The 58,104-nt window shown below is 46.2% G+C and overlaps 2 protein-coding genes across 3 annotated transcripts; one reads left to right on the top strand and one right to left on the bottom strand.

Annotated features, from left to right (window-relative positions):
• The first annotated feature begins 11,263 nt into the window (after positions 1-11,263).
• Positions 11,264-23,943, top strand: PTGR1 (prostaglandin reductase 1). 2 transcript variants are annotated; one of them, XM_009958087.2, is made up of 10 exons: positions 11,264-11,283; positions 12,554-12,660; positions 14,557-14,602; positions 15,336-15,395; positions 16,600-16,767; positions 18,073-18,190; positions 19,055-19,210; positions 20,784-20,889; positions 21,928-22,046; positions 23,527-23,943. In XM_009958087.2, exons 1-10 carry the CDS (start codon positions 11,264-11,266, stop codon positions 23,635-23,637), a joined length of 1,011 nt encoding a protein of 336 aa, XP_009956389.1. In that variant the 3' UTR covers positions 23,638-23,943. The 2 variants fall into 2 exon arrangements, with proteins under 2 accessions (XP_009956389.1, XP_086335873.1); XM_086479747.1 differs by lacking the exons at positions 11,264-11,283; positions 19,055-19,210 and adding an exon at positions 11,821-11,893 and having other exon boundaries at positions 12,524-12,660.
• An 8,186-nt stretch (positions 23,944-32,129) lies between these two features.
• Positions 32,130-41,895, bottom strand: LOC104351888 (thioredoxin). Its single transcript, XM_086479591.1, has 5 exons — positions 41,762-41,895; positions 36,295-36,399; positions 35,586-35,645; positions 34,722-34,787; positions 32,130-32,349 (listed from the first exon to the last, which is right to left on the bottom strand). Exons 1-5 carry the CDS (start codon positions 41,783-41,785, stop codon positions 32,287-32,289), a joined length of 318 nt encoding a protein of 105 aa, XP_086335717.1. The 5' UTR covers positions 41,786-41,895; the 3' UTR covers positions 32,130-32,286.
• Between the last annotated feature and the right edge of the window lie 16,209 nt (positions 41,896-58,104).

Raw genomic sequence — 58,104 nt, 5'->3', positions numbered from 1 at the left:
AATTGATTATATTGGACCCTTAAAGAAATCTGAGCGAAAACAGTATGTGTTAGTGGGGGTGTAAGTAGTATCAGGAATAACCCAAGCTTATGCCACTGCTTGGGCCATGGGGGAAGTTACGATAATGGCACTTAAGATACGGTTCAGCTTCCTACCAATCCCTAAATCTATACAATCTGATAATGGAAGCCACTTTACTGCCAGGCTGGTTCAAGATTGGGCAAAAGCTGAAGGGATTGCATGGGAACTGCTTCGTATATTTACTTCTATGTGGAATCACACAGATCAGGGACTTTGTATCGCACTCTCCCCCTCCTCAGAGCAAGGTCTGAGATTTCTTGCTATTCTGGTGAATTTATCCTTTGTTTTGGAGCTTCCAACTAAAAATGCGTCTGTATGGGGGCATCAGAGGGACACTTGGGAACACCGGGAAGGAAATAAAATTCATATTGTCATTTGGAAAGAGAAACCTTTGGTCGATGGAATCTGAGACCTCTGGTCTCCAGTCCCTGAATCTATTCATATATGACTGGGCCAGATTGGAGTACCTGTGCCACATGCAACGTGACTGGACCCCATTTCAGTCTCACAGTCAATTTGACTAAATTGGCTTGGCCAGAATTTTTAATTAAGCTGGAAAAGTGGACCGTCTCAGTTACTGGAAAAGCTTTTTTTAGGAAAAGCGAGAAAGACGACAATGTGTAGGTTATCCCTTTGATCCCACATTTCCCCCATCCAGATACCAGACTATTATGAAACTCCTTATGCTGGAACAGTTAGCCTGGATTGGTGTATTCAGCTACCCTGGACTGCAGGACCATATGTACCTAACTTTAAAAATACCATGTGGATCTGGTCCTTGAGTAGGCCTCAGTTTAAACCCTTTTCTGATAACAGGAATCCTCCTAAAAGCTCTTCTGCCTTATTTAAGTGTAAACAGCTGTGCGTCCACCACGAAAGATCAGACCGGACCTGCGAGGCATCTCTGGATCCCAGGAGTGGTAATATTCCTTCCTTCCTTCCTTCCTTCCTTCCTTCCTTCCTTCCTTCCTTCCTTCCTTCCTTCCTTCCTTCCTTCCTTCCTTCCTTCCTGCCTGCCTGCCTGCCTTCCTGCCTTCCTTCATGCCTGCCTGCCTCCCTCCCTCCCTCCCTCCCTTCCTCTCTCTTTTTTTTTTCTGTCTCCATATTATTGATAGATTTAGGGAAAGCCATACCTTTATCCGACCTGTGAAATATTACTATTATCCGAACTGTGAAATATTACTAATAGTGTGTTATTGCTGCCCAGCTACTGCCCAAAGAGGGTTATTAACTCGCTACCTTTGCCGAGCAAAGGGTCTCTGCCGTGCAAAGGCAAACCCCCTTTAAAAGGGAGGATGCAAAAGATTCGCCTACCCCGAAACCCACCAAGTGGGATGGGACACTCAAGGATTCACCATGACAGCTCTCAGTCTTGCACATTTGGAGAGATGCTGATCTTCATAAAGCACCAGAGGAAAGGGGGAGTGTGGAGAAGTTCAGGGATTTTCCTTTCAAGCCTGCAGATTTAATGTTTTAAGGTGCAGTGGTTGATTTAACTATTGCTCTAACTCTCACAAGTTTTTTATGCTGGGCTGGATGTAAATTTCAGAGAGGGATTGCATTTTAGTCTGATTTTATAGGGAAGGAAGGTCTGTGTTGTGCAAACTGTACGTGTATGCATTTCATTTGAAGTGAATGTTGTCTGTGGGGGTGTAACTCTCAAACCACGTTTGACACACAGGAAAAGGATTGAAGGAGAAACCCTGCGGGCACCTTGATAGTGCAGCATATGCTTCATTAGATGAATGTTTTCTGAGGGAGCAAGCAAGCATATAGAGGGAAGAAAGGAGGAAAGCAGAAAGGAAAGAAAGAAAGATCATAGAAGCATAGAATAGTTTGGGTTGGAAGGGACCTTTAAAGGTCATCTAGCCCCCCTACAGTGAGCAGGGACATCTTCAGCTAGGTCAGGTTGCTCAGAGCCCCATTCAACCTGACATTAAATGTTTCCAGGGATGGGACATCTACCACTTCTCTGGGCAACATGTTCCACTGTTTCATCCTCAATGAAAAAAAATTTCTTCTTTATACCTAGTATGAATCTACCCTTTTTTATTTTAAATCTATTACCCCTTGTCCTATTGCTAGAGGCCCTGCTAAAAATTTTGTCCCCATCTTTCTTATAAGCTCCCTTTAAGTACTGAAAAGCTGAAGTAAGGTCTCCATGCAGCCTTCTCTTCTCAGGCTGAACAACCCCAACTCTCTGAGCCTGTCCTCATAGGGGAGGGGCTCCGGCCCCCTGATCATTTTTGTGGCCCTCCTCTGGACTGGCTCCAACAAGTCCATGTCTGTGTTGTGCTGAGGACCCCAGTGCTGGACACAGTACTGCAGGTGGGGTCTCAGCAGAGAAGAGGGATAGAATCACCTCCCTCGACCTGCTGGCCACGCTTCTTTTGATGCAGCCCAGGATGCCATTGGCCTTCTGGGCTGTGAGCGCACATTGGTGGCTCATGTCCAGCTTTTCATCCATCAGCACGCCCAGGCCTTTCTCGGCAGGGCTGCTTTTAATCCCTTCATCCTCCAGCTTGTGTTGATACTGAGGGTTGCCCTGACCCAGGGGCAGGACCTTGCACTTGGCTTCATGAGGTGCACACCGGCCCACTTCTTGAGCTTGTCCAGGTCCCTCTGGATGGCATCCCATCCCTCAGGCGTGTCTGCCGCACCACTCAGCTTGGTGTTGTCTGCAGACTTGCTGAGGGTGCACTTGATCCCACTGTCTGTGTCATTGAAGATATTTAGCAGCACTGGTCCCAGCATAGAACCCTGAGGTCACCGATCTCCATCTGCCATTGAGCAGTTGACCACTACCCTCTGGATGTGATCATCCAACCAATTCCACCAAACAGCCCACCCATCAAATCATTGTTTCTACAATTTAGAAAGATGTTGTGGGGGCCATGTCAAAGGCCTTACAGAAGTCCAGGTAGATGATATCTGTGTCTCTTCTGTGTCTCCTGCTGTAGTCACTCCACCACAGAAGGCCACTAGGTTGGTCAGGCAGGACTTGCCCTTGGTGAAGCCATGCTGGCTGTCTCGAATCCCCCCGCTGTCCTCCATGTCCTTAGCATGGCACCTAGGAGGATCTGTTCCATGATCTTCCCAGACACAGAGGTGAGGCTGACAGGTTCTTAGTTCCCAGGGTCCTCCTTTCTGCACTTTTTACAAACGGGTGCAGTGTTTCCCTTTTTCCAGTCACCAGGGACTTCACCTGACTGCCATGACTTTTCCAATATCATGGAGAGTGGCTTGGTGACTACATCAGCCAATTCCCTCAGGACTCTGGGATCCATCTCATTATGTCCCACAAACTTACATATGTTCAGGTTCCTCGGTGGTCATGAACCTGATCTTCTCTTACAGTGGGAGGGCCTTGGCTCCCCCAGTCCCTGCCTTGAGGTCCATCCACTTGAGAGGTGTGGGAAAAGAGGTTGCCAGTGAAGACTGAGGCGAAACAAGTCATTGAGTACCTCAGCCTTCTCCTTGTCTGTTGTTCCCAGCTGGCCAGTCGTGTTCATTGGAGGGGTACACTTTGTTTGACCTTTCTTTTCTGGCTGACATACCTGTAGAATCACTGCTCATTATTCTTTGCCTCCCTTGCCAAGTTCAGCTCCAGCTGCACCTTGGCCTTCCTGGCCCCATCCCTACACAACTGGGCAGCGTTCCTATGCTCTTCCCAAGGTACCTGTCCCTGCTCCCACTGCCTGTGCATTTCCTTCTTGCTCTTTAGTTTGACCAGCAGGTCTCAACTAATTCATGCTGGTCTCTCGCCTTGCTTTCCTGATTTCTTAACCTGCGGATTGAGAGCTCTTGCCATCAATGGAAAGTGTCCTTAAAGCTCTGCCACCTCTGTTCTGCACCCTTGTCCCTGAGGGCAGTTTCCCAGGGGGTCCCACTGACTCAGTGCTTGAACAGCTGGAATTTTGCTTTCCAAAAATTCAGGGTCCTGACTTTTCACTTCACCTGACCTGTACCCCTCAGGACTGTGAACTCCACCAGTGCATGATCACTGCAGCCCAGGCTGCCTCCAGTCTTGATGTCACTACTTAGCTCACTTGTGTTGGTGACCAACAGGTCCAGGATCACATCCCCTCTGGTAGCGCTAGATGGACACTCCAGTTTATAGATCACAGGACATGTCTCAGACATCATATGAGTGACCAGTGGTGATCAGTGGCCAGGCAAATAGGGGGGAGGGCTCTGTGTCACTGCTGGATGGCTTTTCTGTTACAGCCCTGGGAGACCTAGGTGGCATTTTGCATGGATGCACCCATTTTCACTCACTGTGGAATATAACAGTAAAGTACTATGCCAAACTGATGTGCACTGTGGGAGTGGGGAGGTCCTCAGCCCCTTTTGCCAAAGGCTATCTGCTGTCCAAAGCAATGATACAGGTGCTGATCACTGCTCCCGTGCTTCCACTCTTCCACTGCCGTTCCTTAGACTCTCATTGACTTCCCTCCTTTTTTTTTTCCCTCTCTTGTCCTTTTCCTTTATCCGTCTCAGTCTCCTTAATACTACAGGTATATTGGAGTGATAACAGATAACAGGTATGTTTTGGATATGCTAGGTGGGCTGGAGCAGTGAGTTTCCCTCTTGAGGGAGAAGCTGCTTGTGTCTGTTATGAGCAGGAACTCATTCAAGGATGAATTTGTGCTTGTAATATTGCAGAAATTCAGGAGGGGGCCTCAGAGGGATTGCTGGTGCTTGAAAGTATGTTTGTAACCTCTTTTCTGGGCACACAGGGCTGCCTTACACAACGCTGCAAGAGGTGCTTAACCCTTGAGGAGGTAAGTAGTGAGAAATGAGGGAAGGAGCAGTCAATGGACAGGCTTAGTAAGTCCTGAAGCTCTTGCAGTAACTTTACAACATCAAATACCAGCCTGAGATTTCTTATCTCTTTCCCCTAAAACAGAATTGCTTGCTTCGTATAGTCAGAAGTTTAGGGTTTAACTTAAATGTTCTAGAAATTTAAGGTTAATGGAACTTTAAACACCCCACCCCCACCCCCGTTTTCTTTGGCAGCTGTAAAATCAAGGAAATGAAACATTTCTCTCTGTAGTGCAGCAACAGGCATGTCCCTGCAAATGTAAGCAGTGAAACTGCTGCAGTATGTCTCAACAGCTTTGACGAAATCTTGCATTTACTGATGTTGCAGCATATGTTTGGAGTATATCAACATTTAAGCAAGGGGGAAGTAGAAAGAGTGCTTGAAAGAAGCTGAGGAGTGCACCGCAGTGACCAGGAAATCACACAGCTGGCCCTTCAAGAAGCTTCAGCTTGGTTTGTCAGCCCAGGTTGCCAGCAGTCTCCTGTCTTCCTTCGTGTTCGTCAGCTTCTTGCTTGTTCTTTCTTCTCAGATGTAGTTCTTAAGATTCTCATATTATGTGCAATTACTGAGAGCTGAAGGGCAGCTGACCTGTTTCAGTGCAGGTCTTGGCTTCCATTTCCCCCGGCCATGCAAACTTGCTCTGTAGGACTGTTGAACATCTGTTGGAATTACAGCCTTTTAATGAAGGGCAGGGTGGCACAGGTTTTTTTTACCAAGTGACAACTGCGCACCTCCAATCTTCGACCTCCTTGCAGGGCTTGATAGCATATAGAAGTGAAGTTGCAGCTTTGTTGTTTCATAATGCAGCATCATGCTTGCTCAGATATTTGCAGCATGGTTTCTGCCAAAACTAGCATGGGAGTGGTTTGCCTTAACCTTGTTTTTCACCGCAGGAAAAAAAAAAATCTGAGAAAACATTGTAATAGCTAAGACAGAGGGGAGGAACAGGTAATTTTTGCTAAGACTTGCAAACATGTAATGATTTCAGGCTGTATTCACTCCCAGGTGATTGGTAATCCTGTAATGTATGGGGAAACCCAAGGTAGCCTCTGGGTTATTGGTGTCAAGAGGATGGGGCCAGGCTCTTCTCAGTGGTGCCCAGTGACAGCACAAGGGGCAATGGGCACAAGCTGGAGCACAGGATGTTCCGCTTGAACATGAGGAGGAACTTCTTCACTCTGAGGGTGGCAGAGCACTGGAACAGGCTGCCCAGGGAGGTTGTGGAGTCTCCTTCTCTGGAGATACTGAAAACCCGCCTGGACTCAGTGCTGTGTGACCTGCTGTAGGCGAACCTGCTTTGGTGGGGGAGTTGGACCAGGTGATCTCCAGAGGTCCCTTACAACTCCTGCCATTCTGTGGTTCTGTGATTATTACTCCCTTGGCAGTCTCTACTGCCAAGAAGTCCTTTTAAGTGTTTTTGTTGATTTGTTTTTTAAAGTATTTAGAAAGTCCTTCATGCTGGTCCTTGGCAGATTGCTTTGAAATGCTGCAGGAGACTGTGTAAATTGGATCTGGAGGAAGGGACTAGATGAGATGATGATTTCCTGAACAACTTTGCTGTTGTGGTGATTGGTGGTTTTTATCTCAGCACCTACTTACAAACTAATTATGTCTGAGAGATATAATTTACTCAGTTTTTAATCATACCCTTTTCTTCCAGAGTAGCTGGGAGCATAGCTGTTACTGCTTCAGAATGGAGATAAAAGAAAACAAGTACCACAACTGTATCTGCAGATTAGTTGTGACTGGCAGCAAGATGAACGGTTAAACTAACCCCAAATTTAGATTGAACTTACTTATAACTGGCAGGCTTCTAAGATGGTTTTGTCCTCAAGGTTAGATTTGGGCAAGCCCAGGCTAGGAAACCATGCCACACAAGATATGAATGTTAGTTGGGGTTACTTAAGGAAACGAAACTTTGCTGTTTTGACTTGTGATCCCTTGAGAGCTTTACTACTGTTCTACTTTAATGTGAAGATTCCCAGATTTCAGGTATCACCACCAGGTCCTCAGCCTCCAGTCAAACTATCTGTTTTCTCAGACTTGTGTTGTCCCGAAAAGCGGGATCGTTTGCCTGATATGCAAAGCAAATATGCAGACAGGGTCAGGGTCTTTATTTGCAGGTTTGCACAAAGCTGGAAGCTGGGTGGTATTCCACACAGCTAGCTTAGCTGGGTGCAGGAGCCATAGTCTGTTTATCTTGATACACACTTAGAAAAACCTGTCCAAGTTTACACTCTGAGTTTGATTGGTTCTGCCATTGTCCATCTCTGTTTCAAGTCACAGCACTCTGATAATTTACAGTGCACGCTCAGAGTGGAGTGGGCTAGAGTGAGTGGGGGGTTTCAGTTGAGTTGGTGGTTGCGATCTCCCCCTGCCGCATTTACTTTTTCTCCAGTTACCACAGATTTTGCTGACTTTGTGCTTCTTTGATAATCATCCATATCTACAGCCTTCTGAGGCAGGATGTTCCCTTCTTATCAGTCTTTCAATTTTTCCTCAAGGATGCTGTTGATATCAAACATGTATAAAAATCGATTGTATGTATAAAAATCAATTGTATACATTATTAGTGCTGCTAAGATATCTTGTAAAGTCTCAAGTCATGTAGACCAGAGATGTTCATTAACCGATGGTCTGTTCATGGTTAAAAGCAAAGATAACATGTTATTGTTTAAGGATGTCTGCTAGATAGGATTTACTCCAACTTTTTGTTAACAGTCTTTGAATCGTGAGCAAAGTATAGTTTGAGCCAAAGTCCTTAACTCAAGGACATTGGAGGGTGCACCTGTTGCAGAAATCACCAGATTTAGGATTTTAGGGTACTGCTTAGAAATCCCCTTACTTTTCCCATCTTGATTTGAATATCAAGAATTCTAATTAGTGAATATTAATAGGAGAAACTAATGATTATTTTGGGAAAATAAGTCTCAAATGGAATAAATGATCAAATATAAAATAAAATCTGTATTGCCAATGCTGCTAAGACACCCCTGAAAATTCCCAGACCTAAGGTATTCATTAACCAATAATCCAGTGGTTAGAAACAAGGATAATATGTTGTAGTCCAAGACGTCTGCCAGACAGGATTTATGATGGTACCCATTGTGTATAATCTTTGAATCATGACCAAAGTAGGTACGAGCCAAGAGCCTACGAGCCAGGGACATGTTCCCTGACGTAACGTGGTCAATTCGAGGAGTGGTTGAGACCTCCGACTCATGGACCACCTACCTGAATTACACCACCTACTCAAAAGAGAACAACAGAAGACTGCGACTGAGGCTGCACGCTAATTTGCATCAGAAGCGAGAGAAGAAGAACCAATCATCGAGAGGATGAAAATGGATATGTATTGTATAGACTGAATATGTGTGAATTTAATGTATAAATATTTGTTGATTGCAATGTGCAGGCGGACATCTTTGGGAGGGATCCCATGTCCCCGGTGCGCACGGTGCGCATCGTTAATAAAGGACGTCTCTACTTAACTAACTTTGTGTAGATAAGTTTTTCTTACCACTGCAGAATTGCAACGCACCTTTTGAGTCTAGGGTCTGTGGGTGGTCACAGAGCGGCCCTTGACTCAATTCAAGAACCTACTGCGCATAACGGGATGAAGGTGGAGAGATGATAATGAGTTACGGGAATAAACATGTTTATGCATGAGAACCTGTTTGTTATGTATTATGCATTATGCATCCAATATAATCAGTAGCTGTTACAGCTTAGGTGTGTGTTGCTGGTGAGAGAACTCCACTGCACACCCGGCCGTCACTACAGAATGCCTGCTTCTTAATACTACGTTGGTGTTAAGAAGCTTTATTCCTGGTTTTGGTGACTTGGTCGTTGGTGAGGCAGGTGTTGTTTATACAAAGTAACCAGACCTACCAATAGGACCAGTTAGCACTGCTGTTTATTCTTTAGGGTTCTTTACTATGCTTAAGAAATGTAGTCCTTACCAGTTCTTGTGATTTTATATCTAAACATACAAAATAACCTTGGTTTGTTAACCTGGAAATTGGTTTGTGAATCTATTCATCAAGCATGTATCTTGTCTTCAGTTTTCTGTTTGTTTGGTTTGGGACTTTTTGTTTTACACACTACAGAAAACATCCCTAACCTTAAGGTGGCTATAATAATGTGATTTCAGTAGAAGGTGAGAAAATTTGTCCTGTTCCCAAAGTTAAGCCTAAATGTAATAACAATTCAGTGAAATTAATCTTTCAGTATTGTTTGTAGGAAGGATCATTGCTCTGCTGAAAAATCTGTGTATCACAAAAAGGAGAAATTTTTGATAGGAATGTGAAGATTAGTGTGAATGGGAGGTCTGATTGTGGAAACACCAGAAGGAAGAGTAGAAGAGAGAAAGAAATGGCCAATACTGATGGCACCTAGATTTGCAGATCAGCAGGATTACAGCACATCTTTGTGCAGCTTCTTAGAGGACCAGGTAAGGAAAACAAAGGGCAGCCTAAAACAAGGGACGTGTTCCTGTGCTCAGACTATAGTGAAGAATTAAGCTATTAAGAGATGATGGTGGGAGTGTAAGAACCGGCCGGAGCCTTGAGGCCTGAGGTGGGACAGGATGGGAGACAAAGCACTTCTGAATCGCTGTTAGATCCCCGGGGGTGCAAATGGCCCATCAGCGCATGGCTGCCAACCTAGCCAGCGTGCGTTGTCCCCGGGGCATTCCTGGCTGGAGCGCTTGAGTGCCCGTGTCTGAACGCAGGACACAGTGCTGGGACAAACACCTCTTCGTACTTGTGGGTGTAAGCGAGTGAGCATGATCAGTTTTGTGTTACACTGAACTTGCCTTTTGCTCCTCTAAGCCGCTTTGCTGAGTTCAGTTTGTTGTTGCTGCAGTGTTGCAACATCTTGTCGCTGAAAAGTACAGATAAGCCCCACTGACACCAAAGCAAATGCAGCAGTAGAAGGAAATGCAGGGGGAGTGACACCTGCCTTTTTTTTTTTTTTTTAAGGAAAATACATTTGCAGGACAGATGGCAATTGCTGCAGTTAAATTTTCTGTGACCTCGGTTCTTATGTTAGCGAAATACCGGATCAACACTAAGACCAATCTGTAGGTATTAGAAAGCAAGGCATTCTTTATTGCAGTGCTGGGCGCACATGCGAATCATATCGCAAAGGGGAACGTGCTTTTTCGTTGCACGGTTACAGCCTTTATAGACCTTTCTCATTATACATTCATTATCTTTCCCCGAAAAGGCAATGTTATTCTAATGATTTCCCAGAATTATTTTACGCTACCTCCTTCCCACTTGCGTTTACTCTATCAAGCAGAACTAAATGGGTCGGTGGTCTTTCGAAGGTCTCTAGTGGTTGTCCGTAGTTTTCCTCACGATGTCCTCTAGTTGAATCCCCCTACTTGAGCACAAGCCAGGGCCCCTTTTCTGATGCAACATCTCAGTCATGTAGATGTTTGCTAGGCGTTTCCCTGACGTCTCCTTGATGCCTCTTTAATGTCTCCTTAACGTCTGGTATGTATAAATAGCTTTGTCTCCTTGGCAACTCCTGCAGTTCCTGCAGTTTCCGTACATTCCTCTTTCATCAGCAAACAGGCTATGCAGAGTTTCACAACCCAAAGTTTCACATAGTTTCACAGCCCCTAATTCAAATGCTAGCAAAACCAAAATTCATGTAAAAGTAGGAAATTTCACTTCATCACTTGTGATTGTATGTGGGATGTGAGGTATGCTAGTTTTGGCTGCTCACTTAGTGAATGCAGGCTGCTTTGACAGCGAGCTTGGTGATACTTCTTTCATTTTGTGAGAGACCTATATGTTGTAATATAGGTTGATCTCCCCAGCACGCATTCCTAATGCAGGAACCCTTCACCAGTACTGTGTTTATTTCTCATCGAGGAGCCAGGAATATCTCTGGTTCATCACAGCAAATTGCTGAGTGCTGATGAGTTTCTGGGTCTGGTGGCTTTTGCTTTTACCTAGATAATGGAGTGCTTGCCCTGTTCTTCCTGGTCTTTGCTTGTGCGCCTTTAAAAAGTTTTGTTTATTTTCTCAGGTCTCTGTTCCTAATTAGTACTTTTGTTTTCACTTGTTTTCTAATTAAACGTGCTGCTACTTATCAGTCTCTTTAGTTTCCGCCCTTCATATTCTACTTGAATATTTTCACAAGAAAAATAAAAGCTTAAGACAGCCAGCTGAAGACAGAGAAGTTCCCTCCCATGCCACACGCCTCTTTGCAACACAGTTGAGACAAAATGCCAAAGCTTGCAACTATTTCTTAAGGTGGCTCTGCAATGCACAGAGATCCTAGCATGAGAAGCATTACCACACAAGCTCTGGTCCTTTGGTGCCCACACTGGGAACAGTGAAGATGTCAGAGCACACCCGTGGGTACAGATGTCCTTTGAGAGCCTGCAGGTATCTGACTATGTAAGTGTGATGATAGTGCTCCCTTGTGATAGCGGTGTACGTATAGATCATTCACTGTGTTAAAATGGGGGATTGAGTAATGAATTTTATATTAATTTTTAATTAGATATTATTTCCTCACTGGCAGAACTCAACAGCCAAGTTTTAGGGCTCGACTGGTAAAATGTGGTTTGAAGAAACTCCTGCTCTGGGGGATAGTCTCAGTGTCCAGACTGCAGTGTTTTGTGTTTTCTAGGACGACGGGCTTTGTGTATTTAGCTTGGCATAGTGCAGAACATTCCTGTGCAACTGGCTGGGCACTGAATCGGGGCACTCTGTAATGATGATCTCGAATCTTAATAGGAGAAACGTGAATCATGTTGGATAAGCCCTGTGCTAGGTTTACTGAGGATTTACACTTCCTCATGGGGAAGCAGACTGAGGGCGGTACCTACTCTGTTGATAAAAGCAGATGTCTTCACTTTTTAGGAGGTGTATGTGACTAAAGGAGTCCAGCCACCGACTGAATCGGGTGCAGACGGTTATTGACTGGCCTCAGCAAAAGACACCGTTTCCCACCCACCTGCTCTAAGTATAAACTTCTCTTTCTTTGCCCATGTTGTTGCGCTTGCTTATAGGAAGGAAAAAGGGGCTGTGAGGGTAAAATGAATGCAAGTCATTTGTTTGTTTCAATCTCGTATGGAAAACATTGGTGACAATGTGTTCCCAGTTCCAAGTCCTGAGCTTGGCAACTGGAGCAGCGTTTTCTTTCAACATGTGGGGTGTGACAGAAAGAGGTCTTTCTTACCTTTGTATTTCTCACTTGTACTTTGGTTCAAGTCTATAAAAGTTTAGGTTCAGTACTCACCCCATGTAATCAGGGTCAAAGAGTGAGTTTCAGTGTTCTGGGTTTTTTTTTTTTTTTTCCTTCCTAGATTTTTTTCCTCCTTAAACTAACTCCTGAATTTCTTTAGAGTTGGAGCCCTACATCTTGCCGGCACTGACTTCCCACACCAGGGCTTGCTGCGAACAGGCAGGAAGGTCTGGGTTGCTCAGGCAATGAGGGGGCTTTTCAGTCATTTTCTTGGTCCAGCATTATTGCCACAGGATGCAAGCAGATGCTGTCTTGCGTGACAGCATGTTTTCAAGATAGTGTTCGGCTTTGTAAAGTCTAAACCAGCTCCCATGAGCAGCCTGTCACTGTTGGGCATCTCTTTGACAGGTGCTCTTTGCTGTGCTGTTTGTTGTGCAGGATGGTGACTGCCAAGGTGTGGGTTCTGAAGAAGCATTTTGAGGGTTTCCCCAAAACCAGTGACTTTGACCTGAAAAAGATAGAGCTGCCAAACCTAAAGAATGGAGGTAAGTGGAGTGCCACCTGTTTTTACATTTTTTTGGAGGTTGTCTGATTGCTGACAGATGGCTGTGCATCTGTAGAGCTGTTCGTATGTTTCTCTGTCTTGGATTTTGAAAAATGGGTTCGCATGGCTTGTGGCAAGCCATACACATTAGCAGAGAAGGGCTGTTGCTCAAGAACACATATGCTGATGGGTTTACTGGGTTTTAAGACATACTGCCTTCTGATAATACCTTTAAACACAGTGCCTGAGATCTTCTAACTCCAGCATGCTGCAGCTACCTCATGGCTTTCACAGTCTCACATGGCCTAGTTGCACGTGGTGCCTGATGGCAAAGCCATGTGAATGTGTTTGCAAAAAAAGCTTACTGGAGAAAATTGCTGAACTGATACACCCTCAAAACCAACAGCCACAAGGAAACCGAATTTGTTTAGAAAGAAAGAAGTGAACCAAGACACAGAGCAAACAAGGTAACTGTAGTAAAACCCAAACATACTTGGCTGGTGAAAAGTTTTTGTCTACTTTAATTTGAAAAATACTTTGGAAAAAGCTGAAGAAGACAGTACCCACTGGGAGTAGGTTTTCATTGGAATTTTTCATGCTGACAGGGAAGGTGTTGAGGATGGTGCTGGGGGAGAACAGAGTGAATGGGGTGGGAGTGAGCCTGCAGCTGCAGGGCCTTGGGCGTGGTCTTTCATTTTAAGAAGCAACAAGGCAAGAATTTTGTCTGCATTCAACCTCTGGGGTTTTTTTACCGGTGCTTATCTGTTATATTTGACCTGTTGTGACAGCAAAAGAGAGTGAATGAAAAGAGAAAAAAATGCACAGGTTTTATTTCTGTATTTCTCTGAGGGAATATGATAATGTATTACACAGAAGAGCAGTTGATAAAAGAATGAACCTTGATTTTTGGCTTCACATGGACATCCATACCATGGTGTCTTGAACCTCACCCCATCACTTGCCCTTTACAAAATTTACTCCAGTTTAGAAGGAGTGCCAAAGAAATTGCACTAAAGTACTAGTTACGTTTGCAACTTAAAGATTTGAAGGGTGATTTCTTCTTACATATGCTTTCAAATGTTTTCATAGATGTGTGCTTCTATAGCATTCAGACACACTTAAAATTTTCATGCCTGTGGGTGTTTAAGAATGTGGAGTCATTTCTTCCTTCCTGTTTTAATTCCTACGGCAAGAAGAGGAATAACTTCATACTAGAATAACACTTTTAAAGGACATGGCCTTTCTCGTGGTGTTACATGGCCTTGACTATTCTTCCTGCTCACTCTGAGTAATGCAAAAATATTTATATCTGAATATATTTCTAGCTTATACTAGCTAGACCACTGCAGCACAGACAATGAAAAATATTATTAAGTGGAAATGAACAGCTAAAATTGCTGTGTGAATGAGAATTTAAATTAAAATTTGTTTAACAGTATATTTCACAAGAACTAGTGGCATCAGAGACAGTAAGGTGGATTAGGCTACCTAGAAAAGATAGCCAAGTGTTTCTGTTTAAGGCAGCTAAGTAGTTTGCATTTGAGCTGTGCCGAGGTTTACCACCCTCTGCTGGTTGAATCGTGGGAAGGCATTTTATTTATGGGTCGAAAGTGAGAGCCTTCTATAGAGGAGTTAGATAAAGAAAAAAAATGTTGAAAAAAAGCTAGCCTCCTAAAGAGACACTACAGAAAGTGTCTTTCGTAACAGCGCAGTGATAATCCAGACAAAGCTAATGAATGTAGTAGTTGTTTCTGGTAGTTTTTCCCTAAAGTATGATGGGATATGGGGTTTTTGAGCTGTCAGGAATTCCTATCACTTTTGTTGAAAGACTGACTTGTGGCAACCATGATTTACTGCACTGCTAATGCCCAGTAATTTGCTTTATCTTTTGTTGCAGAGTTGCTGCTTGAATCAGTGTTTCTCAGTGTTGATCCTTACATGAGGTATATCTTTTTCTTCTTTTTAAATTGCTGGCTAACATACCTTTTGATCTCCCACTTAAAGCTCAAAAGAGGATGTACTTGGAGCACCCCATGTTGCTGGAGTCCCAGATGGCTTTGCCTGCTTTTTATAAATTGTGTGTAAATTACAATACTCCCAATATAGAGATGTGACAGATTTAGGCAGATGTTAGGATAATGATGCTGCAGCGCTATACTTTTCTTGGGCTCTGCTGTTGTTCCTTGTCAAGTCTCTTCCACTGGAATGCAATGGGCTCAAATGAGACTGCAGCCCTATTGCAGTAGCCGCTTCATTTATCTTAGCAACCTTTTACTTAAGGATACATATTCTAAGTAGGTAATTGCTCATATGCCCATGTTAATAGGCAATAGTTGAAGCACAAGGAGACTGGGTAGTTTGAAGAAGCCTGGTGGACCCTAGTGTCAGAGATAGTTTTTTGGTCTCAGCCACCTTGTAGTGCTGGACCACGCTGGGAAGATTAATGGTATTGTGTCCCCAACACTCCAGCCCAGTATTCAGTCAAGATGGGATGCTCAAGTAGCTGGCTATGGAAAAGATACCCAGTTAGGAAAAGATACCCAGTTATGTCATTACAGTGAGAAGCTTTTTGCAATCTGTTTGACATCACTGCTTATGCTCTCTGTCTGGGTCAGACAGTGTATCTGGAACATCATTCAAGTTGCTTACAGTAAGCCATCTCTGCCTGTGTTACAGACCTTACAGTCAAAGGGACATGAAGGAAGGCGACATAATGATAGGTACACAGGTTGCCAGGTAAGATCTTCAGTTCTCGTTATCCATATACATGGCAGATCTCGAAGGAATGTACTGACATTTGAGACATCTGCAGCCTGCATTACTAACTCTTGACTTGAGTCTCTACATACTTCTGCAACCGTATTCTTATCTGTAATTGGTTGGAATGTGTTTTTCTCTAAGAACCTCTTTTGCCTTCTTGGAGAGCATTTAGGCCTCTGATACAATCTATGTGTTATTTTTGGCAATAATGTTTTCAGACGAAATTTTTACAAGCAGAGGTAATAAAGGACTGATCATTGTACTTTCTGTCAACTGCACATTTTAAAATCTTAAGTGCTAGTAATTGCATGCCCAAAACCATGCATGCTGTCTACTCCAGGTGAGGATACCTCAGTGTCACCTAAGGTACGGCTCTAGCCAAAGGGTTATCTGACCTTAAATCCACCCTTTCCCAAACTTGTGGTAATTTAGCTACACAGATGTTTCCCTTTGTCAGCTTGTTGCTGCTGTGCTGCCTCTAAATTGCTGTCCAGGAACTCTTGTGTTTCTCTGCAGGAGTAGAGGGCTGGGATAAATTAACAACCAAGTCTGCTGAACAGAAGGCCAGTTGCTTCCAATATTTCAAACCTTCCTACCCTTTCCCAGCATAGTTTTCATCTTGGGCTAAGAAAGTTGAATTTTCATTTGGCATAGAGACACTGCAAGTATGAACTTCTCTGGTTTTAGATACTGCTTTCTATCAGGTTTTGTTAGACCATGAGGTTCCATCTTCAGGATCTTCAACCTTTAAATGAGGTGCAGGTTGTCTAAGAAGGGATCTGCTTGTTACTGCCTGTCTGTGACTTCTTGCTTTTCCACCCTTTAATCCTGGCATCCTCTTTCCTGCCTTCTAACACAGAAGCCTAATCTGAATTCATACCAGGCTGATGCTAGTCAAACAAAAAATTCGTCATCTAGGTGGGAACATTGGATTTTTTGTGGACAGGGCTGAGTCTAGAATTGTCTTGCCTGGTATCACCCTGCTGATGAGAGATTGTAGACATTTCAGGAAAGACATCAGAAGCCTACAACGTCAGCAGGTATGGGCTAAATGTCTTGATGTGAAATACTTCTTTTTTCTTGCATCACAGGGCAAAAGAAATATAGGAGGGAAGAGCCAGTGATGGCCTGTCTCTGACAGAGTATTCTTTTCTTTTTTTTTTTTTTTCCTTTTAAACAGGATTGTAGAGAGCAAGAACCCTGCTTTCACAGTGGGGGCCTTTGTTGTGGCTGGAAGTGGCTGGAGAACTCATTTCATCTCTGATGGGAGAGACCTACGATGTCTTCCTTCCAGTTGGCCAGAATCACTCCCCAAATCTCTGGCTCTTGGGACAGTTGGCATGCCAGGGTGAGTTTTGAGATGCAAAGGCAACTATCCCCTGGATTTTGCTGTGCAGGATATTTCTGCCTATCTGTACGGCCTTTTCCCCTCCTCTTGTTCTACCAACATGTTGTCCACTCACTCTGGTAAAAAACACATGCGTTTCTGGATGCCCTTACCCTGTAGAGGGTCTGAAGTTTGACCTATCTTCTAGAGCAGAGATTTGCCTTGGAAATTATGGTTCCTGTCCTTGAGGAGTTGTAATAAGGTAGGAAGAGGATCCAGGAGGGGCTGGAAAGAATCCAGGTCAATCTGAATTAAAGTCAGTGGAAGAAATTCACTGGCACCTGGACTAGTCTGCTTTTGCTGATTGGGCTCTTCTGCTATCACCATATTTCCAGAATTTCCCTCCAAAATGTCAAAAGACAGCTGTCATATTATGCCACAAAATAGAGGTCCTTTTAATCACATTGCAGCAGACAGAGCTGCTCGCTACTGCAGTCTCTTGAGTCATCTTCTCACATTTCTTTGCTCTTTTCTCTGTATTTTTTATGGGAGATCAGGACTTTGGAAGGCTTTCAGAATGATTGTGTGTGATGCAGGACTTCTCAGGTTTCATTTTGACATCAGGCAAGATGCATGTTTTTCGAGAGCTGCTAGATGGATTCTGTTCACCCTTTCAGTTTGGACAAAGTGGGAAGCTTTAAGCTTGAATTTAGAAGAAAAGTTTGTTGGGATTCTGGGCCAGTTGATCACGTTGCTTCAGGAAGCTTGCAGAGCCTGATGCCATTCAGTATTTATATGATCAGTGAAGCATGCTTGTGCTAAACTTTAGTGGTTCCTACAGATTACTGTTCACTCTCAGGAGCAATGTGCCCATCAGTTCGCAAGGTTTTGCCACAGTTTTTTCTTTTTCTGTGAGCTTTGATTTGTGGTATCATTTAATCTTTGCCTCAATATGGTAGATACCAGCTGGCTACTGACCTCTGTCTAGCTTAGATTTACTTTCTTTTCCAGTGTGTTAACTGAGTTATCACCTTGCAGAATTATCTCTGTGTTTCTCATCTCATCTAGTGAGCACAAGGAAAGCTGTTTTCACCTAAGGCAGATTTCTGCCACAGCATCCTGTTTCCCAGTAGTGTATCTGTTTTTTTCTGGGATGGCTGTAAAAAAGCCAAATTAAGAAGTCTGGATAAGTTTCTGTGTTTCATAAAGAATGAGGAAAACTGAATCTTGTTCTGGTTGTGACAGTATTTTGGTTAAATATGGTCAAGTCACATCTCTGCGTCTGGCGTCTGTTATTTCTCACTAAGCATTCTTTCTTCTTCACAGCCTCACTGCGTATTTTGGTCTGCTGGAGGTCTGCAAGATGAAGCCAGGAGAGACGGTGCTGGTTAATGCTGCAGCTGGTGCTGTAGGCTCTGTGGTGGGGCAGCTCGCTAAAATTGGGGTGAGTGGCTTGAACTGCTCATACTTGCTCCTCAGAAGGCTCACCTGAGAGACAGGGAAACAAGGCCATGAATGATCAGGAGGGCAGGCATCACTGATGCCATGCCTGCAGTAAGGTCTTGAGACGGGGCAAGCTGATGAAGATGTAGCAGAGCTAGTTGAAAGTTTCCTAGAGCCCAGGAACTCGTATGGTGATGACAGCCTGACTTCAAGGGTGAGCCCTCCATCCAGCACTCTGTGAGTGTCTGCGGAGTTAAAAAGGACAAGGACTCTGGTATGATGCTGAACCAAAGACCTTTATTAAAATCATAGTGCTACTTTTATATCTAAAAAAGCTCTCCATGCGCTATCAACGCCGTGCTGATAGGGTAAAGCCTTGTATCCATGTGGTGAGTGCTGCTCTTTGATTGGCAGCGTGCTACTCTTCGCCTGTCAAGCCATCCGTTAGCTCAGTCCTATTTTTTGTCTCCTTCTTCCTGTTTCTTTCATCTCCTTGTTCCTCTTCTGCCAACTGCCAAACCGCTTCAGGTCACAAAAAATCAGAGTTGAGGTCATCCACATATACTTGCCTAAAACCGTCTAGCTATATTTGCCTAATGCCATATATGCTTGCCTAAGGCCAATCAAATATACTGCCTCCAGCAGTACTGCCCCAGCTGCTACTCTCAAACCAGCTGCGGTGAATCCACCTATCAAACCAGCTAGCATCGATCTGTCTGTGAGCAGGATCGAACCAGCTCAGGTCGTACCACCTACCATCTGGCTCAACCCAGCTGGGATCACACCAGTCTGGCTGCTTAACTCCACAAGTGTCAGCCTGTGTTGTGAGGTGATATTTAGAAATGTTTTTCTCCTTGCCTTGCAGGGTTGCAAAGTGGTTGGCTGTGCTGGCTCAGATTACAAGGTTGCCTATCTGAAAAAAATAGGCTTTGATGAAGCCTTTAATTACAAGACTGTTACATCTCTGTATGAAGCCCTGCATAAAGCCTCTCCTGATGGTTATGACTGTTTCTTCGACAATGTGAGTTCACAGAGGGCCTTGCCCTGAGCAGGCTGTTGCTTTCTTTGAACTATTAGCAGGAACTCAATATTGTATACATCTAATTGAAGGCTACACCAGGAACTCAGTATGGAGTTTAATCTAATTAAGAAATGATCTCCATAAGAGCTTATTGCTTTCCTATTCCCTTCCCACACTTTTTTCTGACTTGGGCAGCAACAGAACAAAGACAGCCAAAGCTGGATTGTTGGCAGTGTTTGTGGATGGAGAGAGAGAAGCTTATCATCACTGTCTGGAAAGTATGGCACATTTTGGGGAGGTAAGGGTCATAGTGAACATTGAACTGATGCTGAACAGAGCTCCGGTCCATTCCTGGCCCCACCTTGGACCGTAAGCAGTTCTCTGCCATTGCTGGAAAGGGAGCAAGCATGGACAGCCCCACAGTACTTGGTCCAGGTGGCTACTTGGGTACCTGTAAAGAAAACGGCTGCAAGGCCCACCCCACTTGCAAAATTGCTGGAGTGGCCTGTAGAGGGTTTCTGACCTCTCCCAAGTACAGCTGGAGTTAACAGAGGCTGTGGTCTGTTCTCGATGGGCTATTTGAATGTGACCATCTTGTTTTGGAGGCTAAGAGGGTTTAACAATACAGATGCAATCAAACCATGTCAGTTTGCCTTCAAGCCAGAGAACAAGCCCTGGCTTTTTAAATTTCTTAATACAGCTAATGTATGCATTGTACCTGATAATATAATACCTGGCACAGGGGTATTAGCTGAGATACTGGCCTAAAACTCCCTGGGTAGCTATCTGGTTTTAAAGGGCAGCCACCATCACCCCTTTAGCATGTCTTTCTCTCCACAATCTCTCCACCGATCCAGGGATGATGGCACTGTCATTCTGTGTGGATTGCAATGCACCCACCTTGCTCCAGCAATCTGTGTGAATGTATGGTGCCAGGGCCAAGTGCTTGCCCATGTGGCAGGAGCTCCTGATTGTTCTGCCTTACTTTTCCAAATATCAAGCCCTGTGCTGCTAAGGTCTTAAATAGGTTTTGTGGTCACATCTGTTCCCTTCCCTCTCATTTACAACTTCTGTGCAGAGCTCTCCCCAGCAGTAAATTTTCTTCACAGCTTTTCTCCATTAAAAGCTTCTGAGCATAGCACATCCCTATTTGGGAGAAGAGAGTCATTAACTAAAAACTTATCATCACCATGATGTGAAGAGGTAAAAGTGCAGACTGGTGTGGGGGAAAAGCAGAGGTGGTGCTTCTTTGTGCTCCCAGACATGTCCCTTAGGAGGAGGGATCTAAGGGCAAGTCCTGCCCAACGCTTCCAAACCAAGCTTTGTGAAGCAGATTTGGAATTAGAACTGATTCCCTGTGTCCATAACTAATTTTTAGAAGTGTGAGATCTAGTCCTTACAGGTGTTGACTAAGTAAGGGTTTCTGCAGCCACCAAGTCTTTGCAGCAGTGGAACTCACCTCTCCACTCCTTGACTGAACCTGTTGGTGCAACAGTGCAAGGCTGGCAGGCTTAGGCAGTCAGTGCCAAACACTGGATTGTCACTAATACTGCACATGCTCTGGTTCTTGTAGGTGGGTGGAGAATTTGCCAGTATTGTTATCAACCAGATGAAGAAATATGGAAGGATTGCAGTCTGTGGAGCCATCTCTCAGTACAATGACTCCATGCCTAAGAAAGGTTTGGGCCTGCTTTCTTGTGTCTAAATGTATTTCCTGTTTGGTGATGGCAGAGAGAAAAAAGTAATGGGAGTTTCTTGAGATTTTATTGATATGCCATTTGAGTGTATGTATGTGTGTACATTTGGGTAACTAACTGCTGCTCTGGGACAGTGGGAGTATGACCACGCTCCTTGTGTGTGCATGCACTCATCCTCCTTTGTGCATGCTTATGTTGGATGGAGAACACCAGCTGATTAGAAATGAGGGAGACACTAAACTACTTAAAATAGGACTCCTCAGGGCTTTAAGCAGATACAGATTAGTATAAAGTAGGTGTGGTGGTGGCATGATGCCATTTACACAGTACGTACGTCTAGATGAGAGAATGGATTTCCCTCAGGTTTTTAGATGAGGCAGCTCCGTGTTGTTTGGTTGTTTTTTTCCCCATAAAATTTCAGCTACTGGTGAAACTGATGGGAAATGTGGCTGAAATGAATATTCACTTTCAATAGCGTTAAGTTTTCCAAATTAGCCTTCTAGAAGAAACGGGTCTGAATTCTGTTTGACAACTGACTGGCTTTGGACTTGCAGATCACTTTAAAAATGGGACAGGCTTTTCAGAGTGAGGAGACTGTCATACATTTTTATGATTGCAGGAACTGGTTTTTAAGGTGTAGAACTTTTTTGAGATTTAGGAAGACTATGAGAACCTGGCAATCTATCAAACAAGCTGTCAAAACAGTGTTTCCAGGATTCAGCTGAAGCCCTGCAGGTGAAGTGGAGGCCACTTTACTTCTGAATGAAACTGTTTTCAGAAGTGTTGGGTGATTAGCCCCACAGCTTTATGGATCAGGCCTTTGTTTCCTGGGGTGGCTGCCTGTCCATGAATCCTTGGTCTTTTGTCCTGAAAATTCTGTTTGGAAGAAATAGCCGCTGCTTCTGGCTAGAACAAAGTGATTTAGTGGTCTTTGCTGGCTAAAAGCTCTCTTTATGTGTTGGGTCTTGTTTTAAATGAAAGTGATATTGCAGGTAGTTTGCCAGTTCCTTTCTCTTGCAGGGCCTTATGTTCAGATTCCAATGGTCTCCAAAGAGCTTCAAATGGAAGGGTTCCTTGTGACCCGCTGGAATAACCGCTGGGAAGAGGGTCTGAATGCACTCCTGAAATGGGTTGTGGAGGTAAGGAAGGATGGGGTAGTCTTCTGTAAGGGTTACTCACACCATCGCTTCCCTCTTTGCAAGAGGTCTCTTGTCAAGCTGTTGACAAGCTGGTGTCCCAGTGTGATACTTTTCTTCCACCTACCTTAATCCTTGAGCCTTTTCAGGACACTCAAACAACAGCGAACATGCCTGATCCCTTCTGCTTTGTTGAGACCTGTGATATTAGCTTGTGGACTTAGATACATTTCAGAATACAAGCAGACTTTGAAAAAGGATGCCTACAGAGTATTTCAAAACACTTCCCTGGCAATGAAGAGTTTTATATTTAGAGTGATTCCTCCATTTCTTATTCAGAAGTCTGCTTTCATTTGTGTTATCAGCAAGGATTTCCATTGTAGTGTTGTGCTGAGATTACTGGCAAGAATGGATGTTTTCATGAAATTGAGAGCTGGGCTTTAAAGAGACATAATAGGTAACTTCTTAAATTTTATTTTTCTAAATGGAGGCTGAGTTTAACACTTGATTCATGGCTGTGAAAAGCTTGTGAGTGTGAACACTAAAGGCTAAGAGGCTTTAGCTTTTACAAACACGAGGATTTGGGATGGCTTAGTTTTTGATCATTTGGATTTGCAATTCCATACTTCCTTATGGGCAGAAGCAGGTCTGACTTCGGGGAAGTAATCCCCTACCTGTCCATTGTTTGCGGACCAAGTAGCACTAAATCTGTCCTGTTTTTCTAGCTGTGACTTTTGCTGTTCTGACTTTAGTAGAAGATCTTGCAACAAAAGCAGATCCTCACAAAAGCCCTACCTAGTTTTGCAAAGTTACCCCAGTGCTTGCCAGCTTGCATGTTTCAGATGAAACATACAAGCTAGAGGAAATTTGGTTGCCATTTAGTCTCCTGAAGATCATAGCATCATAGAACCATTTAGGTTAGAAAACACCTTTAAGATCATCGAGTCCAACTGTTAATCTAGTACTGCTAAGGCCACCACTAAACCATGTCCCTAAGTGCCACACCTACGAAGCTTTTAAGTGCCTCCAGGGATGGTGACTCAACCACTTCTCTGGGCAGCCTGTTCCAGTGCTTGACAACCCTTTCAGTGAAGAAATTTTTCCTAATATCCAATCTAAACCTCCCCTGGTGCAACTTGAGGCTGTTTCCTCTTGTTCTATTGCTCGTTACTTGGGAGAAGAGACTGACCCCCCGACCTCACTACAGCCTCTTTTCGGGTAGTTGTAGAGAGTGATAAAGTCTCCCCTCCAGACTGAACAACTCCAGTTCTCTCAGCTGCTCCTTCTGTTCTCCAGGCCCTTCACCAGCTTCATTGCCCTTTTCTGGACACGCTCCAGCACTTCAATGTCTTTCTTGTAGTGAGGGGCCCAAAATTGCACACAGTGTTCAAGGTGTGGCCTCACCAGTGCCAAGTAGAGGGGCAAGATAGTGAAAACTAGGCAGCTGGTGAATGAAAATGATTTCCTTTCTTCCTTTTGACAGGGAAAAGTGCAGTACCATGAACAAGTCACTGAAGGATTTGAGAACATGCCAACAGCTTTCATTGGAATGTTAAGGGGAGAAAATCTTGGAAAAGCTGTTGTAAAAGTCTGAAGGTCACATTCCTGGGAGACTGGCATAGGAGAATGTCATTAAGTGCTTTTAACTCACTGATCGAAAGGCAAGTTTCAGGCTTTTTGCTGGATGCTTGGTGATAAAAACTTCTGTTAATAATTGGGCTAATAACTGTAAGTATATGCCAATGGCTTTGCTTTTGAAGAACTGGAGAGCTGCTTTCTAAAGCTACACCAAAAAAACCCCCCAAAAGCCTTAAAACTGCTGAACCTCATCAGAACAGATTTAATAGTATCTTGAACCTTTCTATAAGTTGGCTTGTAGAAAGACAAAGCAATTCCAAGAGCTTTGCCAGCTGATGGCACATTTGGTGACTAACATTTACCCATTGATTTGGCCCAGAACTTGGCAAAAGGTATTTTTTTAACCATTGTGATGGAACAAAGAACAGGCTAACAGCACCTTGGGGTTCCTAGCTTCCTCGCTGGCTGGCTGTGTTTGGTTTTTTTTTTAACTTTCATTAGGAAATGTAGATACCTCAGTTACTCTCAGATTATGGAAAGAAAAAATAAATCTGTTAATGGATACTTTGCTTGTGTTATAGTTCTGTTTGTGGAATGCCCTCTTCTTCACTTTGTTGTGGTTAATATGGAGTGGCTAAAATATTCCAAGCACTTACTTATCCCAGCAGATCTCACAGTACAGGTGACAAGGATAGGTCACTTATTTCCTTGAGTAATTTGGCCATTGGTGTCCAAGCTTAGAGTTGACCTTGCTCTCCTGGAAGATGAGATCAATATGCTGGCCCAGCCATGCTAAAGTGGTGTCCAGGACCCACATAGTGCTGAACAAAGGAGACATTCATGTTAGCAACAATAAATATTTTATATGTATTGAAAAAAACAGAACAAGAACATCTTAGTACAGGATACAGACAGGTATTGAAGGTGATAGTAATCCATCTTCAGCCACTGTGGAGGACTTCTTGTTTAATTTTTAGGTCTGTGAAGAGGGATCCTAAGCAGCCTTAATGTTTTTTGCAGTGCCAGGATTAGATACTCTGTCTGTCAACAAGAAGAGGTCACTTACTTAAGATGTAGATCAACTGATACTTGCTGAGAGTAATGAACACAACACATGTCCTGAAACACAGGTTGACTGGGTGCTGGGGAAATAAATGCACTTGGCACAAGTAGGGGAGAGGTTCTGGCTGCTTTATAGGGTTTTCTGAGGAGAACGTATTGCTGGTTTGGGTTAGCTCCAGCGCTGTGGTTTTCAGCTGGCCTCTGAGAAATATTTGTGGATTAATACTACTGCACAGCTTGGAAGATGGTAAAGCAGAAAAGGGAGTTCATGTCACCAGGCTTCAGACACCATATAGAGGCCTGCTGTCACTTGGTGGCTTTTTATTGAGAAATTTTCAGAGGGCTTGCAAGTCCTAAAACTGAGTTGTGTTAAGTTCAGTGAATTCTTGATCTCTTGTTTCAAGTAAAGTTGTGATTTGGGAATGAACTAAAAATTGCCACATGGAGTTCCATGAAGAAAGATTTGGCAGTCAGAATAATCCTAGCTCAGCCTGCTCTGTCATAAAATACTGACCTGTACATTCCCATCACTATCTCTGTGTAGATTTCATGCTTCATAAATTGCAGCTGATTTTCAAGGCTGTTTTACCCCCAAAACATAATTTTTTTTTGTAAAACCAAAACACCCTGAACTTTACTGGAGAACATAGCTATTTCTTGCTGAAAATAAAAGTTTTCTGTTACATACTGGGAATGGTGCCAGAACATGAATAATGACAATAATGGCACTGTCTGGAGGCCTTGCACTGATTTCTCACTGTGAGCTTCACAAAGCTTATGGAGAGATACCTGACTTTTTCCACAGTTTATGAAATAAAAAGGGAGCATTAAAGCCACAGATTTTTTTTTTCCTTGACATTTATGGGAATGCACATGTCAGTGGCACAAGGTAGGCTGAAGTTCACAAAAACTCGTATAATATATTCTCCCTTCTAGTGAAGCAAACTAACCTTATGAGTACAATCAGTGTAACAAAGTTGAACAAGGCAAAAATGCCCAGCAGAGAGCAGAAGCACAGCGATGTGTTGCTGGGATAGGCCCTTTCTGCCAATACATGACTGCATGTGCTTTTAGGCGGAGTGTTGCCAGTGCTCTGGCAGTCCAGCCTGTCCTCTGGACAGTTGCAGGTGGCCTGTGAGCAGCAAACGCTGACTGCCATCACCCTTCCCCTAACATTATCACGCTGCCGCTGAGCTTAAAGGCTTTCTGTGAAAGGGGTCGAGCTCTCGGTGGTCCCACTGGCTGTCAGAAGGTGTGCAAGGGATTGCCTTGGCACTTTTAAATCCTCTGTTGCGTGCATCTGCAAAGGTAAAAGGGTAGCAGCTCTGCCCAGGGTGTAGTGCCCATTCCTCAGTGGCCCTGCAGCTGGGGCTGTGGTGACAGTCACCTCTGGTCTTTCTGTGCTGGTTTTCTTCAGTCCACATGGCCATGTCTGTGCCTCTACCCAAGTTACACTTAGCAAGTAGGCTTGACAGTGGGATTTCTGAGGCTGTTTAGGATCCCAGTTCACTGAGAATATAATACGTCAGAGCAAGAGGAAGAGTTTATTTAATAACTTCAAATGTAAACAGCTGCAGACTTCATCATCTGTTGGCTAAATAGCTCTTCATTTATACATATCACTATTTCTAGAGTAGTGGTTTAGCCACTTAATGCTCTATGCTTGCTTGTGCAAAATGAAACAGTCTCTAGAAGTGTTCCAGTCTAATAAATATTGCACCTTTTGTGCCCTGTTCCTAAGCAAATTCAAGCTAGGGCTGGTAGCAATGACCTGCCTGAGCTCAGGACACAGCAGGGACCAGCCTTGAGGAGTTCACCACAGCCTGCCACACCAAGGGTGGCCTCAGGAAGCCCTGGGAATTACTGCAAAAAGTTGTGTGTTGCTGAAACCCAGAAGCTATTCCTGGAGTGCATTGCTGCCTACTGAGCTTCTCTCCTGGTACTCCAGCATGGGTGCACACAGGAGGGGTCACAACAACACAGCACAGCCAGTGTGTATTCTCGTGTGAGCCCTGTTCCCCAGCTCAATCAAATCCAGCCTTAAACCCCCCAGCATCTCTGATGCAGCCTGTACTGCAGCGAGCAAGATGCACCTCAGAGCCTTTGCTCCCACCACCCCTGACTGTAGCTGTTCATCTCTCACACCCCCACGCAGCTAGACAGCAGCAGCTCCAAACAGGCCCCTCACAGCTTAGCTTGCTGCTGGCAAATATATACAGTGTGGGGAGACACCTCCTGTACCCCTCCTCAGCCCCTCATCACTAGCTGGCACAGGCTCTGCTTCCTAGTAAGCTGGAAGCCTTTGGGGCCATCCTGCTAAGCAGTGCTAAAACTGACCACTGCCTTTCCCTTATCAGCAGGCTTCACAGTTCCAAGGACTCTTCATGGTGCCAGTCCTGCTCTTCCCTCAGAGGACCTAGAAACAGATGCAAAGAAAGGTGAAAAACAGACTTGATTGCTTCCCCGAGGAAGTGTCATGGACTGACTCAAATGGAGGGGGGATGACCCAAGCCTGGTCTAAACATCTTCCTCCACAGATGCAGTTAGACCCAATACCTGGCTTCTCCACCTCCCTAGTCTGTTCACACCTCTGCCACATCCACTTCATCCCAGATGCTCCAGTTTATGAGGGCCAGGCAGATGGTGCCACGTGGATAGCAGGAACCCACCCACCATGCATCCTCTTCTAGCCCATTACCTAGAGATACTACCATCACCCCAGTGCTGTCAGAGGGGAAACAGCCAGTGTGTGTACAAATATACATATAACAGACAGCCACTGCCACCTTGTGGAGATTTGCATGTCACAAATTTGTCTTTGTCAGCTGAAGGAGGCAGACTTCACGCAGCTCCCATGCATTCTTCACCTTCTCTATCTACCCACCTGGACAATCTCAGCTTTCTCTCTCCAGAGGAGGAAAAAAGAGCATTTCATGTGGATGTGCTCCCCTGACATCTCCGCAAGATTTTTTCAAGTTCCTCAAACTCATGTAGTTGATCCTTACCAAATCCAGAGCCATATGGCTGCATATGCTTCTTACCTGCATGAAACCACCATTGAAAATAAGGATGCCACAGTATGGTTCAACCTCTGCTCAGCTAAACTACATACAGTGCCGACTGCTTCCCCAGGGCTCCTTATGAGACTCTTCCACGTTGTGCTCAGCGTCATGACTGAGGAGGACCTACAGATAAGAGTTCCAGCAGCTGGGGCAGAGTTGGTGTACAGTTACTGATTCAGATGAAGAGCAGGCCCCTACGCTCGGTGCCCTCTCAGCCCTGATCGCCTGTGTCCGCATGTCTGTGTATTAAGTTCACATGTGAAGGTTTGGGGGGGGAGGGGGGCGCTGTAGGGGTGGCTTCTGTGAGGAGACACTAGAAGCTGCCACCACATCAGACAGAGCCAGCAACAGCCAGCTCCAAGAAGGAGCTACTGCTGGCCAAAGCTGAGCCATTTGCAAGAACACATTTGAGAAAGCGTAAACCCCGCCCCCCCCAACCTACACAGCAGCAGCAGGGAGAGAGGAACAAGAGTATGTGAGAAAAACCACCCTGCAGACACCAAGGTCAGTGACGGAGGGCGAGGAGCACATATTCCCCTGCAACCTGTGGTGAAGACCATGGTGACATAGGCTGTCCCCTTGCCCATGGAGGTCCACAGTGCAGCAGATGTCCATCTGCAGCCCATAAAGACCCCTCCACTGGAACATGGGGAAGAGGATGGGGAGGAAGGAGCAGCAGAGATGAAGTGTTATGAACTGACCATAACCCCCATCCCCCTGTGCCACCCAGGGGTGGGGAGGTGGAAGAGCCAGGAGTGAAATTTGTCCTGGAAATAAAGGAGAGGTAGGGGAATGTGTTTACAGGTTTGTTCTTATTTCTTATTATCCCATTCTGTTTAATTGCAGTAAATCCACTTCTCCAAGTTGAGTCTGTTTTGCCTGTGACTAATTGCTGAGTGATCCCTCTGTCCTTCTCTCCAGCCACAAGCTTTTCTGTAATTTTCTTCCTCTGTCCTGCTGAGGACAGGAAGTGATAGGAGGGGCTTGGTGGGAACCTGGCAGCTAGCAAAGGTCAACCCACCAGTCTGTCTCTCCCACATCTCACCAAGGGTCAGGGGCCAGCACTACAGAGTTAGTCTGGCCAAGATTTCACCAGCATATTCCTCAAGACAGTTCCTTGGGGGGGCTGAAAGTTGCATGTCAGAGCACAGCACAGAGGAGCTGCTATGCCAGTTTCTTGGCATTGTTAAAACAATCCAAGTTGGTTTTTGTCCTTGCTAGATTCAGCTAGTTCAGATTAATGAAGAGTAGGAATTTAGAGTAATTACAAATACTCTTATTGGAATCATTCAAGGGGGGATTCCAAGTCTAACTTCATGTCAAGGAAATGATAAACAGATGGTTAGCTGGAGTTGGAAGTTCGGCTAGACTGCTGCAAGAGAAGATGCAGAGGAGATGTGCAGGTGGTTAAGAGAATCCTTCCCCAAGTGCACAACAGCAGTTTCAGAATACACGGATGGAGTTAAGGAGCATCACTATTTCATTGCAGTCTGATCACACACATTTCCCCTGCCCACTCACTTGTGACCCCTTGGCACCCCCTTTCACAACAGTCAGCCCTCTCTCATTGAGCCTAGTTATTCCAGCCACATGTTCCGATTACTGTGCTCAAGGAAGTACTTCTCCTCCTGTTGGCCAGCCCACCCTAAGAAAGCAAGCTGTGTAACAGGCCTGCAGACAAAAACATCCTGCTCCACCAGTTTGACAGCAAGGCACAGATCCCAGCCAAATGAAAGACTGCAGTCATTACCTGAGGGCAGCAGTTCTTCCTGAAGCCCTTACTTCCAGAAGAAAGTTGTATTGTGTTGTTTCTTCTCTGCCATGTACATAGAGTTTCTTCCAAACATTCAAGCCTGTTGGCCATCTACCACTTCCCTCTTATGGGCATCTTTTCAGACCACTGGGTCAAAGCACTCAGTTCTGTTCATGCCAACAGCAGATCAGTTCAACAAAGGAGTGACTCCTCTGCACTGCTGTCTGGTGTGTGGCAATACTGGTCTCACTCCTTCACATGAAAAACAAAAAAATGAACCCACTGAACTAACTCTCCAGGGTATTACTTCACACCTACATGGCAGGGCATGCAGCCCAGGTTTTCAGCAAGGTTACTTGTACCCCCTCCATTTAGGGCAAAACCTTTATTTGCTATATCTAGGTTATGTTAAAGGACAAACCCCCATGTTCTTGCTGGTTGGAAGACTTGTCCAGTTCCCATCTTGAACTGGTACTCTCTCCACCCAGCAGGGGCACTGTTGCTGTAGGAACAGAGGCTCCTTGCATCTCAGCTAGGTACAGCCATTAGGCTTTACTTTCCATCCACCACAAGGACCAACTTCAAACACTCAGATTCTGGCATAACTACACATTCAAAGAGAATACGCTTGCTGGTTCCTTTAAAGGGAAAGTTTGCTTTCAGATCCTCACTGTCTATTCCTCAGAGAGCCAAGCCTTAAAGTAACATCTCCTGTCAAATAAGGCCATGAAAGCTATTTTCATCACTCTGCCTACATGCCAGTTCTCAGAACAGGAAGATAAAGCAGCACAGGAAGCCAGAGACTCATTGCACTTCTAAGAACTGCTTTGCACTCCCAGTTTCAGCACAAGAATTATCCCAGCCTTTCTGATTGCTCCCAATACCATCTTGAATTTCCAGGCACTTTTGTCACCTGGATCCTTCAAAGCTACTGTGGAGTGGCATCTTATTAACAGAGTAAACAAAGCGTTAAGTCAAACTCAATGCATGACCAGCATTTCCTAGCTGTAGTAGGCAACAGCCTCATCTGGCTTCACCTCAGCAGAAATAATGTTGCAGTACATCTTCGCATCCTCCTTATTTCTTTAGGATGCAGGTGGATGTTAGGTGTTCCTATTGAACTTCACCTAGACTTTCCACCACGGATTTTTTTAAACTTTTCTTGCTCTTAACTACTGCCCAGAAGGAACAACCAGGCCTCCCAGCAACTGCTTCTAAAAGCAATGCTTGTTTACAGATGGTGTAATGTTAATGGTGCATCCTTGCTCTCGCTTCATGTTACTCTTCCCCACAAGTCCATCCACGGCACCACTTCGGGTGGTGGTTTCCTACTTACCTGTGAACCATCCTTTAAACACAGCTGCACTCCTCTCCATCAAATAGCCACAGCTGCACAGAAAACACTTTGCATGTCCTTCTTATCACATAATCACAGCCCAGAGCTTACATCCAAGATCCTTGATGGCTCATCCTCTATAAATAAAGGGTGTGGTCACTTCTTGGACTATAGAAGTCTTGTTTCAAATAGGGAACATATGCAGCAAGCTGTTGAAGGCCCCCAGTCCTCAAGAGCCAGGAAATTCATGCATGCTTGTGAAATGAGCATAAGGCTGAGTCACACATGAGCTCCCTACCACAAAGACAAGCAGCTCACTCATTCCACATTGTCTGCATACAGAGCAGGAGAAGTCTTGCCTTTTCATCAGTGATACTCAATGAGCAGCACAGCTCACCTCACCCTAACCACAGCATTAGGGATAGCTGCTAGCTACAGCTCTGCTTCCTTATTTACTGGATTCTTACCCAGGACAACACCCAAGCCAGAAAGAAAGCCACTTTGATATGGTAGAAAAACACAGTTCTTCTTGGTAACTCTGGGAAGAGTAGTTGTATGATACACAGAGGCTGGCAGGTCAGCATTAACCTAGACAACCCGATGCACGTTTGGAGGACTGCAGAGTCTAGTTTACTGTCCAGCATGTTCAAATGCAATATTGCAGTCAAATGAAGATGACAAAAAAATATATATAAATTACCTTGGGCTTAAGACACTACAAGTTTTAGCTCTTCAGTCATCTGTTCCAGACTATTGCCTAGGAACAAAGCAGCCCAACTCAAAGACTAAGCATACTTTGCTACTACTAGAACCAGAAGGTGCACCAGTGACAAGGCAAAACTGGAAAGGCAAAAATGCAGCAGTTCCAAGTCCTACCATGGACCGGTATTTTTTTCTGGTTTATAATACACAGCCAAGTCCTAGCTTTGAAGTCTAAAGTGAAGCTTGACAAATTTTAAAAGAATCTGTAGCTAAAATGGGGTAACAAAAGTAATAATTGATCCACCCTCTTTTTTACTACTCCCAAACTCCCCTTTCTGTATCTGCAAGACAGACTGCCACTCTACAGATCATAGCCTGGTGACTACCACCCAAGTAAGGTGGCAGTAGACTTCTCCTAAAGCAACTGTTATTGCTATCCCATGCAACACAATTTCTCACCCACAGCAATACACCAGGTTGTGTCTGAAAAGAGTGTATCCAGACAGTACTCCTTTAACACAGAACCTGACACCTTATAATGACATTATTAAATTCCTCACATTTTCATTCAAACACAGGGCAATCTCCAAAAATGAAGCATTTACACTTTATTGTACTCATTTACATGATCAAGAGGAGAGTTTCCACCACTTAACCTAGCTAGCTTGTTTAGATTTTTTTTGAAGTAGAAAAGTTACAGGCTATAATTTAGCCGAAGCAGTCAGGCTTCAAAGTCTCCATGGCTGGAGATTAGACTAGACTTTTAATGGTCTCTTCCAGCTTCTCTTTATTGGCCCCAGAGAACTCCTCCACCTGTAAAGAAAGATTGATTTTTAGAACTGCTGCATTCAATGCTTCATAACATTAGTTGCATAGCATCCAGACACTCACACACCTGTTCAACTCTGCTACAACTTAAGATTTTTTTTCACCCCCAAAACAGGGAGTATTTTGCAGATGTTCATCTCTTCACCTCCCACTCAAGCCACAAAAATTGAGAAAAGCATCTATCCAGAATCACTACCACTGCTAGAGCCTTCTATGCATAAAGCAAGGGACAAGACAACTGATCCTGAACCAATGCTCTGTAAGACTCAAATACAGGCTTGAAGACTCTGGAGGTCACTGTGCAGCACAGGCAGCTCAGAGTTGCTCAGGACCCTGGCCAATCAAATTCTAGAAGGACCACTCCAAATGACCTACCCCTGAGCCTCGCTTCTCCTGTGAGAACTGTCCTTGTTGCAACTTACACAACAGAAAGATAAAGGCAACATTTATGTGTCAAAACCAGTGGCTCTGTCTTCCAGTACCTACAGGGGCACAAGGTACAGAGCAGACTACATTACATGCCACCTTGATACTCATGTGTCCAGAGAACTGCCCAAGTCACCCAAAATAAAAAGCCACACAACAGGTTTAAGCCTATCACCTTCACACACTGTCACATCATCATAATTCTTCCAATTACATTGTGAAGCTGCGTAAGTTTACCCTGAGGAAACTGTCGAAGGTTCACTATTAGTAATGACTTGGCTCCACAGTGAATTGAACTGAAGGTCTGATACTCATTTTTCAAAGTGCAATTCTATTGCCTTCAGCCATGAAACTTCCATCCAGGCACTGTTTTACTTTAGAAAAACCAAACTTCAGTTTGCTTGGCAAACTAAAAGCCTGAGAACACATGCAGCTCAGCAATTCTTTAGTTCAGCCAGCCATTCACAACTGCAGAAGCAGTCCACTATGCTGTCAGAGCATGTTGTGCATGACAAAACTGGGAGGAGTGGCTGACACACCAGAAGGCTGTGCTGCCATTCAGCGACACCTGGGGCAGGCTGGAGAGCTGGGCAGGGAGAAATTTAATGAAATACAACAAGGGCAACAACAAGGTGTAAAGTCTTGCATCTGGGAAAGAACAACCCCATGTACCAGTATAGGCTGGGGACTTAGCTGCTAGAGAGCAGCGTAGGGGAACGGGACCTGGGGGTCCCGGTGGACAGCAGGACAGCCATGAGCCAGCAAGGTGCCCTCGTGGCCAAGAAGGCCAAAGGCATCCTGGGGTGTATTAGAAGGGCTGTGGTCAGTAGGTCAAGAGAGGTTCTCCTCCTCCTCTACTCTGCCCTGGTGAGACCGCCTCTGGAATAGTGTGTCCAGTTATGGGCCCCTCAGTCCAAGAACGACAGGGAACCGCTTGAAAGAGCCCAGCGCAGAGCCACAAAGGTGATTAAGGGGGTGGAACATCTCCCTGATGATGAAAGGCTGAGGGAGCTGGGTCTCTTGAGCTTGGAGAAGAGAAGACTGAGGAGTTTATAGATACGAAAAGGGCGAGTGTCAGGAGGATGGAGCCGGGCTCTTCTCGGTGATGTCCAATGACAGGACAAGGGGCAACGGGTGCAAGCTGGAGCACAGGAGGTTCCACATTAAGATAAGGGAAAACTTTTTCCCTGTGAGGGTGACAGAGCCCTGGAACAGGCTGCCCAGAGAGGTTGTGGAGTCTCCTTCTCTGAAGACATTCAAAACCTGCCTGGATGTGTTCCTGTGTGACCTGCTCTAGGTGATCCTGCTCTGATAGTGGGGTTGGACTAGATGATCTTTTGAGATCTGTGTGATTCTGTGGTTCTGTGATCTTATCCACCCCTTGGCAGAGCAGGCACAAGAAGTCTGTTCAGTCCTCCAACAGGGACAGGACCTCCACTTCACAGGTTACACAGCCTCTATGTAAAAGCATCCCAGCAGTTGTTTCAGCTGTATGTATATTCAACAGCATTAGACTTCCATTTGGGTGGGATTCCCTAGGCACATAGTCATGTCTCTGCTTCAGCGTGATCTGCATACAGAGAACAAATACTAACCAAGATCAGTAAAAAGTAGGGTGCTACACAGACAGACTAGCAGTCTCAACCCTTACATTTAACCCCACTAATCTCCCATGAAGCTCTGCCTGCAAGACTGACCTGTAACACTCAGTTCTCTACCTGTGAACAACAGGGTTTGCCTCATCACTTAACTGCTGGTCCATGTCACATTTGCTGCAGCACAAAGATCAACTTGCTCACTCAGGAATGTCTTAATGCCAGTGGTGCCACAGATACATTATCAAGAGAAAGCAGGCTACGTAGTCTAACATCCCCAACCTTCTTTCAAGTGTTTTAGCTTGCCTGCTCTGGTTCCAAAAGAGCAGAGCCTACCTTCTGTCCATTCTTATAGAACTGGAATGTGGGCATGCATTTCACATCACAGTGTGTAGCAACGTCCTGGAAAAGACAGAAAACAATCTTCAGCTGTGCATGCGTGAAAGATGTTAAATTTAGGACCCACCAGTTGCCTTTTGTTTAGGTGACTGGACAAAGACATTATTGCCCAAAATAAAGCAAAAGCACCTCTAGTAGTCCATCACTAGCAAAACCAGCATAGTGTTAACATCTCCCTGAAGCAAGCCTGAAAGATCCTCCCTTCACCATTTAATTCATGCAATAGCAAAGGCATTTACTACACCTGTACTCTGTGTTTGCAAAAACCAGACCTCTGCATCAAAACAGAGATGACTATTTTTAAGGCTTAAAAGCCCTATGGCAACTCTTGTGTTTCAAACCATCATTGTTCAAGTACCTATTCAACACTGCTGGAACTGCTATGCAGCAGACATCTGTTGCACTTCAGACATGAAAGGAAACACTGCCAGAAGCAGTGGAGAGACCACACAGATCACCAGACAGTCGTGAGCCAAGGTTTTTAGGGAAGACTGCATCAAAGTAGCTTAAGGCCTTAGACTAACACTCCCTCCCAAAGCAGAGGATCAGTACTCCCAAGTTACCCAACACATGCCATCAGGCTTCAAGTGTGCAGATAACCAAGGCAGTTTGTTTTGTTCAGGTGTCCTCTAAAAAAAAGAATCACTCTTTCCAGTATAAGTGTAAAACCTCTATCTCTGCTTCTTAAAGCTGAACTAATCTCTCAGTATCTGCACAGACTTTTTTTAAAAAAAATGTTTCTGATTGTCACTTGCGTGGAACTCATTAGCTGCCCTCCCTCAGCATCACCCCAGACCATACCTGGGCATCATCCACATCAATTTCGATGAACACCACATCACCATACTTCTCACTCAAACTCTAGAATGAAATAAGAAAATGCAGTTAGTGTTCCAGGAAAACTTTCTTTTAATAGACACATTAATGTAAAGCTGGTGCTGCTTACCCTTCCCAGTTAAACCTACCTTGTTACCTTAAAGCAGCTATTTTACTGACCAGAGCAAAGATTTTATTTTCTGCTCCAATACTTGGAAGAGTCTGTTGAAACTTAATGAAACATACTCCCCACAGCGAAGACTCAAATATCATAAGACATAGCCTTCAGCTGCTCACTGAAAGATGCTACAGCCTATCTCATACTTTACCAGGAGATAATATTGCCACCTAAACACAGCTGGAGTGATTACAATAACTGTGAACAGAAGGATAAGCACTCCACTCCATATCCCACCTCTTGAGGCAATGCAACTGTTAGGTACCTACAGACCTGAGATGCACGTAAGCATTAGCACACCAGTCAAATCACATTTGAGCTCCCAGATGTGTCAAACATCAGTATATTTAACTTGATAGTCTCAAAGTAGTTATTTCTGTGACTTCTCCCTTTTCCAGAAAAAACTAGCAATCACATACGGCGAAAGGAAGTTTCCTCCATGTTACTGTCAAGCAGCACTAAAACATTTGTATATACTTTAATACAGTTGCCAACGAAGACACAAAGGCTACTTACGTGGAAAAAGGGCTTGATAATTCTGCATGGTCCACACCATGCAGCAGAGAAATCAACTACTATAAGCTTCTCTCCAGCAGATTTCAGTTCTGACTCAAATTCAGACTATAAGAAAAGAATTGAACACATTAATGATTTTTCTGCTCATTCGCACAACAATTTAGACTAATCCCGAAGCTAGCTTGCTCTCAGCCCTAACACACTGTGTTGGCAGCTCTTTAAACACTTCACTGTGTATTTGTACCATCAAGTAAGTGCTTCAGTATGAACTGCGTTCATCAGCACTAGCATCAGTTGGTGTCTTATGGCTCTTGAATTAGAAAAGACCACAATGCTCAGTCAACCCAACTCATTGAATTGTGGAAGCATAAGCTAGGAATTCATCTAGCCTACAGTGCTCAACTCTGGCAGTTCTGTTTAATGTTACTCTCTGAAAGTTTTCCTCACGGTTTTTAATAATCCATTTTCTAATTTCTGTCTTGGCAGGAAGCCTTCCATTTTCTTCTGGGACAGACTTTCCTCTGCAGAATTCAAAAGGGACACAAACCTCTGTACACTCCTTCAGTTTCATGCCTTTTTCAATCAATGGCTAACATCAAAATGACCTGAGTTAGTTACAGGTATAGCCCATACCATAATGTCATGGTCATTATAAAAGGGGAAGGTTGGCTGAGGAAGGGGAGTTCCTGTGGGGCTCCTGCTAGGGTTCCTCCTGCTTCTCCTCTGGCTTCTGAAGACTGCTCTCCAGTAGACTGACAACTGCATATTCATTTGGCTCAGCATATTTCTGTTGGTATTGGTGGTGTTCTCATCAAATCTGCTGCACTTCTACCCACAGGTCTGCTCTCCTTTTTCCCTGATTCCCCTCCCTGGCTGGTAGGGGTTCAACAGGTGATGGTACAGGCTAAACATAGACACAACCTCGTAAGATAGCTATTTTACCTATTTTGTCAAGCAAGCCCACATGTAACATCACTGGCCAAAGCAACACATACAGACTACACAAGTAACACCCAGTACTTATTTAGAGCTTTGAGTCTGTTTGTTGCCCTTAGTCACACCAATCATTTTTGGACAATGTTCTTTGGAATTTTGAGCTCTTTACATGCCATTAACCACGCTTTCTCGTGAAAAAATGTGTTTTAACAGAATTGAAAGACATTAAAAGCAATAAATACTGTCATCCTAACAAGAGGGAAAGAAGTGTCTTGGGCAGAAGTAGAAAATGCTAATCAGTGTCTTTTCCCAAGCAAGTACAAGCCACTTCAACATTCCCCAATTTTGCTCTCATAGCAATACAAGCTTCATGGGAGCTGTTAATATAAACTCCATTTCAGTTTATGCATATAAAATATAGCTGCTTCACTCTCCCCTACTTAACAGACCAGAGCATTAGAGTTCTGTCAGCAACAGCTAACTGAAAGCAATACAGTTACTGCTGCACGTACTCAGTGGTTGGTTTTGCGGTGCAGGAGTTAACTAAGTGACACCAGCTTCTGCAATCAGCCACAGCCAGCTGGACTGGAGTCTAGTAAGTTATTCCCCCCCCCCCCCCATTGGAGAGGGCCATGCAGATGAGGAGCCAAGAGTGCACACCATCAAACTGGTCACAAGTATATTTAACAAGGAAGCAAAGGGTCCTGCATCAGTATCCTTATGTATGAACCCATGTGAAAGTCTTCATAACTTCCTGTAACTTCAAATACACCCAGCATCACATCTCCCTGTTAATACGCCATTTTCACTCCCAATGTAGCTACCTTCAGAAGCACAACCTTCACATACTGAGTTCTTCCATCCTTACATCTTGGATATTCACAGTCTAGTCTGCTGTAACATCAGTAGCTAATGTTCTGCACCATCTACTCTCAGTCTGAAGGAGATGGGAACAGTAAGTCTTCCTGTCTCTCCACCTTCCCCTGCTCCTCTGCTTCCACAGTATGCATCTCTGCACCCTAATCCCAGAAGTACCCCATTCCCACCAAAGCTCAATGTCCCTGCACATAGCAATCCATGCTACCTGCTCCCTACAGCTACTTATACCACAGGTTCCTCAGTCAAGCCTCACTCCTTCCCACCTTCAGATACTACAGCTTGGTTTTTGGTATAGCTTCTCACACCTCTGCACTGTAACATCACCAGCTCTTCTCTGATTCCACTTCCTGCACCTGCCAGTTAGACCATCCTCTTCTTACCCATAAGTCTCCATCCAGCTGCATAATTACTGTGTTCTGCAAAAGTAGCTTCAGCCCTGGGATGTGGCCATCATACGGCCACACACACCAGGTTTGCTATTGCACAGAACAAAGGGAAAGTCGGAGGGCATGACACCTACATACACCACTGGAGAGCTGGTCCTGACTACAATCAGGTGTTATGTCTAGTATCAGCTAAAATTGCTGCAGGAGAGTGAAAGAGATGCAGGGTCCAAAGGTGCTTACTCTTGCAAGTTAAACAAAATATTGAACTAGGGAGAAGTCCTGAAAGTTTTCAGAAAGCTTAGTTTCCCTGGAGGAAGGATGACAGCAGTGGGGGCAAAGCAAGCTAGTTGACCTGTCTGATTGACCTCCATAGCTGTCTTTCATGTTAACTGTGAAGTGACAAGCTTTCATACAAAACCCACATCATCTTTGTTAACAGAAGCGGAACCTCCCACCACAAGACTATCTGGTCACACTGTTAGAGGATCTTATAGCTTTAACCAGTATTTTCTTCAGGTAGCACCTTACTAGGGGAAACATTTGGCTAGTTGGCTGTTTGGTTTTTTTTTTTTGAACATTTAACTACAACCTCCCTGAGCACATGCAAGACTCATTTTGGTTGTATGGCCCTCCAGCAGAAAGGCTCGTGCTGCATTCACCAAATGCACTGGTAGCAGACCTGTTTCCAAAGGCCAAGTAAGGGAAAAGGCTCTAATAATGAAAAGCCCCTAGTGCATCAGGGATTCCCAGCACCAGGTAATACCTCAAAATGGAGGCTATGAACACAGACAGTGCTGAAAGGAGTCTAGTCCTCTCTGCAATAGATAAAATAGCTTTAATCAACTCTGCCAGATGGTGTTGACCTTAGTTATAAACATGATTTCTAACACATATCAAGCCACCCTTGAACTTAGATTAACCCAGTCATCAGCTGACTGCCCATGGTTACTATATAATTTAGTGGGGTTTTTTAATATAGAAGCTAGCACAAACAGACTGAAGGTTCAACTGCCTGAACTCCCTAACACATACCACTTTAAAACTATCATCTGCATCTGAAGCTGCAAGTTTTCAATATTTGCTTTGACTCAGAGAGGTAGCTAGTGTGAAGACGAAAGCTTCGGCAACATGTGCTTTTTAACATTTTATATACCCCACTAGCTTCTGCTATAAAAGGCATTACGTCCCATAGTCAAACCCTGTTACATGAGTCACCCATCTCAAGGCCATATACTCAAACCAGCGGAAGTATTGCTCCTACTGTCCACTAGCAGGGACTGGAGATGGACCTGTAAAGCACCCTGAAAGTAGCCATTCCTCAGAAGGTAGTCAGTTTCTGAACAAGTGTGTTAGGAAAGGGGCCACATCTAGGTAGCTGTCATGTTCAAACTGCTTTACAGATGCCACTCATAGAAGCTTTTGCAGGTAGTGGAAGGGGTTTTCCTTTTTGTATCAGAGAAAAATACAAATCTGCTTTACTGAAAAACAGAATTAATCCAGAAATCCTAGTTGCACTTACTTGAATACTCTGGTTGTTGCTGATGTTGATGATGTTAACATCTTGTCACCATGACCGCTGAGTCCATGCTCTCCATGGATAAGCACCAAAACCGTTCTTTTAACTACAGCAGACTTAATCAATGGTCATAGTTGGGAGGATAGCAGAAGCCTAGTCCACTTTAAGTTAAGCAGGCTTTTCCTCCAAAGCCAGGTCTAGTGGCTCTCCATTTTTAATTCGTTCCAGCCTGTATCAAAAACCTCAAAGCTTACTGAAAAGTTCACCCCTTCTGTCCCTTCATAAACAGAGAAGGGGAAAGGGGAAGAGATGCAAACCAGAATAAGAATTTCAGGTTGAACTCAAACACCACTCCACCTCCAGGACCTGCACAATAAGGCATTTCATTCACCTTAACTTTAAGGAGCTTTCTACATTCACAGGTATTTAAGCTGTGGTCACAAGAATTAGTATGCTCATGTGTCACATGTTAACACCTTAGCAGTCCCACAGGGGAAGTCTGACATGCTTTACATTTATGGAGTGAACTGCCTATAGAAGAGCATAGTCTAGAAGACAAACCTGGATGCCATAAAGCATCACTCACTGGACCCTCAGTCAGATCAAAGTGACACTTCAAGCAGTTCAATATGCAAGACTAGCCCAACAGGATTTTTCCTGAAGAGCTCACTAAGTTCGTACAGAGAATGTTTTTGCAGATCTGGGTTCATAAGCTACAGCTCACAAATGCTCTATTGTTGCCTGTCAACCACACCAGCTGCTATGCACAAGACCACATACTATTTCATCACTAGTAGAGTATTCCCCATGTGTTGGTCTAGGCTCTTTTACTATTCTGTATCAAAGCCACAGACATGTTTGTATTCACAGAACCATCCAAACAATGGCATGCTGCACTAGTATACTGAACAAGTCAGACAGCACCATAAGAAGGGAAATACTTATGCCAGCAAATCCTGTAACTTAAGTACAAGAAGGGGCTCTAGTAATTCTTTTCAAGTCAAGAAAACTGGAGTTCCATGTTTTCCGAGCACATTAGAACTTAGGCCAACATCTACTAAGCCACCTGGTCCCCTACACACTGGCAGTATGTAAGACGAGCTGGGACTCCTAAATTTGGGTATCGTAGCACCCTCTTATCAGTTTGAGAGCTAGAACATGACATTTCCTTTAGATTTGAAAGGGAGACGAGCAACAATCTGTCATAACATGAAATTGCATCATCTCCCTTCTCATTCTGACTATATGGGGCTTTAGGTCGCACAGTTATTTGTCCCCTCCCTTCCGTCTCGGCGAGCCTTCCCTCCAGGTTCCCCCTTCACGCCGCAGCGGTGAACCAGGCTCCCCTTGCCCGAGCCGCCCCGGGACCCAAACTGTGTCCCCGGCGCACACGTGCTCTCACCGGCCGGCGTCCGCGGGCCGAGGCCTCCCCGGGGTCCAGGGCGGCCCGAGGAAGGGCACCTGTTCCCCTCAGCGTCTCGCGGCAGCCGGGCGCGCCGCTGGCGGCCCAGCAGGCCCGCTCCCTACCCTCCCGCCGGCGAGGCGACGCTCACCTCGCCGCCTTCCTCACGGGGAGAAGACAGAGCTGCACCGCCCGGGCACGGCGGCCGCCACGCCCAAGGCAGAGGAAGGCACACACGACCCTCGGCGGGCTCCCGGCGGAGGAGGCCGCCCACCGCGCCCTGCGCGGCGGGAAGGGCAAGGAGCGTAAGGCCGGCACCAGCGGCCGCCATGCGCCTATCGGACTCACCAGGCTGCCCACGATCTTCACCATGGCGACGGCTCAGGGTCGGCGGCTAGACGGCAAGAAGGCGGCCAAGGGCCTGGTCCCTACGCTCCCCTCAGCTGCGCTCAGCTCCGCTAGCACCCAACCCAACGCCTCCAATCGCCTCCGCGCTCTCCTGGAACCGCCCCGGGGCTCCCCTTATATGGCCATCGCCGTGCCGCACTGCGCATGCGCGGCGACAGCCACCGCCCCCCCCCCCCCCTTCCCCGCCCCGTGGCGCGGGGATCGGATTCCCCCGGGCGCGGGTGACGCCGGGGGGGGCGCGTGCCCGCGCAGCGTCCATCACCGCGGCGCCGGGCCCGGCCGGGCACCGGCGGCGGCGGGAGCGGGAGGGGGGGGCTGGCGGCAGCGGCCTGACCCCTGCCCGGCGCGGCGGCGTCCGCGGGGAGGGTGGGGCCCGGCATCCCTGCCGGCTGCCACGGGGCAGCAGCGACGGAGGAAAAAAAGCCCAGCGACTCCGGGAAAAGTGCTGTGTAACGCTGAGCAGGAAGTATGTCGGAGGCACCGGCCCCAGCCCAGCTCGCAGGGTTCCCCGCCATGCGAACACCACGCTGGCGCTGCCCTCAGTGCGGAGGGAGCATGGCGCTTGCAAAGCTGAAAGGCAGGAAAGGGTCAGATCGGAGGAATAAACCATGGGAGTGCTTTCCCCTTTCTTTTATTTATTTTATAATATTTTTTCCTTCCCCCCCCCCCTTTTTTTTTTAAATTTCATGGCGGCAGGGCAGCTCTGTCCCTCTGTGGGCTTTCTGCAGCACAGAAGTGCTCTTTGACATGAGCAGTGCTTGCCCGGTGGTAAACGCTAAAATCAGTATAAGCAACCAGGGACCCTGCCAGCACCTTTAGTAGTTCCCCTCTTGGAGGGAATCAGACAGGACCAGAAATAGTCATTTCAGAAACAATTCCTTTCAGCTTTCCCAGCCAATGGGATGTGGTCATGGAAACAGATTTCCGTTTATCTCATTTAGTTCTCTTGTGTTTTGGAGAGGTCCTTTGCTCTGCATGCTGGTGCACTACTGCCTGTCCCAGAGTGCCAAATGGGACTGTTGGGGCCCTCATTTCCTTCTGTTGGGCTTCATTTTGGAGTGTGGGATTACTGACTCCAGCTCCCACTACATGGGACATGGGAAAGCTGGTATTAGGTTTTGGTATACTTGGTGCTTTGTGTGTGTCATGAATGGGGTATTTCTGGCGGCTTTAGCAGCCAGTTTACCAGCCTGTGGAAGGTTTGCTCTGGGATGCACCTGAGCAGAGGATGGGAAGACTGAGGGAGATCCTGGATAAAAAAGAAAACAAAAGACAGTTTGGGTTGGATACAGCTACCAACCCATCCCAACAGGATGTGCCCTGATATGTTGCTTTGGTTTGTGGTGGACACTGAAAAGCTGGTAACACTCCACACAACCTCAAAGCTTGCCCCATGAGATTTGTGTTGGAGATCTCTTAAGTTGGAAATTTCTGCTGAGAATAAGTCAGTTTTTATTTTGGAAGTTTATTGCGTGTGTGGCTTACTGCAGCAGCAGAACCACAACAACCACTAGGCTTTCTTTTCTGACCTCATGGTGCCATCTCCTTTGCTCTTCCTGCTGCTTGTGGGTGCAACTTTTGTGTGCACTACAGTGGGTTGCCTCCTGCCTGGCCCTTTCCAGACCTGGATTTGCCTACCTGAAGCACTTCAGGTGCTGCTGTCCATGCTTCTGCTGCATGTCCCATGACATGAACAGCCCCTTTTTTATTTGGTGGCAACACCAGAGGAGCTAGGATGTCTGTAGGTGAAAACCAGTATCACGAGGGCTTGGTAGCTCCTGCTGGCTTCTGCTTTTTCTTCCAGCTGATCACCACTGCCCTTGTGTCCATGTGCCCATGTGGCAGACAGGCGGCTGGTGCATATTCCCTGTGCTGCTCGGGGGCGGTGCGGCTGCTGCAGCTGGCTCAGGATAGGGAAAGCAAGAAAGCCTTATAAGCCAGGGCACCTTGCTTTGAAACCTCTTGTTGGGCAGGATAAAACGATAAGAGAAACCCAGACTGCCTTCAGAACCCAGCTCCTGAACGGCCCAGCTCAGCCTAGAATCGCTTGGCTCTCACAGAAGCTAGTGCAAGCAAAGGAAGGAAACAACCCACCCAGACAATAAATTCCTTAGTGCTGCTTTCTATAGGCAAGCGTGGATGGATAAACCCTTTGTGAACTACGAGGAGAGGTGCCTACGTGCCCCCTGTCCTCAGATCCCATCAGCGGCCATTTGCTTCCTGGTGTGCTTACAGTCAAGTACAGGCTTAGGCGTACAGCAGTTTGAAGTCCAAAATTGTGCTGTGGGATTATTGCATGAAAGCCTAAAATAACTGGACAGTAATATAATTTATGTGATCTGTGCCTGATTCTTAGAGTGTACTCATTACTATCATGACAGCACATAATAAAAATCATACAGAGGAATGTGGGTCCTCTGGCTGGGAAAAAAAAAACACCACACACCCAGAAAACACACCCTGTTTTCTTAGTATTTTTCTCTCTTTTATTTTTTTTGTTTTTTAAACTATGGAGTGTCTCATTGTTTAACTCAACAGTGCTGTAGCTGTCCCACGCACACAGCCACTTGACTATGGAGGCCTTTGCTTGTCATGTGCCCTCACTCCCACCCACCTTCCTCACGGCCATAAATGCAACGTACTTCTCTCCCCTCGAGCCACTGGAGAGGGAACGTGGCTGTTAAAAATACGCACGTCGACTGTGGGGTAGTTGGAAATTAAACGAATTTCGTGCTTCAGCAGGTTTCTATATGCTGTGTCATACCCAGGAGTCACTTGATAGGATGGTGAGCCAATAGACTTTCGGCAAGTGCAGAGGGGAACCAGGAAGCACTTTTAAAGACCATATTCAGGAATGTGGTTTTGCTTGCTCCTTAAAGTCAGAGAACTGTGGCTCAAGGAAGGACAGAGTAGAAATACAGTGAAGTCTTTAAAAATCAGTCCTTAGTTTCTCTTGCAAAAGCTCTGGAGATATTGATGAATGCTGATGCCACCTATGCAGAGTAAGAATGAACTGCTACACATCTTTGATGTGTGGAAAGACTGGGGAACAGAAAGTTGTCAGGTCTAAATTTAGGTGCCCTCAAGTGAACTAATCAGCACCACTTAGATGTAGGCCAGTAAAACGGACTGCATTTTTGGAGAGCCCACACATGCTGTGACATTCAGAAACATCCAGATGGGAATTCAATGAAAATTTGACCCCTTGTAATCATCTTTAAAGCTCCTGTGGTAGAAGGCATCCATTTTTTAAAAGTCTGCTTGTGCTGATTTCTGTCACCCGTTAGGTGAGAGTAGAAGGAATGGCTTTGTCCGGAGCTGGTGGTGAACCTCAGTACGCTCAGGGTCAGGCCCGTGGGAGGTTTTGGAGGCTGAACAAATTACGTTTTCAGTTCTTTCCGAGGTGCCAGGAGAGGTGGGAGGCAGGGTGGGAAAGGTGGGCAGCAGTGATCCCTGGCAGGACAACCAGTTAGGTAGGGCTTAAATTGTGGCATCCATCTGGATGAATGACCCAGAGCTGTGGCCTGTGGTCCCAGTGTGATGCTCCTGCAGCCCCATGTGTGCCTCTGCCAGCGGCTTTCCAGCTGTGTTTCCTTGTTGGCAGCTGAGGGCAAGCAAACCTGCTGAGCTCTGGAAACATGGATCTACTTTCCAGGGCTTGCTTTTGTTGTTTCTGCTTTGTGAGCCAGTGTGTGTTGGTGGCTGGAGGAAAGGCCATCGAGCAGTGAGATCCAGGGTGGGCTGTGGGTTTGCAGCCAGACATCCTGAGGGTGGCATTGCAAAGCGCTCACCGACGGAAAGCCAGCTCTTGCAGATTTTGGGCTCTGGTGCACAGTAGTCACTCATGTTCCATTTTGCCATAGGCATGTGACGGAGATCAAGGAAACCTGTAAATGACAGGAAAAAAAAGAGGAAGAACAAAGGAAAAGAGAAGAGAGCAAGGACCCAGATCCAGTAGCTTGTGCTAACTTCTCACAAGGTAACTCCTCCAAGCTCCCATGAGCATATCTAAAACAAACTGTCTCCCAAAAACAGTATTAAGTCACCCAAACGCTCAAATGTGTAATGCAGTAAAGGCACAGCTGCAGAGAAAATACTGCTACAGCTGTGGCACAGATGGTCAGTCATGTCCAGCATTAAGCAATGGTGCAGAGAGTTGCAGAAACACGGAAACTGCTAGAGGCAACAACTCCAGGCACAGCTGCATCGGATTGTATCATAGGAAGGCCAGGTTATTTGCCAGTGCCTTACAATGGAAATTAGGAGTGTTGCACCTGGCCCTGACACTGCAACAAAGCAGCAGCCTTTAATTGTACTTTCGTTTTCCTTCCAGCCTGCTCTTCTGGAAGATTTTGCTTTTGTAACTGACGTATTAAAGGTGCAATAAATATTTAATAATTAGATAGGTGCGCTTGGTGTTGTGCCAGCATAAGTCATGGAGCAAACACACTTCTCTTTCTTAAGATGATGTACTACCAATGTAATCACCCAGTCACCCAGCCTTTTGAACTCTTGGTGTAGTATGTCTGGTTAAAAGATGAGAGGTTAAGCTGAGGGAAAAAAAACCCCAAGGATCCTGGCCACAATTCTGCCCCCCTTACCAAGGGGGGATATTGGTTAACCAAGCACTTCCTCCTGAGAGACAAGAAAAAAAATGAGTGTTACTAGTAGCCTTCCCACTCATAAAAAGGGAGCGCCCTTTTTAGTAAGTTCTTTGGAGAAAGGAATCTCAAAACGCTCCAGAGTTGATGAATCTAATGCTTTCAGGCCTTGTATCAGAAAGAACCTGTTTGTTTCTTTTTAAAGAAACCTTCTGTGAGCTCATCTGGGTTTATGGCATGCTCTGGGTCTCCAGAAAGGAAGGTAGCACTGGCACCACGTTTACAAACACAGGAACACTCATCCATGCTCTCTGGTATCAAGGCACATCAGCTCTTGAGCTGAGACTTAACACATCAGCTCCTGAGCTGAGACTTAACACTTGTTCTGTAATTGCCTTGAATATCTGAAACTCAGCCTGAGATTTTCTGTCACCACCTCCATGCTCACAGCCTCCATCCCTCCTCGGGCAGGAGGGTGGGCTGGAGCAAGCAGACCTGCATGTTTCCTAGGGGACCCTGTTTTTTTCTTTCTAGAGGACTCTGTTTTTCCTAGAAGACCCTGCATTTTTCCTAGGGGTTGCTGCTGGATCTGTCTGTGCCCAACATCCCCTGCTGTGACACAGGAACAAGACCCTTTGGGGTCAAGAGGGAAAATGCCCGACAATATTGCAAGGTGCTTGAGCTGGAGGGCAGCAGCAGCCAAAGAAGAAAAGAGAAGTTCAAAGCCTGGCCAAAGCATGAAGCTGAAATTTTGCACTTTGTGATTGCTGTGCTTGCGCTGGGTGTCTGCAGAGTGGGATGTCGGGGCTGCACCAAGAGACTCCTGGAGAGGAGACAACGAGAGACTTCTGCATTCTTGGGGGTATTTGTGTCACCACAGCTTTTTGTCTGGGGAAGAATATGTGCTGGTTTTGCCTGATTAGAAGCAAATGCTGGTGTGTCAGGACACGCTGTTGGTGCATGTGTGGAGACGTCTTTGAGGAATCAAGTTGCAAGGAATAAGTGCGTGTGTGGTGTCTGCATGGGGGACAAAAGCAGGTTGGCATGCATTTTGCTTGCAGGTGTGGTGGGTTGACCATAGCTGGATGCTAGGTGCCCACCAAGCCAATCACTCCCCTCCACAGCTGGACTGGGGATAGAAAATATGCCAAAAGGCTCATGGGTTGAGATAAGGGCAAGGACATCACTCAGCAATTACTGTCATGGGCAAAACAGCCTCAGGTTCGGGAAATTTACTTAATTTATTGCCAGTCAGAGCAGGACAGTGAGAAATAGGAACAAGCCTTAAAACACCTTCCCCTCACCTCTCCCTTCATCCTGGTCTCAACTTTGCTCTCGATTTTCTCTACCTCTGCCCTCAAAGCGACGCAGGGGGATGGGGAATGAGGGTTGCGGTCAGTTCATCACATGTTGTCTCTGCTGCTCCTTCCTCCTCACTCTCTTACCCTGCTCCATTATGGGGTCCCACCCATGGAAAACAGTTCTTCATGAACTGCTCCAGTGTGGGTCCCTTCCACAGGGTGCAGTTCTGCAGTCCTTCAGGAACAGACTGCTCCAGCATGGGTCCCTCACGGGGCCACAGGTCCTGCCAGGAGCCTGCTCCAGCATGGGCTTCCCATGGGGTCACAGCCTCCTTCAGGCATCTGCCTGCTCTGGCGTGGGGTCCTCCATGGGCTGCAGGTGGATATCTGCTCCACCATGGACCTCTATGGGCTGTAGGGAACAGCCTGCCTCGCCTCACCTCACCACAGGTTGCAGGGGAATCGCTGCTCTGGCGCCTGGAGCACCTCCTCCTCTCCTTCTTCACTGGCCTTGGTGTCTGCAGAGCTGTTTCTCTCGCATATTCTCACTCCTCTGGCTGCAGTTGTGCAGGGTTTTTTTCCCCTTCTTAAATATATTATCAGAGGTGCTACTACCTGATTGGCTCAGCTTTGGCCAGCAGTGGGTCTGTCTTGGAGCCAGCTGGCATTGGCTCTATCAGACAGAGGGGAAAGTTCTATCAGCTTCTCACAGAAGCCACTGCTGTAGCCCCACCCCCCCCCCCGCTACCAAAACCTTGCTGTGCAAACTCAATACACCAGAGAATCAGTCCAGTGCTTTTCAGAGTTTGTCTGAAATAAGATGACTACCTGGAAATTACTAATGTATGCATTTCACCAGAGATGAGGCTGCTCTTTGTTGTGCTGTGTTTGTGAACAGGATCCTGTTCATCAGAGGGTTCCCAGGAAATCAACAGGGCCCACCCAAGGACTGACAGGTCCTGCTCAGCATCTGCCAGCACAGCCTGTCGAGTCCTGTTGATGTTCTTTGTATTAAATGCAAGTTCAGTGAATGAAATACACTGGGTTGGTGTGTTATCAATGAAGTAATACTGACATCTGTGTTAAAAGCAGTGCTCAGGATCAATGTCATGCCTGAGTGCTTTGTAAAGCCACATAGAGAAGTTGCAGGCTGTAATTATGCTTAGCTGCCTTCTAAAAGCTGGGAAACACACAGAAAAAAATCCATACACACTGGAGGCAGGCTCCTGTGGCTTCACTTAGTGTTTACTCTGACTGCAACTATTCAGATGCCCTCACATCAAGCCTGAGTCTGATCTCCCAGGCAAATGCTTACTGGTCTAATGCCTTTTAGCAGCCTGCTGCGGCAGAGCGTGCCATGCTGTTTGTGGGAAGCAGCATGCAAGAAGTGGCGTGGGGAAAATGGAGGTTCGAGTTCTTAATTTCATTTTGCATCACATTCAAATTACAAACTGTTACCAATGACAAACTTTCCTTTTGAGTACCTGATACCAAATGCTGTTTTGCTTTGTTTCTCTTTCTTGCTCTTCAAGCTTCCCCTCCACCCCCTGCCTTGCTTTTTTCTTCATTACTGACCTCTCCTGGGATTTTTTCACCTCTCCTCACCACGCTCTGTTTCTCTTCATCTGGAAGTAAAATACTGCATTTCTATTCTGAATCTGCTTCACACACCTCAACCTACCTGCACAACCTGCAGGCTGAAGGAACCAGATGTTGGGCCTCCAGGCGTTTCTTCTGCATAAGCCACAGAGCTAAATAAAGAGACTTTGACCTTCAGCAGTGATGCATTTGCCAGGGATGGTTTGAAAATACGCGATCTGCTTTGTATGCTGAGGCCAGTTGTCCAGGGTCTTATCAGCAGGGTGTGGGGCTCACATACCCCGCCGGTCCCTCCCTCACTGACACTGCCTGGGCCACCAGAGAGATGAATTTGGCCCCAGGGTCCCTAAGCTTAGAGGTGCTCTCTGTGGGAAATGGCAGCCCCAAAAAACCAGAACGGATGCTGGGCACTGGGTCATGTTCACTGGCTTCAGAAGGGCAAGCGTAGTACCTCTCTTAGGATCTCCATACAGCTCTTACTCTGCAGGGCCTGCAACGGGCTGACCTGGTGTCTGGGGAGATTCTGGCAGGCGCAGTAAGGAGCTGGCAGCAGCATGGAGGAAAAAATGATGGAAAGAGAGGGGCAAGCTGGCTTTCGGCCTCCATCCCAGGATGTCTCAGGGCCTCCACATTGCCTTATCCCTGGAGTGGTGTCACATTCCTCCTGCAAGGTGGACCTCAGAGCACTACAGCATTGCCTCAGCACTGCTTTCTGCCCTTGCACCCACGTCTGTCCCTAGGCTGGTGGGTTGAGGAGACTCTCAAAATGCAGGGGTATTGTTGCCTCTGCAGTCCATAAAACAGCAGTGTCTCGTTTCCTTTCCCAAAAATAAGAGTGCTCCATCTCTTGATGCTGGCTCAGGTCAGGGGATGGTTGTGTGTGGGTAGGGAGCTAAGTTTAGAAAACGTGTAATTTGTGATTTCCTAAAGGCTCATTAACAGAAATGTTGTCATCACTGAAGGGAGATGTGCACAAGCTCCAGTTTCCGGAAGTACACATGCAATTGCATTTCTGTGCCTGAACAGGTGATGCTGAAGAGCCTGTGTTTACACTGCAGAAGTCGTCCAGCTGATGGTTTTCAAAGCAATTGTGCAAATTAGCCAGTGTCCAACTGTGACCAATTTTAGACTGCAGGGATGGGTGGGAAGATGGTCACCACATCCTGGAAAAACTTAGGCTCCTTGAAGGTACCTGTAATAAAGGATTTGAAAATCAGGGCAACCAAAATCGCTAGCCAGATCAAAACAAGCTGAGGATTTGTCTTGTGCTGAGATGCCCTAAAGCAGACAAGAAGAAACAACACTAGCTGGCTGCCTCATGAGACATGCATCTGCTCACTTGCCTCTTCCACGCACTTGGAGGTGGCTGTGATTCATGCAATGACAGGAAGGCTTGAGGAACCAGCCACACAGTCAGAGCCCCAGGACGGAGGAGCCTCCCCTCTAGTCTGACTTACCCATCGGCCATCTCAAGCCACTGCTAAATCTGGGCAGAAGTGATGCTGTAAATGGTGTCATATCCATGCTGGTGGCAGGTGTCAACTATTTCATAAGGCTTTCACAGCTGCTTGGCCAATGCATATGTGGGGCTCATGGGTCCGTCCATATGACCATGGTGACCACTGGCAGACGGTACCCGAGTGTAAGTTTGGCCACAAGTCACACTAATGCTAGCAATGGGTTTCAGGCATCTGTTGGCACCGGGTCTTGTCTATGGGTGCAGAGGAGGACAGGGACCATCCTGGCAGCCTGCAGGACATGAGAAGACAGAGCCTTGGCTTTCCCCACCAAATGTGGAGCTGTGTAGCCCAGGCCATTGTTTTCTGCTGGGACCCTCCATAGCTATGGCATTGCCTGATGGAGAGAGGAGCACTGGGCCATTCTTCCTCCTTTCTATAAGCAGGCTGAACCTCAGCCTCTGACTGGCAGTCTTTCAAGTTACTTGGCCGTGCTACCTGTGGACCACGTGTCTCCCAGTCAAGCTGCAGTTGCATGCCTAGAGAACGTGCAGGGGAACGTGTGGACCTTCCCTTCATTTTCTGCTCTGCTGGAAAGGTGAACGCTGCTGCGGTCGCTGTTGTTGTACCAAATCCCTGACTTGCTGGAGGGCAAATGATGTGACAGCGATTAATGATGCACAGAGGCATAGCTGCTGCTTTTTCTTCCCATGCTGCACATTAAACCCCACCTCGTGCGTGCTGTCATATCCTAGAGGATGCATGAGACAGCGCAACTCCAGAAACCTCCAAATGAAAAAGCCAAAAAGCCTTCAGCTGAGAGGTGGACCTGAGCATCTGTATACATCACATGATTCTCATGGGTAGTTAATGTTTACCACCTTTCTGGCTAATTAACAGGAACCAAGCAATTCTGTTTTATTGCCATGCAATTTCTTCTCCTGGCAACACCGGAATGACTTAAGAGAAGTTTCTGAGAAGTGTGACACTCATTGACAGCTTTCGAGCACCCCTGCCTGATGAGAGTTGCTTCTTGATATGTCACCAGAGACAAATGGGCTGGACACTCCTACCTGGGCTTGGGTACCCTGCTGCAAGGAGAGGCATTGATTTCTTCCATGGCCACCCCATGTTTGGTGTTGGTGGATGGTGTTGGTGCAGCAGGGCTTTCGGCCGGGGCAGGGGAGCACCTGGGTAGTCCACGTGGCCTGTTGGTTTCAGTGTGGTCATCTGCTTTCTGATAAACCCTGGCTTTTCCCATCAGTGTCGCAGCACTGCACTTGGCAAGCACCTGTCCACAGGGATAGATGAGGCATCTTCTACTCCAAAAAGAAACCACCTCTGACTATGGCCTGGGGGAGATCCTGTCTCAGTCACAACTGCTTTAAGATTTCTAGATTTTCTTCAGATTTGACCCAAATTCAAGTGTAAACTTGAACCTTGATGCATGTTGTGGTTTGAGCCCACCCAGCTGGAAACAAAAGCACCCCACAGCTGCTCACTCACCCCTACTCTGTCCCCTGAGGGATGAGGAGGAGAAAATACAACCAAAAGGCCCGAAGGTTGAGTCAAAGGACAGGGAGAGCTCACTCACTAGTTATGGGCATGGGCAAAAGACAGACTCGACTCGGGGATAACAACGCACATTTAATACAAACAACCACCACCATCAAGGAGAATGAGAGATACAACCAGGTCTTAAATACAACGCACACACCCCCCCCACTCCTCCCACCTTCCCGGTCTCAGCTCTGCTCCCTCTTCCCCCCCAGCAGCGCAGGGGGCAGGGAATGGGGGTCACAGTCCGTCCGGCACAAGGTGTCCCCGCTGCTCCTTCCCGCTCAGGGAGAGGGGCCCTCGCAGCCCTCCCCTGCCCCACCGCGGGGTCCCTCTCCCGGCAGACAGCCCTCCGCCCACTGCCCCAACGCGAGTCCTTCCCGCGGGGCCGCAGCTCCCCAGAACCCCCCGGGGCGGGTCCCTCCCGGGGCTGCCGCCCTCCCACCGACGGGCGGCTCCAGCGCGGGCTGCCTCGGAGCCACGGCTGCTCCGGGCCCGGCCCCTGCTCCTCCGGCCCGGGGCCCTCCGCGGGCTGCAGGGCGACCTCTGGGCCACCGCTGGGCTCCAGGGGCTGCAGGGGCTCAGCCGCCACCCCACCGCGGGCCGCGGGGGAGCCTCTGCTCCGGCACAGCTCCCCCTCTCCTTCCTCACCGACCCGGGTGTCCGCAGGGCTGTCTCTCTCACATCCCCCTCCTCTTCTCTGTTCACCAACTCTGACAGAGAAAACAAAGCAGAGAATCAACAGGTTCTTTCACTCTTAAATGGTTATTCACAGAGGCGCCATTGGTCTGGCCTCTTACAGGAGCCACCTCTCCCGCTACCAAAACCCCTACCAAGACCCTGCCAGACACCGAACCACCACACAGCAGAGTTCAGCGGGGGCTCTTCTCTCACATTTGTGTTGCACAATGCTATCATGGCAGCCGTGCTGGCTGAGCACCCTCTGTCCTAGGCTTATGCTTTAGCATCATATTAATGTATTTTCCTTCTAATGCAATCACAGCCCTAGCTTTTTCCCAGCAACTCCAAAGCACAGAAACTTAGCAGTACAGAAATGGATAGAAATGCAAAAGTTTATTCTTTTTTGTTAAGAACTGAAAGCAAAAAAGTCTGTAGGCAGGAAATAGGGTGCTGCAACGTGAAAGGAAATTCAAAGTTTTTTGTGTGGTCCCATGCTGTAATTTCAACATTTGCAAGAGAGGCTGCAATAACAGCGTCCAGACACGGAGTTGGTCTAGACAGGCCAATTAATGTTTCGGAGTCTTCTGAGCTCTTAACAAGATTAAGGGCTCTTTTGACTCACTTCTTCTTTCTGTATTGGAATAAAGGCCCCCATTTTTGTCAACAGCGTCTTACAGAGAGCATGCTGTCTTTGCAGCAAACTGTTTTATTCTGGGGGGAGAGTTGTGTGCAAAAAGAAACTGGTCCAGTGGGGACTCCCTGCTCAGGTCAGTGGGAAGCCTGGCCCCATTCCCAAGTGCTGTTACTTGGCAGATTAGCTACTGATCTTCTGCTGAAAATCAAGTCACTCGGAGGGAGGAACTGGGCTCCTCCAGCCTTGCACCTCTTTGGGCACCAGGCTCAAACTGCGAGGTTTGGGACACTGGTTTTAGGCTACAATTCAGCAAAGTGCTGAAACTAATGGGTTCTTGCAAACACACTTTATTTGTCAGCTGGAGGGGGCGGGCAGAAAGCAAGGCTGTGGTTTGCTCTTGGATTTTGGGATCCATGGACCCAGGCTAGGCTTGCTTCTTTTGAGAGCAAGGTTTGTGGGCGGTTGGCTGAGGGGGGTCAAAGGAAGTTTGATAAAGCAGCTAAAATGGAGAGAGCAAGACTGTGAGGGCACCCAGGTCTGGGCTGTTACATGTCCATTATAAAAAACAACCCTAATGATTGCAATACCTGGGAGTATTTCCAGCTTTCGTCAATCTCCAGACCAGCCCTGCCCACTGAAGGGCAGTTGGCCTGAATTGCCTGGTGCATGTTGACTCAAAACAAAGCTGCTGTTTCTAAGAGGACCTCTGGCCTTAATTTACATTGACTGGTCACTCACCTTTTGGTTTTTTGAACAGGACAGGAAGCAAAGACTTCTGAACTGCACCCTGCCTTTTTTTTTTTCATATCTCTTCTTTTATTGTGGCTGTCTCATGTTGCTTTTGGCCACTGTATAGGTTGGAAACCAGCTAATGTACGTTACCTTGGACTGAGAGGTGCCAGGCAGTCTCTAACACCTGCTCAGGGCTCTCACTTCTGCAGCCCTCAAACGATATAAAGCCATTCAAGACCCTGTAAAAACAACTTAGTCCTCATTCTTTTATTTTTTACGGAGATTAAACCCAAAACACTAGTAATGCCTCAACACCGTAGCTCAAGCCTTTGGTAGCAAAATGGTATTTGTTGGGATGCAGTTTAATCGAAAGATAGGTAAGAAAATTACTAATCCGATGCCTTTGTCTATTTGGTCCTGGAATTAGAAACTAACCAGCCTTGGAGCAGGAGACCCCAAGATTGTGCATGACCCTGGGTGTAAACTTTGAGTTTCTGGATCGCATCCACCAAAAGGTAGCTTCTCTTTTCCCCTATGGTCTGTCTTTCTTGGGCCCTCAGCACTGAAATATTAGCAAAAGAATTGTCTTTGAGCTGCATGCAGTTTTCTGTCCAGAGATCCAGATCCAGGCCTGGAGGAGTTGAGGCTCCAATTACTCATTGACACAGGTATAAAAAAGTGCTCACTAAATACAGAGGCTGTGGAAGGTTGCTGTGAAGCATAGTTTGGAGAAAACACACCACCTTCCCCCAGTACAAGATGTATCAGCGTCCAGTCTTGCAGAGTCTGCTTCCATACTCCCAGCAGACGACTTTTTCCTGATTTCTTTCCTGTTTTACTTGTTTGGCACAATGAAGAGATTTGCCCATTACTAGAAGAAACCACCTCTCCCAGGTGTACACCAAGGTGAGAAATTCAAACAGCAATAACAGATCAGGGCTTTGAAACAAGAAATGCCTGGCTAATCTTACATTAATTTCTTGGCAGCTGGCCAGAAACCCTTTCCTATTTTCAGTAATAAAACATGATGGTCTGTATGTGATTTGGATTTGCTTGGCCCTCTTCATTAGCTGGCGTGGATCTGGTGATTTGAGTAGAACAGGGTTGTTTTCCAGAAACTAAAGATCCTTACCAGAAAAGCAAAGGAAAGTGTACATTTTATATTTGGTATGTTAATATTACCTGTTTAGGCACTGTATACTCTGATAACCTAAAGAAACGGGGAAAAAGATTGGCAAAAATATTACAGGTGCACGTTGAACTCCCCCTTTGCTCTGCATACCTGTACCAGGAATGGTCTCTACTGAGTAGGACTTAACTTTGATGTAAATTCCAGGGATGTGAAACAAAAACTGCTTTAGATGCCTGCTATATATTTCTAAGAAACATGAATCTGGATATTTTGGTATGTTTCGTGCTGGACTTACATGCCGACATATCAGGTTTTGGTCTTGCCAGAATCAAAATAAGAAGCAGTTTGATTCTGTTTCATTTTATTGCAAGGCTTAGTTACTGGAGGACAGACAGTGACTTTAGGAAGGGGAAGTAGCCCATGGAAGTGCCCCTTTCTTCACCCCCTTGCACCTCCTTTGTGCCCAAGTTGCTAAATGTTACATGCAGGAATTAGTTTGTTTATTGGTCTAAGCCTTGTAAAGGGAGTCTTCTCCAGTCAATGGGACTGCTTTACTTGGGTAAGTTATCAGTGTTCTAAATTCTTGCTGTCTGGAGAGGGGAGCTTAGTAGTTTGTTTTTTATGCTCAAGATTAAATGTTTTTGACTTTATAAATACAGATTACTAAGTTTCTTTTTTCTGTTGCTTAACCACTGCCAGATGGACTTCAAAATTACGGAACAACGTGTCGCTCATTCCTTTTGGAGTAAGCAGAATAAATGGATTTGCCACAATGACAAGTAATAAGCCCAGCACTTGTCGTCACTTTGTCTGTAGCACAGAAGCTGTGCTATTTTATCTGAGAACACTGTCTTCAGTCCATAGACTCGCAGGCAGAGAAGAGCTGCGGTGTATCCTTGAATGTGGTGCATTTGGACAGGCTGCTCTGCTGCAGTTAAATCACAGCACTTACAAACCAGCCACTCCTCTGAAGCAAATTTTCTTTATTTGCTCTGAGCTGAGAGCTGAACTTTATTTGCTCCCCAGGAGAGATATGATTGTAGCAGGTTTGCTAAAGCTAGCTAGTGAAACAGAGTCAGGAAGCTTCTTTAGACACCGCTTGTTCTGTGCTTGCTAATGACAGAGGATCCTTGCAGGTCTGTAGTGCTGCCAGTAATGGTTTTCTCCGTGAGCAGCACACCTGGGTCCATCCAAATACTCGTCCTGCTTTTGGCTGGGGGCGGAATTACTGGTCAAGAGGAGAGGAAAGACTGAGCCAAACCTCTTGGAGCAAATCTTTGGGGAACATCAGAGTTTGCTCCTGAATCCAGATACTCCATTTCATGCTGCATTTCCCTTTACTTGACCCCATAGCCCCAGAAATGGCCTTGCCTGGTTTGAGTGCTGAGGTTTGGGCTTGGCTCTGGGATCGGAGAAGCTGCTGCGAGTGAGACCCATGCGGCGCTGAGGACTGACCCAGACTGGAGTGGCTTGCACAGCTGGTGCGGTGAGCAGTAACCCTGCCTGCCTCTGCCTGGATCAGGAGCACCACATCAGGGTTCCTGCTGTTGCTGGGATGAGCATTGCAATGCAGTGGCCTCCACCTTAACCCCCCAGAGCAGTGTGGGCAGCCAGGGCTGCTTTCTCGAGCCAAAGCTGATTACAATGGCTGGACTCACCTTTCCTGCCCTCTTCCTGGAGAGGGAGAACGACTCATGGCCCTACCAGCTCAATGCAGGTTGACAGACAGCAAGGGAAAAAAAAGCATTCACTCCATCAGCTTCCTCTTCTGCTGCTTTAAATACTGCACAGGAGCCCACAGCTCTTGTCTGACCTGCCTGACAGCGAAAGAGCAGCTGCAGGAGGAAAGTCCCCATAGCTTCCAAGAAATCAAGAGATTTCCCCAGAAAACAGCGCTCCCTCCACCCGATCCCACCTTTTGTCTGTTGCTTACTGTGCATTAGCAGATTTCTGCCTGATCCTGCAGCAGCACCACACGGTGCAGCACAGCACCCCAGCACAACAAGGTGCTCACAGGGGTTCGGGTTGTTCACCCAGTGCCCTCCACCTGCTGTGAGGTGAGCAGACGCCAAACCTCCCTCCAGCTGCGGTGTGCTTGGAGGAGAGCCTCCTTCTTCACAGAGGTGTAACACAGCACAGCAACGTCCAGGGATAGGGAGATGAGGATGAAGCAGTTTCACCTGTTCCCTCTGCGGGACCAATTTTAGGTAACTTCACCTTTCCGGGACGCCGTAGCACCATGTGCCCTGAGTAGTCCCTCTTAAAAAAAGCCCCTTCCCCAAATTTTTAAACCTTTTTTACATCCTTTGAACCTGCATGAGCACAATTTGCAGCCAAACCACCCAGAGGGACTTGATTCACATGAGATATTTCCACTCTGGGCATTGCTTTAATTGCTCTGTTAAAAGACCATCATTGTGCTTTGAAGCAGGGCTGGAAAAATATCCATTAGTGACATTCTCAGCCTAACTGATAGTTGGTTTACTATTTTGTAGCATTAGTTGTCTTTATTAACCCTGGAGATTTGGGACTCTGCTTGGCTTTCATCTTAAGCAGCAAGAGCGGTGTCTGGTTAGTGCCCCAAGACTG

This window comes from Leptosomus discolor, chromosome Z, assembly GCF_034619465.1.
Source record: "Leptosomus discolor isolate bLepDis1 chromosome Z, bLepDis1.hap2, whole genome shotgun sequence".
In the NCBI taxonomy this organism is placed as follows: Eukaryota; Metazoa; Chordata; class Aves; order Leptosomiformes; family Leptosomidae; genus Leptosomus; species Leptosomus discolor.
The sequence above is the reverse complement of the archived record's forward strand: the minus strand, read 5'-3'. Positions and strand labels throughout refer to the sequence as shown.

What these genes read in the sequence shown, in the direction of transcription:
- PTGR1 (XM_009958087.2), top strand. Translation starts at nt 11,264, where the DNA reads ATGTCAGAGCACACCCGTGG. An exon ending in AGTGTTGATCCTTACATGAG is followed by an intron (nt 14,603 to 15,335) that starts GTATATCTTTTT and finishes CCTGTGTTACAG; the next exon opens with ACCTTACAGTCAAAGGGACA. An exon ending in TCCTGAAATGGGTTGTGGAG is followed by an intron (nt 22,047 to 23,526) that starts GTAAGGAAGGAT and finishes TCCTTTTGACAG; the next exon opens with GGAAAAGTGCAGTACCATGA.
- LOC104351888 (XM_086479591.1), bottom strand. Translation starts at nt 41,785, where the DNA reads ATGGTGAAGATCGTGGGCAGCCTG. An exon ending in TGAAGATCGTGGGCAGCCTG is followed by an intron (nt 36,400 to 41,761) that starts GTGAGTCCGATA and finishes CTTTTCTTATAG; the next exon opens with TCTGAATTTGAGTCAGAACT. An exon ending in TTGATGTGGATGATGCCCAG is followed by an intron (nt 34,788 to 35,585) that starts GTATGGTCTGGG and finishes TGTCTTTTCCAG; the next exon opens with GACGTTGCTACACACTGTGA.